Source organism: Triticum urartu, chromosome 2 (genome assembly GCF_003073215.2).
Source record: "Triticum urartu cultivar G1812 chromosome 2, Tu2.1, whole genome shotgun sequence".
Taxonomy (NCBI): domain Eukaryota; kingdom Viridiplantae; phylum Streptophyta; class Magnoliopsida; order Poales; family Poaceae; genus Triticum; species Triticum urartu.
Window position 1 is genome coordinate 62,335,977 of NC_053023.1, and position 72,089 is coordinate 62,408,065.

General features: G+C 44.0%; 2 protein-coding genes, 2 non-coding genes and 1 pseudogene across 5 annotated transcripts in view; all 5 read right to left on the reverse strand.

Moving 5' to 3' along the window:
- The window catches only part of LOC125535759 (probable serine/threonine-protein kinase At1g54610), a 6,101-nt gene extending 5,248 nt beyond the window's left edge, over nt 1-853 (reverse strand). Inside the window, exons 1-2 of the mRNA XM_048698835.1 lie at nt 367-853; nt 1-251 (exon numbers count right to left, since the gene is read on the reverse strand). The exon at nt 1-251 is cut by the window's left edge and continues 34 nt beyond it. Of these exons, the coding sequence (XP_048554792.1) occupies nt 1-251; nt 367-735 (620 nt within the window). The 5' untranslated portion in view covers nt 736-853. The remainder of the gene's footprint in view (nt 252-366) is intronic.
- Nucleotides 854-21,687: 20,834 nt separating this feature from the next.
- LOC125541957 lies at nt 21,688-21,768 on the reverse strand. Its single transcript, XR_007297747.1, has one exon. It is a non-coding gene; the product is annotated as a small nucleolar RNA snoR77Y (small nucleolar RNA).
- Nucleotides 21,769-21,848: 80 nt separating this feature from the next.
- On the reverse strand, nt 21,849-21,935 carry LOC125541950 (annotated as a pseudogene).
- A 44-nt stretch (nt 21,936-21,979) lies between these two features.
- On the reverse strand, nt 21,980-22,073 carry LOC125541976. Its single transcript, XR_007297765.1, has one exon. It is a non-coding gene; the product is annotated as a small nucleolar RNA snoR31 (small nucleolar RNA).
- A 246-nt stretch (nt 22,074-22,319) lies between these two features.
- On the reverse strand, nt 22,320-26,146 carry LOC125535760 (probable nucleolar protein 5-2). Of its 2 annotated transcripts, none has more exons than XM_048698836.1 (10): nt 26,015-26,146; nt 25,789-25,880; nt 25,632-25,673; nt 24,964-25,143; nt 24,723-24,887; nt 24,334-24,534; nt 23,955-24,251; nt 23,571-23,771; nt 23,360-23,491; nt 22,320-22,957 (listed from the first exon to the last, which is right to left on the reverse strand). In XM_048698836.1, exons 2-10 carry the CDS (start codon nt 25,864-25,866, stop codon nt 22,571-22,573), a joined length of 1,683 nt encoding a protein of 560 aa, XP_048554793.1. In that variant the 5' UTR covers nt 25,867-25,880; nt 26,015-26,146; the 3' UTR covers nt 22,320-22,570. The 2 variants fall into 2 exon arrangements, with proteins under 2 accessions (XP_048554793.1, XP_048554794.1); XM_048698837.1 differs by having other exon boundaries at nt 26,010-26,096.
- Nucleotides 26,147-72,089: the final 45,943 nt, after the last annotated feature.

Below are 72,089 nucleotides of genomic sequence, written 5' to 3' on the forward strand. Positions count from 1 at the left end.
GCGAGGCCGGCGAGGTCGTGGACCATGTAGTCGAAGACGAGGTAGAGGCTGCAGGACATGCGGGAGGTGACGAGGCCGTAGAGCTTCATGACGTTGGGGTGGTCGAGGCGGCGGAGGATGAGGATCTCCCGGGCCATGAACCGCACGCTCTCGGGCTCCAGGTTGTCGAACCGCACCTTCTTGAGCGCCACGATCTTGCCGCTCAGCGAGTCCCGCGCCTTGTACACATTGCTGTACGTCCCCTGCCCGATCTGAAACACCGCCGGACTCGCTCGTCAGACCCAAAACAAAACAAAAAAAAAACACGAAATTCCTCCGGCGGGCGCTGCTGCCGCGGCACGGATCACGGGGGAGCGGGGGGCGCACCTTGTCGATCTTCTCGAAGGTGTCGGCGCGGCGCGGGGTCCAGCCGTTGATGGCCTCGCCGGCGACGGCGGAGAGCCAGGCGGGCCAGCCAGCGGCGACCTGCTCGCCGCGCGCCTTGTTGGCGAAGCTGCCGCCGAGGCGCACCTCCGGCCCGTGCCGCGACGACCGGGACCGCCGCTCCCGCTTCACCGGCGCGGCGACGGCGACGGCGGCCTTCTCGCCAGCCTGCTGCCCCTCCCCCGCTGCCCCCGCGGCCGCAGCGGCGGCATCGGGGGCGGCCCCCTCCTGCTTCGGCGGGGGGTTCCGGCGGCGGGCGGCGTCGGGGCTGGGGGTGGAGGCGGCGGAGGGGCGGCCGTGCACGCAGCCCATGGGGACGGACGGACGGGTCCTCACCGGAGACGGCGCATGCGGGCGGGCGGGCGGTGTCGCCGGGAGGCCGCGCGCGATCCGGGGGGGGAGTGGCGCCGGGGTCGAGGGGGGGTGGGGGGTGGTGGGGGTGGGGAGTAGTAAAGTCGGGGGCGCCTGGCTGCCTGCGAGTGAGGGGAACGGGAACGGAACGGAGCTGGTGGCGGTGGGGATGGAGGAGTGGAACCCAACCGGCTCTGCTTCTGGTTTTGGTTTGACTCGGACGGGTCTGCTCCTGCACCTGCGCCTGTGTCTCTCTGGATGGATGTTTCCTGCGCCCGTGTCACGTTCCTGTCCTACAGAACCGCCACAACGCCGTAGCCCCCATGCAGGATAGTTATAAGACCAACTCCACCGCGCGACCCAAACAGAGTCTGATTTGAACAGATTTTGTCTCTTTGAGACGACGACAATACGTTTGTCCATATCCGTATTTGTCCGTTGGGTCATGGACGTGCCCAGCGCGCAGCCGTACCCCAAATCATGTCCGGAGTGGACGTGATTAAAAAACAAAAAAAAACTTAAATAAAATGCTTAAAAAGTAAATAAACGCACTTAAAAAAACTTAAAACATATATAAAGTTCACGGCTACAAAACGGCCTAGTTTCATGCCGCACTTAAACGGTCCAGTTTCATAACTAACATAAAAACAAAATTAAAAAAAAAGCCGCCCGCGCTACTGTCGCGCCCGTCCATACCCTGGCCGTCGTCGTCGCCATCTTCAGTGGCCGCCGGTGTCGTCGTCGCTGCAGAGATCGACGTAGTCCGGCGGCGTTCAGAGATGGGGCGGCGGTCCGCGATGCACGGGGGCGGCGGGCTAGAAGGTGGCCGGTGCCTGCACCACCTCCTCCCGAGGCGAGGCGTCGGGCTCCGGCGACCGCGACAGCTTGGGGCAAGTTGCCCCCCACGGCAGCCGCCATCTGCTCCGCTGTGCAGGACCAGCTCCACCCCTGGCCAACCAGGCCCGGGTGGAAGGCGGCCACCGGCGGCTCCTCCGTCACCTCCTCCTTCGACAGCATCTGCAACTCGGGGATGGCGACGTCGCCGGCCGCAGACATGGCCACCGTCTCCTCGAGGGCCGGCCATTTGCGCTCATCGTGCGTGTGCATGGAGTCCTCCATGACACGCGCCATGAGCCGGGCCTCTTCCTCCACTGTCATGCGAGGAGGTGGAGGTGGCGACGGAGATGGGGAAGGCGACGGCGTGGACGTCAGGCCGCGCACCCGCGTCCGCCCGTGCACCTCCCGACGTGGCCGTCGTGGCCCCGACACCGTGCTGGCGAAGTAGGACGCGCGCCGCACGTCGTGCTCGTCCTGGAGCCAAGTGTCTCACGGAACGGAGTCGGGGGCGTACCTCTCGTCGTTGAATAGGTCGTCGGTGAGGAGGCGGCGGCGGCGCTTGATCTCATCGCGCCGGGCACGGCCGCTCGCTGGCACCGGCAGGATGGGACCCGATCCGCGGAGAGGTGCCAGTTGTTAGGAAGGTGCACGTCGCTCCATGAGACCGGCGTCCTCGTCTCCCAGTACAAAAAGGACGGCGATCCTTCGTTGTGCGGATGACAGGTGGGGTCATCCGCCCGTGCGCATTTATGTTGGCGGGTGGGAGGTAGGTAGCCGCCTGCCACGCGGACCCGACGCGGACGTTCGCTGTCTGCCGCGACCCAAATCCAGCGCAAGTTTACGCTTGAAATGGGTCGGACTGGACACAAAACGGACCAGATGGGTCCGGGCCGTCGCGCGCTGGCCCGTCTCATTTGTCCGTTTTACCCCAAACGGACGGGACCGGACAAAATGGGGTTGCGAGATGGAGTTGGTCTAAGGAAGAGAAAAATGCTCCCTCAAAGAAAAGAAAGAGGAAAATGCATAGTAACAAAAATAAGTTGACAAATACTCACTCTGTCTCATAATGTAAGACGTTTTTTGACAATTGGACGAAGGGAGTAAAATGTAGCAGTATTTGATTATTCGTTTGCGTTTCTTTTCCTCTTCTCGCGATTTCGTTTGTTTTTTACCGCCTTGGATCCGGATGGCATTTTTCGTGATGTTGACGTGTCCTTGAGAAGGGCATGTCGACCGGTAATCGGTGTGCAGACGGTTATATTTTGTTTGCAGAGGGGGTATAAATGTTATGGAAGTATGTTCATGATACGTCTTGTTTTGTAGTAGTAGTTTCTTTTCTTTATAGCATGTCGAACTTAGAATGCTCAGTACAATTTCAAAAAGGGCTTACAATTTCTTTATAGCATGACGTATCCTCGAGAAGGGCATGGTGATATTTCATGGTGTACGCGCGGTGTATGTACATCTGCGGTTGTAGACGTCAACGTACAAGATAAATGCCCACATACCCTTGACTGCGAGAGGGTTCTCGGTGAAAGCGATGGCAAATTCAGACTTAGTAGTCGCTATAGGTTGTGTGCATGGATCCGTCATGTTTTTCATGAATAAACTATGTGACGGTGATACGGTATAGATGATGACTCATTTGCAAATTTATGTTTTGGGGGAAGAAATCTTTTCGTCGAAAGGTCAAGAATTTTTGTTCTCATGTAAAATTCCCTCTGGATCCATTTAATGAAATCATAACCATGTTAAATTCTTGAAATGATCCCCACCCATGCTGAGCCATATACATTTTTCTATCATGGGATGATTGCTTCCTCCTTTTTGGATTTTTGCTTCTCCTTTTAAGGTATGTGTGGCAGCGCAATCAGGCGGTGTCGCCCGGAACAGAGGAAGGGGGGCGATTCCAAGGCGGGGGGAGGGGGTGAGGCGAGGGAAGGGGAGGGGGAGGTGATAGTGTTAGAAGTAGTAAAGTTGTGCTTGGCAACCTGCGAGTGAGTGAAAGCGGGACAGAGCAAAGATGGTGGGGTGGAGGAGTGGAACCCAACTAGTTTTGACTCCGACGTGACAAGTCTGCTCCTGCATCTAAATCTTTCGTGGATGTTTTTTGTGCATGTGACACATTCCTGTCCTACAAAACCACCACAACTCATGTAGGATAGTCAAGGAAGAAGAAAATTATATTAATAAGATAGTTGAATATATCAATATTGATCATTATTTTGTGTTTTCTCTTGACGGCTATTTCAGGTTGTACTGCATCGGATCCAAAGTATAAGTTTTTCGTGAAAATGACATACTCTTCGGAAAGGTATGTCCGCGAGTAATCCCTGAGTGAACGTATTGTCTTGAATGAAAATAATTCCACATGATAAAAGGATACTCGTGATAAACGCACTAGTATGAATTTGATAGTTTGGGCGCAATTAATTTGATTACGGATGATCAAACTTGGGAAACGTCTGCATAATATACAGTTGTGAAGGACTTTTTTGAGCGAAAGTCGTCAAAGAAAGCTCTGACGGTGAGAAATTACGGACTTAATTTTCAGATCAGACGTAGTATAATATATAAAAAATAGACAAAATGGTATTCGATGTGTATGTACATAGTACTAGGCGTCAACGTACACAATAAATGCACACATACGCTTGACTATGAGAGGGTTCTCATCGAAACCGATGGCACGTTGAGACTTGGTCGCCATAGGGTGCGCATGGGCCAGAGACGACGCCAAAAATATTTTATGGATGACTCCGTGACCAGTAGTGATCAGTAGAGATAACGACACATTTGTAAATTTATTATGTTTTCGGTGAAGACAATTTTGCATCGAATGGTCAAGGAATTTTCTCATGTAAATTTTCCTCCTAATCCACTTAATAAAACCACATGCATGCGTAAATTCCTGAACCCAACCGTCCTTGTTAGACCATAGTATAGTAATATAGTATAATTTTCTATCGTGCATGATTGCTGGCTCCTTTTTGGATTTTTGCTTCCCCTTTTGAGGATCTTGTGATATTCTTTTCCCTTTTTTCTAGGGAGACTTGTCCAGCCAACAATAAGCCAAAGGCTGGATAATAATGAAATGGAAAAAATAGCATAAAGGCCTATTGCTTGCAATTTATATTAGGTTGCGGAGATCACGCTAGGGAGGAGGCAATAAGGCATTAGGATTAGGGTGATGCATTCCGGGCTTTTAGGTGTAGCCGAAAGCCAAAAATGCTTTAAGCCTTTAACAGCCTTACATACAATAATAAACAAGTAAAAACATCCACTTGTGCTTAGCAGGAGCTTGACTGCACACGTCGTTCTCGCCCGGCATTTCATACGCTTTTCTGCACATTGTCAACATGAACAACGGGAAATGGACAAGAACCACGTATGTACTATCCTAATCCAACTTGGCACGTAATGGAGTACTTGACAGATACATATACTGTTTTCTTTCCAATAGAAAATTGGAAATTGGAAAGTAGCAGTAGATGCCGAATTGACCTGACAGCAAAATCCTTGGCAGTGGCTTGGATTGTGCTCCTTCCATGCCACGATGTAGCACGCCTAAATTTTTTGAGATTAACTTTGACAATAAATTAGACTAATAGTACATAAATTATTTTACTGAAAAATTATACCTTTGAAAACTTCTTTCGAATATGAATTCAAAGGTATTTGTCATGCTCTCGCCGCAGTCATCCATGTTGTTTAAATTTTTGGTCAAAGTTAAATCTCAAAATACGTGAGCACACTATATTATGAAATGGAGGAAGTGGTAATAGTAGCCATTTGTAGGACGGGCTTAGAGTGAACGACGACGGCGACCCGTAGCAGAATGCTCTATCTGTCTCTCTCTCAAATTACACTACTACTACCTCCGTCTTGGCTTATTGATTCTCTTCGTATTTTGTGTCAAAATTTAATCATAAATTTAACTAACAAAATATTCATGTATATCATAAAAAATTATACTACTTATTGTGACATGCATGGAAATTTTGTTAATTAAATTCATAGTCAAAATTTGGCATAAAATACCAAGGTGACCAAGTAGTACTGTTCATCTCTGAAACTGTCCGTGTGTGGATCCCAAAGAAGTGAAGTCGTCCAGAAATGAAGGAAGGAAGAGTTGCCTCGGGAGGGAGGAAGATGTATGCACTGGACACCACTGGTAGTACTACTAGCTTCCTTGAGTTGAGTTGGGGCTTGGAGTTGGAGTACGGAGCCAACCCTTAGAGCATCTATAGCAGATTTCTTACAAACGCGGAAACTGTAAAATCCGGCGACTATACGAGTTTGGCCATTTTTTGGGCCAAACCAGAGCCCGTATAGTCGTTGAACCCGTAAAAGATTTTACGGTGGCTCGCAAGCTCCCCCCGCACGTGGTATATCTACGGGTTTGGGGCGACTATACGGGGCGAAACCCTTCCGCCGCTGCGACTTCCTAATCCCCTCTCCCATTTTTCGCCACCGGTAAGCTAAATTCGTCGTCGCTCCCACCATGTGGCGCAGGATGTGGAGCTCGGGCCGCCGCTCCGGTGGTAGCGACAACCCCGAGCGACAACGGTGTGTTAGAGCGGACGACGCAAGGAAGTGAGCCGCGAAGAAGTACACAAACCGCTGCCTAGAGTCGCCGCTGTCGCTCCTCCGCCGCGAGACGGAGGAGTACGACCGCAGGCAGACGCGTCAGCCCTACGGCGCGGGCAGCTCCTCTGCCGGGAGGTTGAGCTCCCGTACGCCACTCCTCATGCCGATGAAAAGGGAGTCGGAGGAGCTCCCGCCGCTCCGGGTGGTGAAGAGGGAGCCAGAGGAGCCGGTGCGGCCCGGCAGTAGCGTCATCGGCCCGGAGGATTTCCTCCCCCCAAATGAGGCGGACATCTTCGAATGGGCCATCGTCGCGCGCAGTACGCGGGAGGAGGAGGCGATGGAGCACCGCCGTCGAACTCTAGGCGAGCTCGACAACGTCTTCCTTGAACAGGGACTCACCAAGGCGTAGGACTTCGACGCCAACCTCGAGGGATGGCGCCGTGAAGCCAAGGCGCGATACGACATCTACGTCGACCTCGTCTCCTCCTCCGATGACAACTGAACTCCTCCGCCGCTGCAGCGTCGCCACTGCAGTGTCGCCGCCACCGAATGGCTTTGGTGAGCCAAATTTTGGCAGTAGGGTCTACGGTGACTGCCGCTCCTTCGATCTACTTTGTATAAAAATGCTATGTATGATATACGTATGATGACCAGATACTATGAACGTTGCTAGTTCTACTGAAGTAGTTCGATTTCTACCACGAAGTTCAGATTTCAAAAATTTACAGGTTCATTTGATGTTTCTGTTCTATCAACACTGTTTTCGGCCCGCATCCAACGCATTCTGCGATTTACAGGTCCGCGTTTTAAGAGATGCTCTTAACGACGCGGGACAGCGATGCCCCTTCTGCCGGAAATCGGCTTGGATCCTCTTCTCTTCTGCTCAGCTGTACACTGTTCGTTTGTACTACTACTAGTAAGAGCATTACTAGTAGTACCCCTAAACTCTCAAACCTTAAAAATAACCGCTTTTTTCTGGATTGCAATAAAAAAAATGTAAAGACTAGAATTCCTAAACCCTCAAACCCTAAAAAAGAGTAAGGGTCCAACCCTCAAACTCAATTCCAATATGTAGAAGTGAGGGTTGGAGAGGGGCACTTGACCCCAACCTGCACTCCCTTCCCCCGTCGCGCGGGAGGGAAATTTCCCGTCCCCAACCTCCCGCCTCCTCCCTCCCAAGCCGCTGGCCGTCGCCCGCCGCCAATCCGGCCGGCCCCCGCCTCCCCTCGACGCACGCTGGCCGTCGCCGGCTGCGCCACACTTCCCGTCGCCGGATCCGCCGTTCCCCGCCGCCTCCCGCCCCGCGCCCCGGCCCCCAGCCGCCCCGCCCCCGGCCTCCCACCCCGCCTCCTCTCTTCCACCTCCCCCAGCCGCCGCGCCCCGCCCCCCGGCCGCCCGCCTCAGCCGTCGTTCCCCGCCCCCCCCAGCCGCCTCCCGCCCCCAGCGGCCTCCCGTCCCCCCAGCGGCCCCCCGCCCCCCAGCAGCCCGAGGCAGGCCGGCCTCAGGCCTCCTCGAGCTCTCCTAGCCGCCGCGCCAGAGGCCAGGCGAGCCAGAGGCAGCCGCGCCGCCGCCCCGAGCTCCTCGCAAGTATGCCTCCTTTTCTTTCTTTTTATTTTATTTTTTCCTTTCTGATTCATTGTTGGCACTCACAATTTATTGTTTGTTGTATTGTGTAGATGGAGGTGAACAACGACGCCATGGACTCGTTGTCCGATTCGTCGGGTTGGTCGTCATCCGACGATTCGGACATCGGCGAGTTGTTGCAAGACGACGACGTCGAGATGATGAGCCTCCTCATCGACGTGCAATCGTTTGAAAACCACGTGAAGCTGATGGATCAGAGGAGAGGGTCGAAGATGGGGCGAGTCACCATCTACCGGAACCGCGCTCTCGGACACGAGCATTTGATGGAAGACTACTTCACGGAGGTACCTACATACCCTCCTCGTCTCTTCCGCAGAAGGTATCGAATGCGGCGTAGTTTGTTTGTGAAGATTGTCACCGGTTGTGAGGCCGCCTCCTATTACTTTAAACGTCGTAGATCCGCCGCTGGTATCATGGGGTTTAGTGCATATCAAAAGATATCGGCGGCAATGCGGGTACTCGCTTATGGCATACCCGCGGATTATACCGACGAGTATCTTTGCATTGGGCAAGATACAACCACGGAGTCAGTCCGTAGGTTTGCCAAGTTGGTCATCCAGTTGTACGGTGAGCAGTATCTTCGGGCACCAAACGAGGAAGATACAAATAGATTAATGGAAATGAATGAAAAAAGGGGATGGCCGGGGATGCTAGGTAGTCTTGACTGCATGCATTGGAGGTGGAAAAATTGCCCAAAGGCATGGCACAGAATGTATTGCGGTAAAAGCCGTGATGCTACCATTGTGCTTGAGGCCGTAGCATCTCAGGACACATGGATTTGGCATGCATTCTTTGGGTTGCCGGGAACACTCAATGATATCAATATCCTCAATAGATCTCCTTTGTTCAAAAGATTAATTTCTGGGGATGCTCCACAATGCAACTACAAAATCATGGACAATGAGTACTCAATGGGATACTATCTCACCGATGGCATCTATTCCGAATGGGCAACTCTTGTGAAGTCCATCAAGGAGAAAAATGGGGTGCCCTTAACAAGAAAAGAGGCTCATTTCACCAAGGCACAAGAGGCAGCCCGCAAGGATATTGAGAGAGCTTTCGGTGTTTTGCAAGCAAGGTTTGCCATAGTTCATGGTCCAGCTCGGTTTTGAGACAAAAAACCTTGGTGAACATCATGAAATGTTGTGTGATTCTACACAACATGATCCTAGAGGATGAGAGAGGGTTAAACCTCCCTTGTTTCTATGACAATGTTGGTACCCGTGTGCAACCGGAAAGAAACCCTTCTCGCATACACGCTTTTCTTCAAGCACATCGTGAGATTGAGGATGCAACCACTCATGGTCGGCTCCGGAATGATCTAGTAGAGCACCACTGGCAGTTGGATGGGCGGCGCATTGGCTCATGATGTATCTTTGTTTTACTTTTCTATGTCCTATTTGATTCGAACAATTAGTGTAATTTGCTCAAACATTGTTGTAATAATTTGAATGATTATTGTTTTATTCGGTGTTGTAATAATAACTAGAATGATTATTGTTTTATGTCAAATGTGATGGAATTTGTGATATGTCATATGATGAAATGTGTGATATATGAAATGACAGTTTTAAAGGTTGGGATTGAGGCAAAGACTAGAACCCTCAAATCCAATCCTTAAAGCAGTTTAAGGGTTGGGTTAAGGGTTGGGTTTGAGGGTTCTAGTCTTTGCCCCTGTTTTTCAACCCTTAAAAATGTCAAAAACTGGCACTTTTCAACCCTTAAAACTGCTATAAGGGTTTGAGGGTTCTACTAGTAATGCTCTAACTGATACTACTGCCAACAAGAATCAGCAATGCCTGAATCCAAGAAGAGTCTGTCTATTACTAGTAGTGTTCATTTTCAGAACAAAAGGAAAAAGAAGATAGAAGCCTCCGTCTGAAAAGTGAAAACTACTTGCCCCTGAGCCATGTCGAGAAAAGAAGCATGCTCCATAAACCATGGATTGCCATGCAATTTTTTTAATTTTCTTTAAATGGATGATTGTTCAGTACTATCATGAGCCGTGTTATTTTTTCTTTTCTTTTTTGGCTGACCTGTATGAATGAGTGAATGAATGAATAATGGTCCTTTCTCCCTCTCATTTTCTCGGTTTCCACACGGGATTAATGAAGGTATGTGAATGTGGCGAGGAGACATGTTCAGCCGAGTGTGCAGCGGGCGGCGTCCTCGGCCGGTGCGCCGCTTCAATGGCGGAGGCAGCGAGAGGTCGTCCGCCTTGAGCCATCTTCAATGCGGAGCGACGCGCTTTACAGTGGCATTAATACGGGCAGCTGGCGCCTGTTAGGAGCGTTAGAAGCGGGCTTGGGAATTTTGTCTTTGGTTTACGGGAGAAATCGCGTCCGTTCCGCTCCACGAACCGATACATGTTGGCGTTGGATGACTCCCATGATTCGGACTGCGTGGTCCGAACGGTTGCAGGAGATTTACGAGTCTGCCTTAGAGATGCCCTAAAAAGTATTCCCTCCGTTTCTAAATATTTGTCTTTCTAGACATTTCAAATGGCTACCATTTACGGATGTATGTAGACAAATTTTAAAGTATAGATTCACTCATTTTGCTTTGTATGTAGTCACTTGTTAAAAATATTTAGAAAGACGAATATTTAAGAACGGAAAGAGTAGTAGTCTCGAGTAGCAAAATTGACCTGACAGCAAAATTCTTGCCGGTGGCTTGGAATGTAGCACCCGTTTCCATTTGTAGGACGGGCTCGGGGTGAACGGCGACGGCGACAGGCAGCAGCATGCTCTCTCCATCTCTCTCAAAATATTGTTCATCCCTTTCTCTGAAACTATGTGAGCGTGCGGATCCCAAAGAAGCCCATCCAGAAAAAAAGAAAGGAAGAGGAAGAGTTGCCTTGGAAGAGAGGAAGATGTCTGCACTGGACACCACTGGTAGAGGCTTGAAGTACGGAGCCAACCCTTGACGACGGGGGGACAGCGACGCCCCCTCCGCCGGAAATCGGCTTGGATCCTCTTCTCTTCTGCTCACCCGTGCAGTGTTTGTAGTACTACTAGTAATAGTAACCGGCACTGTACTACCAGCAAGAAGCAGTTCCTGAATCCAAGGAGTAGGAGCGCTTATTCTTCAGAAGGAAAAGGAGAAAATAGAAGCCTCTGCCTGAAAACACTTGCCCCTGTGCCGAGTTAAGAAAAGAAGTACTCCCTTCGTTTCACCATGTAGTGCGCATAGATTTTCTGAGAATTCATCTTTATACTTTGACCAAGTTTATAGAGCAAAGCATGTACTCGGTGATCTAAAACGTCTTATATTAGCTGATAGAGAAATATCTTATTATATACTACTACATCATAAGACGTTTTTTTTCATATTATATATATTTCATATCATAGTTATAAATAGTTTTAGTATAAAATAAAATTGGTCAAAATTACTAGTAGTAAAGTTTGACTTTTCAGAAAATCTACATGCACTACATTATGAAACAGAGGGATCGTCATGCAAAAAAAATTAAAAAAAATTGAATACTGACACGTATGAATGATGATTCAGTAGCACCATCATGAGCCGTGTTAGGATTATTTTTTCCCCTGACAAGCATGAATGAGTGAGTGAATGAATGAACGATGGTCCTCTCTCCCTCTCTCTCACTGGGGCATATCCTGTGGCACCTTGAATGATGATGGCCACCTCACACTGGCAAGTGGCGAGGAGGAGGGGGATCCAAGGACTGAGTGTGAGAGGAACCGCACAGTGACTGCCACAACGGACCCACACAGACTCATCACTCCCTCTCCCTCTCTTTAAGTTTGATTCTGATCTCCTCTGCCCATAGTTGACCGACTGACTATTCATCAGGGGAGGAGAAGAAAAGGATCGAGTCCCCGTCCCCGACTGCTGCAGCGCAGTGAGTGAACGATTCTCCGGGGCACTCGTTCCTCTTGTCATCTGGTGCGCGGACAGATTCAGTCTCAGTTTCAGTTACGCTCCACTGACGCAGTAGCATGTACTAGGACTAGGTGCTAGCTATGGTTAGTTCTTAGTTGTACGCCTGCATCATGGATTGGTTCACTGGTTGCTGCAAGAGGTTCAGGTAGATTATCTGCCTGAACTGAACCATGCAGTGATGCTGCTTTTGACTTTCTAGGATCTAGTGCCTTTTCCTATCACTGGTCTAGGTCAATCTCTGGCTGATTGGGGGTGTTGATCTTAAAATATAATGGCGGCAGGTTAGTGCTACATTTGAGTTTGACTGACTGTTAGCAAGCCCCCCAAAGTGGTTTTCTTATCTCTGGCTGATTGAGAGTGTTGATTTTAGAATATAAAGTTAGAGGTGATGCACGCAGCAAAAAAGAATTGGCTGGCGGCGGCAGCAGGTCACCGTTACATCTGACTGACTATGAATCACCAGGCCCTGAAAGTATTTTAATCACCCATGGTTTGTGATCCAAACAATGCGACATTAGAGGTGATGCATGCATTGCATGCAACAAAAAAGAATGTCCAGTTGAGTCTAGTCTCCAACCCTGCACAGCAGGTGCTGATCGAACCTGCTCTAGATAGTGGATACAATGAACAAAAATGGCAATTAACGACAGATAGATATACTATTAGTTACTACTCCCTCCGTTCCAAAATAGATGACTCCACTTTGTACTACAGAATGAACATAACAGATTGCTATAGCAGAATGACACAGCGCCGCCGGCATCAACCGCTGGAGGCTCCTCGCCGTAATTGGATTTCTTCTTCTTTGACTTCTTTCTCCTGCTCGCCATCCTGTTGAGCTGCCTCTGCAGTAGGTTCTTCCTCTTGGTTTTTCCTCTTCTTTGAAGCCACTTCTGACCTCTTTGGGTTCCTCCCTCTCCCTCTCTTTAAGTTTGATTTTGATCCAAGGAGTGAGTGTGAGAGGAACCGCACAGTGACTGACACAATGGGTCCACACAGACTCATCACTCCCGCTCCCTCTCTTTAAGTTTAATTTTGATCTTCTCTGTCTATAGTTGACCGACTGACTATTCATCAGGGTCGAAGAAAGAAAAAAAATCCAGTCCCAAAAGTGTGTGGACAGATTCAGTTTCAGTTTCAGTTTCAGTTATACACTCCACTGACGCAGTGGCATGTACCACTAGGTGCTACGGAAAGACCGTCTATTTGTTTGTTTACCAGGTTCAACACGAAATCATAAATAAGCTTGACCGATGCATTTGGAGCTATGGTTAGTTGTGCGCTTGCATCATGGATTGGTTCATTGGTTGCTGCAGCTGCTTAGATCAAGGCCTCCTTTGGTTTTGGTTTGTAGGAAATTTTATGAATTCTATAAGATAGGATTTACAAAGAAAAAAATTCTTTTGAAGCCCTTTGGTTTGTAGGAATGGATTTCTATTCCTATTTAAGATACGAATCAATCCTTCACATTTTGGAGAGAAAAAAAAACATTAGCTTAGACTAAATGAAAAAAAATTATATCCTATATATGCTCAAATGACAATCTTTTTTCTCCATAGGAATTAAGATGCATGTCATCTCATTTCTTATGATTTTTCTATTCCTATAACATTCCTATCTTATGAACCAAAAGAGGGGGAGCTCAGGTAGATTATCAACCTGAACCATGCAGTGATGCTCCTTTTGACTTTCCGGGGATCCGGTGGTTTTTCTTAGTTATCACTGGTCTAGGTCAATCTCTGGCTGGCTGATTAGAGACGTTGATCTTAAAATATAGGGGCGGCAGGTTACAGATACATTTGACTGACTGTTAGCGAGCCCCAAAAGTGTTTTTCTTATCACCGGTTTTGGTCAATCTCTTGCTGATCAGGAGTGTTATCTTATCTTAAAATATAAAATCAGAGGTGATGCATGCAACAAAATAAAATTGGCTGGCGGCAGCAGGTCACCGTTACATCTGACTGACTATTTCGTACTCCCTCCGTTCCAAAATAGATGAACGGAGGGAGTAATTATCAAGCCCTGAAAGTATTTTAATCACCTATGGTTTGTGATCCAAACAATGCGACATTAGAGGTGATGCATGCATGCAGCAAAAAAAGAATGTCCAGTTGAGGCTATTTTCAACCCTGCACAGCAGTGGCGGAGCTTGAGATGAAATTATGGGGGGGCATGGGCTGAAGGGGGGGCAAACATGATTGCTTTAGGCTGAATTTAGTCGAAAATTAGACTAAATATTAAGGCATATTTGCATGTTTTCCTATGAGCTGGGGGGCCATGGCCCAGGTTGGCCTCCAAGTAGCTCCGCCACTGCTGCGCAGCATGTGTTGATCGAATCTGCTGACTGGATAATAATGAACAAAAATGGCAATTAGCAACAGATAGATATATTAGTTACGTACTACTCGACAGAATGACTATAGCAGATTGCTATAGCAGAATGACACAGCGCCGGCATCAACCGCTGGAGGCTCCTCACCGTAATTGGATTTCTTCTTCTTTGACTTTCTCTTTCTCCTGCTCGCCATCCTCTTCAGCTGCTTCTGCAGTAGGTTCTTCCTCTTGGTGCTTCCTCTTCTTTGAAGCCACTTCTGACTTCTTTGGCTTTGCGTTTCTTCGGTTGATTGTCAAACTTGTCGAAAGCCTTCAGCTCAACCACCAGTTATACAATCAAGCAAGTTATGATCAATGATACAGTCTACAGTAGCATCCTTAATATGAACAAACAAAAAGAACAGCACAGCCAATGCGCAAGATCTCAGCAAACAGCGAGCCACATGCCAAATTATGGAATCTCTTCCTAATAATAAAGCATGAATTGACTCCGTGGGTTTACCGTCACAATACGCTTCTTTTCGTAAATTTACGCTTTCAGTTATTTTTAACTATATTATTTTCTACATCTGAGATGGTACTATTTTATTAAATTCAACGTGCAGTCCGTTCGTAGAGCCTGTGCCTCGCTCGATCTTTCGCACGCAGCCTGGTCCTCCCTTTACTGGGCCAGTGGGCTTCCACGATCATCAGCCAAATAAAAAAAAGGTGCTCATGTGTGATTCGAACACAAGACCTCCCGTTCCATCAAAAAGAATACAACCAGCCAAACTCCGTTCTATTTGCATTGAAAACCAAGGTTCCTTCCCAACTATTAGTCCCACCTCGCTTCTTTGCACTAATCATCACCAATTTAAATATGGACGAGTTAAACAAGTCAACAAGTAGCCTCGAGACTTGATACAGAGAGATAATGTCGAAGAGAACTAGGAAGGGCCCTGTGGAGGGAGAGGACGAGGAGGGCTGGGTGAAAGCACGGGGAACAAACACATGGTTGGCGACCATGTACATGGAGACGGCGAGGAGGACCATGCCACCCTGCAAGCAACAGCAGACGGGGATGCCGAGGGCTCGGGGATGAAGATCGAGTTGAAGCGGGCGGCGCTGGATATCTCATCCGGATAACACCAGTTTCGGCGGGGAAGACGCGACAAAACGCTTGGCTCTAGGTTGAGAGAGGGGGTCACGAGCGAGGTGGATGAAGGCGGGGCACTGAGCTCCATGGTTGCCCGTGGCAGCGACGTTCTCCGGTTTCTGTGAAGAGAGAGTATTCGTGGAACCGTGCCTACAAACTACGACTTTACAAATTTATGTCAAAAGTATCACTTTTGCATTAATCTTTGACTAAAAACTACCATGTATGAAAAGTGCCCCATTCCACTCGTTTAAACTCGATTATGATAGAGTTGGCCCACATGTCAGAACTAAAAAAGTAAGCACCGTTAAGTTTAACCGTCAACATATAAGGCCCACATGTCATTTTCCTATCTCCTTCATCCAAAATTCCCCATGGAGGAAGACCAGGGGTAGTCCCTGTCGCCGGCGGCGAATGATGGCAAGTGGGAGTCGCCAGCCGCTCCGGCCACACCAGCTCCTCCATGAACTGCAGAGGAGGCACGCGGCTCACTGGAGAAAGAGATCGAGGCGGCGGCGGCCTTCACCGGAGGCGGAGAAGATGAAGTACTCCGGCCGCGTGACCGCATCTGGAGGAGGCGACGCGACCTGCAGGCGAGGCGAGCGACCGGGCGGCGGCTTGGGGCCTCCTCGCGGCTGGCGAGCACGACATGCCCGTGCGGCCTGTGCGACGGGGTGGGCGGGCGGCGCGGCGGTGGCAGGGTGGAACAGGCGGCGCGCGCGGTGGCGTGGCTGCTGCTCGTGGTCTACTTGTGGCTCGAGGAGGCCGCAGCAGGGAGAGGCAGTGGGTGCTGCTCGTGGCCAGCGGGCTACCCGTCGGTCGTAGGAGAGCTTCGCGTCGCGAGGTGTGGCTGCTGGCCACGGCGGACAGCTATGGCTGGCTCGGCCGGATTCGTGCCTGCACGGTTAAATTAGCCTAAGTAGTAATTTGTATATTCATGATTAGATAGGACACTGACCCCTGGGCCCTATATGTCATAATGGTTAATTTAATGGTCAATGCTTATGTGTGGACCAGCCCTGTCATAATCGAGTTTAATTTCATCCAAATCAGTCGCTAGTGTTTTTTGTAAAAAATTATTACAAAAGTGGTAGTTTTCGGTATAAATTTGTAAAGTGGTAGTTTGTAGGTACACTTCCACAAATTGTGATAGTTTTTTGTTAAATACTCCTCTAAAAAGATGCCCACGACGGTGGTGCCGTGGTGGTTTGACCTCGGCGGCTCGGCCATCCCTGCTTGCTCCAGCATAGTGGCAGGCCAAGCTCTACCTCCTCCACATCGACCTGTTAATTTTCTATACGCCATGAACTTCGTGCTATTTTTTTATGTTCTTGTGTGTTCTCTTGATCTGGAAGTAGGAAAGTCGGATCGGTATTCGTTGCTTCCTGCGTTCCTTGCGCCAAGCATCAGTTCAATGAAACTAGGCTCATTTCAAATTACTGAGATATGTCATGCATGTACGTGCAAATTGCAAGCTGCTCAGAGATAGCACAGGGGGGAAATATCCTGTGCTCCCGGGGCACTAGTGCTACCGGTGCTACGGGCTTTCGAGCCGTTGGATATGAGATCCAACACAGGTGCATTCCGAGGGGGGGTCTGCCACCGTTTCCAGTCTGTCAGAGTTTTCAGAAATCCTTGCATGCAGAATGAGAGTTCAACTAGCTGCGGAGTTGCATGTGCAGAAGATGTTGAGCTGGATAAAGAATGGTGGTGGGCACGGTGAATGCTAGGGAGAAGAACCTAGCAGATGTTGGACCGGTCACTGAAGAGATTAAAGCCATGCTTAAGAATTTTCAAGATACAAAGATTAGCTTGGCACGCCGTTCCGTTAATGGAGCTGCTCACGGGTTAGCTCGAGAGGGAGTTTGTAGGGAATTAAACAATGTGTGGATTCATGATCCACCAGACTATATTTTGCAGATCGTTGCCTTGGGGATGTCTGAGTTTTTTGAATAAATAGATAAGTAACTAAGTTATCCTAAAAAAACAAAGTGTACTTATCCTTTTATATTCCATTGATAAATGGAAAGGTGTGTCAGGTGATTTGTTAACAATTTAGGCCTTCTTTGGTTTGGAGGAATCTTGTAGGATTTCTAGAGGATAGGATTTTTATAGGAAAAATTCCTATGAAGCCCTTTGGTTTGTAGGAATGGATTTCTATTTCTATATAGGATAGGAACCAATCCTTCACATTTTAAAGGGGAAAAAACATTAGCCTAGACTCAATGGAAAAAAATCCTATCCTATGAATCAAGTGACATCTTTTCCCTATAGGAAGTGAGATGCATGCCACCTCACTTCCTATGATTTTCCTATTCCTATCTTATGAACCAAAGGAGGCCTTAGGTTTTTGTTGCAATTAATTATGTTTCTTTTTTTAATATACTACTCCAAATTTTAAGGTTAGTGCAGAACAAATTTTACTCCATTGATAGATGGAAAGGTGTATCAGGCGATTTCTTAACACTTTAGGTTTCACTATTAATTATGTTACATTTTTTTCAAAATTTAAGGTTGATGTAGTAATTTTCTTTACTAAATTGATGAAATATTGATTGTGACAGAATTTTTATGGCATAGTTACCCCGGGCATTAGGGAGTAGATTGCCGAGGGCGGTCCTCACTTCTAGCTTGATGAGATTAGTTTTTTTAATGTTTTATATGAACATTCCCTTGCGTGGGTGTGGTTCGGGCAGTGTCGTGGATGAGCTCGTCGCCTTGGCATCGACCATGTCCGAATACATTGTGATCAAGTGGTGAACAGCCGACATGGGTTCGGTGTCATGTCAAAATACAAGGCACATGCATGTGCTTGTATGTGTGTGTGAGAGAAGAGGGGTCTTGAGGCATCACAGAAAGAGGACATGTGATATTTCTTTTCTCTCGTTGCAACACACGGACATTTGTGCTAGTAATGACCTACAGTACAAACTAAGCCCCTCACAATAAGCCGCCTAGTTAGTACTCATCTGATTGTTGATCCATCCAGCCGATCAAATTATACTAAATTTAATTTGTGCAACAATCGATGTGGCAAAACCATTAACTTGCACTCTGAATTCCCTCGGTGAACTTGCACGGGTAACATTTTTTTGAAAGCAAAAGAAATAGCGGTGACCTCTGGACCGAGACACGTGGCAGTCCCTGATTTAATTATAAAAGCCACAACTGTGCAATAACTAATAAGATCCATGAGAAAATCAAGACACAAGCTCGAATCGCTCAAAACCTTTCTGCTTTGTCTGACGAGCCAAAATCCTTCCACAAATCCCACAAACCAAAACCGCAGGTAGATAGATAGACGTATCAGAGCCACTCACCTCAACTTAGCTGATCTTCCCCTCGTCCAGAACCTTGAAGAGGACGAACCTCGCAGGTGTCTCGAACACCACCAACATCAACCAGGCTGCCGAGACACCGTGACGATCGCGATACACGGCAGTCTGTCGATTACAAGGAGTTGAGCTCAGTGGATAAAACCAACCATACTTGATTCAGTTTAACCAATAAACACAGGAAAGAGAGATTATTTTCTACTTAAGACAACAATGCAGAGTTCAGCTTCAGAGGATAAAACAGAGCATTCACCACTAGTGTACTTTACTGTAACAAGTAATGCAGCCCAAGAGAGAGCCCATGTCGACATAGCCAGCCTTACTGTTCCAATGAACCTATTGTTTTACCGCGTAGTAGATCACCAGCGCTACGTGTCATCTGCATTTTCAGTCTCATATGTCTGCAAACTAGCCACTTAATGGAGTGCATGGAACTTAACCCAGAGAAAAGACCAGATGCACGGCGTATAATTGACATGCTTGATAAAACGGAAAGTACTGACAAAACTGACACCAGTAGTTCATTAGTTGGGCTGCAGATAAGTTCATTTAGCGAACAGTCTCTTGCTGAGAGCCTGAAACTGCAGGAGGATGTCAACGAGCACCCTGAAACTGATGATGTTGCAGTACGTCTTGGAAATGAAGGTGAAGAAAACGCAGATCATTGGTCATCGCCGGAAGAGCAAGTTGATCGCAAAGGAACAAGCATTTCCAGTTATAACTCTAGTTTGCTGGACAAGTTGAACATTCTGAACATCTTCCGAAGTGACGCACAAAGGAATTTTGGAATAAATGGAGGCCGGGTACTAAAGAATGTAACGGGCCTGAGGATTTTCACAAAGAAGGAAATAAAAAATATCACAAGAAATTATGCAGAGTTTCTTGGTAGAGGCGGCTACTCAAGAGTCTACAGAGGAACTCTTCCTGACAATACAACAGTGGCAGTTAAGATCTTACTTATGGGCGTAGATGAAGATCAAATGGAGGAATTTGTCAAGGGAGTGGAGGTCCGGACACAATTGTTCCACAATAACATTGTGAAGCTCATCGGTTACTGCCTGGAAGCTGACGTTCTGATATCGGTTAATGAGTATGCTACTAATGGGAGCCTCATGGGCATTCTCCATGGCAAGAAAAATCGAATGCTCCCCTTAGACTAGCGTTTGGACATTGCGATTGGGTCTGCAGAAGGGTTAAGGTACATGCACTCTGTAGACATACGGCACGGTAATGTTAAACCATACAACATACTTCTCGATGAAAAGTTTACCCCAAAAGTCTCGTGCTTTCAGCTAACGCAGTCACGTAAAATGGATGAATATTCCACAAAGGATGTTATTGGACGGGTGGTTTACATAGACCCAGTGTTCATGAAAACTGGCATGTTAACGCCAAAGAGTGATGCCTACAGCTCCGGAGTGGTTCTCCTGGAACTCATTGCCAGGAAGACTGTCTATAAGTGTAGCCGCATCGTTGAGTACCGCAAATGTTATGAGACAGAAAAGAGTGGGAGAGCAATGTTCGACAAGAAGATTGCAGCAGAAGAAGACATCTTCGTCCTTGAAGAGATAGGCAAGCTGGAAATTGAGTGCCTAAATGTAGATATAGAAGAACGACCTGATATGACTGAGGTGACGGAACGGCTTGTGATGCTTAGGAGAGATAGAAGACTTGTGAAGGTGCGTAAAAGCTAGCTAGCTAGTCCTTGCCAATTTGTGGGGCACATCTAGACGTGCTTTAGCAAAACCTTTCAGTTATTTAGCCGGTGTGCTCTACTCTTGGTATGGTACTGTACATGTGAAATGGGCATGAATTATGTTTGTGCAATTCCAGAGTGGCCTTGTGAAGCATTTCCACTGTCAAGTAGTTTTGCAAAGTTCTTTCTGGCGGGATGCTTGAATAATGATATATGGCATCGGTAGTACTCCCTCCGTTCCAAATTACTCGTCGCAGAAATGGATGTATCTGGAACTAAAATACATCTAGATACATCCATACCTGCGACGAGTAATTCGGAATGGAGGGAGTACCTTGTTGTAGATGATTATATGTGAATATGTGATCATGATATTCGGATCCTGAACCTGAAACAAAACAACAGGGCGTTGCAAGGATGCTGAGACCTACACGACCTATGTATGCTGCTATGGAGCACATCAGTAACATATTTCGGACACATTTGTATAGCAAGAAGCTCAGTAGATGAAGAATAGTATGGATAGAGTTTGTCAGCAGGGGTAACGTACCTCAGTCTGAGAAGAGAAGTTCCCTAGGCATGGATAAAACCAGTGACAACGTTTTTGGACATCATCATGGTGTATGGCATTTCGTCGAACAGCTCAGGTGCAAAGGCCAGGACAGAAGTGCACGCTGCCTTCTTGGCGGCAAGGCGGAGAAGGAACGAAGGTCTTGCTGGAAGCTGTAGTAGGGTACCCGCCAGTTCGCAGGAGGTTGGTGGCCACCGTCGGCGACAGCGCCGGTGGAGGTTGCGGTCGGCGGTGCCGTCTCCGGAAGTGCAAATTAGTGACGACTATACGTTTGTACTCCCTCCGTAAACTAATGTAAGAGCGGTTAGATTATTAAAATAGTGATTTAAACGCTCTTATATTAGTTTACAGAGGGAGTACTTGGCTTGGCCTGTGTGCACTGCAATCTGAAGAGCGTTTGCTGTACTAAAGTGCTTCATAAAGCCTAGGAGAATGACAGACAAGAACACCGAGAGCTGTCTTGTGCAACGTAGTGAAATGATTCGCCAGGGCAATCGCTCTTCTTGGCAGCTGGTGCGTGGGCAGATTCAGTTTCAGTTACAGTTACACCCCACCGACGCAGCATTTGCTAGTAGTAGCAGGTAGTTGCATGATTGCATCTTGGATTTGAGACAGAGAGGGAGGTTACCTACCTGAACCATGCACTGTTTTTTTTCCTTTTCAGTGGTTTAGGTCAACCTCTGGCTGATTGGTAATGTTGATGATCTTAAAATATAGGGACACAAAATATAGGGTCAGCAAGGCCGGTGAAACAAAGAAACAAAACTAGAGCTGTTCCTATGGTCTGAGAATCCTCACTGGGATAATTAAAGATAGAGAAATGAACAATATAAACAGATGTAAAAGACATTAAGCTATTGATCATAAGCCTCAGAAAGCCGCAGAAATATCGTCATCAGGTATCTGACTGTAATTCCAGCATAAAGCTAATCATCATTGGCTTAAATTGCGGTACAGACCTTTACAATGTAAAAGACTAATAAAAACAATCGCATTACTAAAAAATGTCGGAAGAAAACAAGGCGTATCATCAGAATATAAATGCCTTCTCATCCACAGGAAAATAGGCAGGTGTCCTAAGATTGTTTCAAGGTTTCATCATATGATACTGACCAAACCAGGAAGAAACAAAACAACTGATAAAATGTTTTCTAATGGATTCAGTTGCAAAGATGGCATCATACAGGCAGCTCAAGCCACCCCTCGGATCGAGTGTTGGATTATGCATCAATACCCCCTCACAATCCAAACAGGTCTTCTACATTGGAAGGCAAGATGAAGCAAACAAAGAACAGCCAAGAAAGATTTGGAGAAAGATGCTCAGTGGTGGCAATGTTTCAATTGGTTCAATTCTGCCAGCAATGCCATGCATGCAACAACAAGAAACAATGTCTAGTTGAGTGTTTGTTGTGCAACAACAGCAACAACAAAAATCTAGTTGAGTGTTGTTCCCATCCCTGCACAGCAAGTGTAATGACTAGATAAGGGATAAAATTGGCAATTAACAACAGATAAATATATTACTACTCGACAGAATGAACATACTAGCAGATGTTATAGATGAGAGCACATCATTGGGCCTCTTAAAGTGTCTGCTCACCACTTGCAAGTTTCGAATTGTAGGGTTCGTCGCTGCTAATCCTAATGTGGCATTCCATTCTACATGAACGGCAAATCCCAAAACTTTCAGACAACGATGATAGTACAGCATTACACCACAAATTTCCACCGTATCTCTGTGCCGCTCACTCATCAGCGTGCTTCTTCTTTTTCTTCTTCTCCTTCTTGGCAGACACGTCGATCTCCATGGGTGCATCCTCAGCGTCCGATTTCTTCTTCTTTTTCTTCTTCTCGCCGTCGGCGTCGGCTGCAGGGGTCTCCTCGGCCTCCTTGCTCTTCTTTTTCTTCTTCTTCTCGCTAGCGTCGGTGACGGCTGCGGGGGTCTCCTCGATGTCCTTGGATTTCTTCTTCTTCTTCTTGGACTTCTCTTTCTCCTGCTCGCCATCCTCTTCAGCTGCCTCCGCAGTAGGTTCTTCCTCTTGGTGCTTCCTCTTCTTTGAAGCAACTTCTGACTTCTTTGGCGTTTCTTCAGTGGTTTGTCCAAGCACAAGATCTGCTGCTGAGTTGTAAGTCTGACAATGACAAACGAAATAAGGTCAGGCAAGTTTCAAACTCTAATTGTTCAACAGTAGTATGTATTACTGGGAAATACAAAGGCTGTTGGTTAAACACGTGCTCTGTGACAGAATATGCAGAATCCCTCTATTATGTTAGGTAACAAAAATATACAGTGCTCACTTGGACACTCTTAATTAAGAGCAAGTCTGGTTTTTGCTATTACATAACATATGTAATTGTTAGATCTGCCAGGATCTTGATCAATAAGAACAAAGTCAGTGTAACATCCTGATAATTATCTTTCAATTAAAAAAATAATCTTCTAGTTAAATGAGAATTCTACTGTTTTTGACAAATGACAATGTTTAATAACTGGTCTACACTTTGAAATATAGAGCAAGCCAGAAACAACTTACTTTAGCGGGAGTGATCAGAGCACCACCACCCTTCCGGTCCTTTTCATACGCTTCTATCTTGGGCTTTCCTTTCGTGGAACCAGCAGACCTCCCAAGCTCTTTACCCTCAAGAACTCGGAGCCGTGTTTCAAGCTGTTCAAAGATTCAAATATGAGAACAATATCTTATCTACGGTGTCAAGAAATTGCCTCTACAGCACGGTAACAAGTACCTTGATCCTGCTTTCAAGACCCATGGAGTTATCGTCACCGTCAGCAAGGGCGTCATATCTTATGGCAAGTGCACTCTTAGCAGCAAGCGAACGAGAGATCTTTCCCTTGTGCTTGGGAGCCGCCTGTCCAATTAATGATGCATGATAGATGAGACCATACTTTGGTGTAGCATGCTTTGTCTTCAGAGCTCTGAATAAGGCCTGCAGAAAAATATAACCAGTTTAAGTCCCTGGGGCTAAAGCTAAAGTTCAGTTGCAGCAAAAAAATGATAACTTCAACCACAAAAGCATGACAGTGGTCAACTACCAGACATCACGTTCAACTAGTCAAAGAAAGAGGAATTTAAAAATTCACAGAAACACACTGTATGTAATTCAACAAACCTTCTCTGCCCCCAGAATCTGAATCGTGCTGCCAGGCTGCTTCGCCAGATTCATCAAACTACCACCATGGGAAATAAGGCGAGCGCCAACAAGTTCACCAACAAGTGCAGTCAAGTTGGGAGCAATGGTATTCATTCTACTTTTTAGATAGTCATAGAGCTGGGCTCTGTACTCAGAAAGAGCCAGGACTTGATCACATAGTTCCCTAATGTTTGAGAGGTCAAGATCATTGACTTCTGTTCCCATGGAAATTACAGCTGCCTCCTTCAGCTCTGCTTCCACTTCTTCTGGAAGTATCTAAAAGAAGCAGAAGCAATCACTTAATACCAGGTTTCAGGCACATGCAGAACACAAGTTTGGACATGTGGACACAGTTTACCTCAGAGAAGTCAAGGTTAACTGCATTAACACGATTGCCCATCATCTTCACAGCTTTCGCATAATGGATGTTATCTGCAACAATTTTTGTGAGCTCCGGAAAGTGCCAACCGTACCATTCACGGACCCTCATAGCGTAAGTGTTAAGCTCCTTGTCAAGATCATCCAACAAGCCAATGGCCTGAATGATCATAGTATCAACCTACATAAATGGGCACAATCATGAATTAGTGTAGCTTTACTAGAAGAACACGCAGCCAAAAGAAGAGCATAACCAGAAGGCATGCTAGAAATATAAGAGCATAGTTTGTAACAGTGAGCACGAAGCATGAAAATAATTTCAGAGTAAGCATCACAATTCTGGGTGCTTTGCATCAGTAGAAAGCTCACCTTTTCAGGGCTGAACTTGAGTTTATACCTAGACAAGCTGTGGGACAATCCTAGGCTCATTGGACCTAGATCATGCTCAGCTAGTCCAGACATAAGTTCAGTGAGCTGGTTCCTCAGCCCTCTCATCAGTTCCATAACAGCAGAGTTGTGAAGGCAATCAATTTGCTGCAAAATCACAATAATATTATACAACAATACTGATCAACGCATGTGAATGGAACAGCTGAGTCTCCAAACCAACCAGCTTTTCTTTGATGGCATTCCCAAGTTTGGAATCAGCAACAGCCAATGTTTCACCATCACAGTGCTTCTGCAGGAACTTGCGCAGACCCTTGCTGGGCTTGCTATCAATCAGCAAAGTTGCGGCTGAAAGAGCATCAGAAGTATTTTCAAACTTGTTGAAAGCCTTCAGCTCAACCACCTGATATAAAATCCATTACGGCAAGTCAGTAATGAACAACAATACAGGAGAGAACCCTTAATATGAACCAACAAAGAGAACCCTACAAGACAATGCTGAAGAATCTCAACAAAACAACAAAGCACCATTGGTCATTCAACAAGAAACATGCGAAAATACATCATAAAGGACGCACAAACGAAGCCTCTCACATTAAACCTACACAGACCATCTAGTACAACAGTATACTAAATTAATCTTATGTATTAACTGGCTTGGAAAAACTGTAATTTTCACTGGTAACGTTTGGGGACCCAGTAAAGATTGTAACTTTAGCAAAGCAGCTACCACAATAATACTACATACACAGGTTTCTGCATTAACAGATTCTATATGACTGATTCCAAAACAGCCACAGTAGACTATAACTAACAAGGCAGTGGAACCGTGACAAGTTAGAGCAAACTACAACACCGATGAGTAACTCAAAGACCCATGAACCATCCCACCTTCCTTGCTTTGTCCGACGAGGCAAAGTCCTTCCACAGATCCTGCGAACCAAAAGCACGGCAAAGATGAGTCGACTAAACAAAACAAGCACCTTTGACCATACGCGCGTACGGTCGTACCACACGGGTGGGGAGACGGAGGTAGCGGATTCAATACCTCGACGCTGCTGAGCTTCCCCTCGTCCAGCACCTTGAAGAGGGCGAACCCCGCGGGCGTCTCGAAGAGCACCAACATCTCCTCCTCCGCACCTGCCGGCAAAAACCGCAACCACGGCACGAACGCGTCAGCACACCAACCACGCCGCCGGGACACCGCGAGAGTAGGGGAGATGGGAGGCCGCGGAGCCGCCGAGGCGGCGGCGCTAGGGATTCTTGTACCTTACCTGTGTATAGGAGGACGAGCGGTGGTGGAGGAGGCGCTGGCGGCGGCGGCGGCGGCGAGGGGGGAGGGGAAGAGAGGAGAGTAGGCGCCGCGCGGGGTGGGGAGAAGAAGGAAGGCGGCCAGGGTTTTAGGGCTCGACTTATATCGGCGGAGCGGCCGGGCAGGGGTTGAGAGGTTTAGCAGGGCCCACCCCGCGCGTTCCGTGGGCCGTTCTACCGTGGGCCGCCCTTGCTGGGCCTGGTATAACAGCCTCGCAACGACGTGGCCCATCACCTCGAGACCCGGAATGGGTCAACCCTAAAAAGAATGTACAGTGTCCAGCACGTGAACGAGCATAGTTTTTTTTTTCAAGTGAATGGACGAGCATAGTTATTTTTTGCGGTGAAAATGAACGAGCATAGTTGGTTTCAAAGACCAATCAGCCTTTTTTTCGGGAATCAGTCTTTGCAATGTACTAGTGTGCAAGTTGGTTTCAAAGATAGTACATGCAATTCGCTTAGAACAAACTCTTCATTAATTATTCACCCAATCAAAGTACCTTTGTATCGGATCAGTTGATTACGGATTTTCTTTTAACCACATGCAGAAGAGCCGCATATATTTCATTTAATAAAAAGAAGAGTGCAACACCAAGAAGGCACCGTACAACGCCAAAGATGACACGGCCCAAACAACAAAAACCACAACCTAGACAACATGGAGAAACTAAGGATCGGGCACAAGCGTCGGCAACAAACGACCTAGACATAACACTAGAGGTCAAACAAGTACAAGTAAGGACCACAAAGAAGCATGAAAGCAATGACCAGGCGCCGAAGGAGGTAGCATCTGTTGGGGAACGTAGTAATAATTCAAAATTTTCCTACATGTCACCAAGATCAATTTAGGAGATGCTAGCAACGAGAGAGAGGGAGTTCATATTCATACCCTTGAAGATCGCTAAGCGGAAGCGTTACAAGAACGCGGTTGATGGAGTCGTACTCGCGGCGATTCAAATCGCGGAAGATCCAATCAAGCGCCGAATGGACGGCGCCTCCGCGTTCAACACACGTACAGCTCGGGGATGTCTCCTCCTTCTTGATCCGGCAAGGGGAGAGGAGAAGTTGAGGGAGAACTCCAACAGCACGATGGCGTGATGGTGGTGGAGCTCGTGGTTCTCCGGCAGAGCTTCGCTAAGCACTACGGAGGAGGAGGAGGTGTTGGAGAAGGGAGGGGCTATGCCAGGGAAGGGGTGCGGCTGCCCTCCCACCCCCCCTCTATTTATAGGGTGAAGGGGAGAGGGGGCGCCCCCCTAGATTCATCTAGAGGGGGGGGCGACGACGGCCAAGGGGGGAGACTTGCCCCCCAAGCAAGGTGGGAGGCGCCCCCCCTAGGGTTTCCAACCCTATGCGCCTTGGGCCCTTGGGGGGCACACCAGCCCACCAGGGGCTGGTTCCCTCCCATATTCAGCCCACTAAGTCCCCCGGGGCAGGTGGACCCCCGGATACCTTTCGGTGGTTCCGATACAATACCGATAACCCCTGAAACTATTTTGGCGACTGAAACTGGACTTCCCATATATAAATCTTCACATCCGGACCATTCCGGAACTCCTCGTGACGTCCGGGATCTCATCAGGAATTCCGAACAACCTTCGATAACCACATACAATTTCCCATAACAACTCTAGCGTCACCGAACCTTAAGTGTGTAGACCCTACGGGTTTGGGAACCATGTAGACATGACCGAGACATCTCTCCGGCCAATAACCAACAACGGGATCTGGATACCCATGTTGGTTCCCACATGTTCCATGATGATCTCATCGGATGAACCACGATGTCGAGGATTCAATCAATCCCGTATACAATTCCCCTTGTCCATCGGTATGTTACTTGCCCGAGATTCGATCGTCGGTATCCCCATACCTCGTTCAATCTCGTTACCGACAAGTCTCTTTACTCGTTCCGTAACGCATGATCCCATGACCAACTCCTTAGTCACATTGAGCTCGTTATGATGATGCATTACCGAGTGGGCCCAGAGTTACCTCTCCATAATACAGAGTGACAAATCCTAGTCTCGATTCGTGCCAACCCAACAGACACTTTCGGAGATATATGTAGTGCACCTTTATAGTCACCCAGTTACGTTGTGACGTTTGATACACCCAAAGCACTCCTACGGTATCCGGGAGTTGCACAATCTCATGGTCTAAGGAAACGATACTTGACATTAGAAAAGCTCTAGCAAACGAACTACACGATCTTGTGCTATGCTTAGGATTGGGTCTTGTCCATCACATCATTCTCCTAATGATGTGATCCCGTTATCAACGACATCCAATGTCCATGGTTAGGAAACCACAACCATCTATTGATCAATGAGCTAGTTAACTAGAGGCTCACTAGGGACATGTTGTGATCTATGTATTCACACATGTATTACGGTTTCCGGTTAATACAATTATAGCATGAACAATAGACAATTATCATGAACAAGGAAATATAATAATAACCATTTTATTATTGCCTCTAGGGCATATTTCCAACAGTCTCCCACTTGCACTAGAGTCAATAATCTAGTTACATTGTGATGAATCGAACACCCATAGAGTTCTGGTGTTGATCATGTTTTGCTCGTGGAAGAGGTTTAGTCAACGGATCTGCGATATTCAGATCTGTATGCACTTTACAAATATCTATGTCTCCGTCGTGAATATATTCACAAATGGAGTTGAAGTGACACTTGATATGCCTGGTCTTCTTGTGAAACCTGGGCTCCTTGGCAAGGGCAATAGCTCCAGTGTTGTCACAGAAGAGAGTCATCGGGCCCGACGCATTGGGAATGACTCCTAGGCCGGTGATGAACTCCTTCATCCAGACTGCTTCCTGTGCTGCCTCCGAGGCAGCTATGTACTCCACTTCACATGTTGGTCCCGCCACGATGCTTTGCTTGCAACTGCACCAGCTGACTGCCCCACCATTCAAAATGTACACGTATCTGGTTTGTGACTTGGAGTCATCCAGATCTGTGTCGAAGCTAGCATCGACGTAACCCTTTACGACGAGCTCTTCGTCACTTCCATAAACGAGAAACATATCCTTAGTCCTTTTCAGGTACTTCAGGATATTCTTAACCGCTGTCCAGTGTTCCATACCGGGATCACTTTGGTACCTCCCTACCAAACTTACGGCAAGGTTCACATCAGGTCTGGTACACATCATGGCATACATAATAGAGCCTATGGCTGAGGCATAGGGGATGACACTCATCTTTTCTCTATCTTCTGCCGAGGTTGGGCATTGAGCCGTGCTCAATCTCACACCTTGCAATACAGGCAAGAACCCCTTCTTGAACAGATCCATATTGAACTTCTTCAATATCTTGTCAAGGTACGTGCTTTGCGAAAGACCAATGAGGCGTCTCAATCTATATCTATAGATCTTGATGCCTAATATGTAAGCAGCTTATCCATGGTCCTTCATTGAAAAACACTTATTCAAGTAGGCCTTTATGCTTTCCAAAAGTTCTATATCATTTCCCATCAATAGTATGTCATTGATACGTCCATTTTGCATCATGCTTTTTATACCGATATTTATTGCATTATGGGCTGTTATTACACATTATGTCACAATACGTATGCATATTCTCTCTTATTTTACAAGGTTTACATGAAGAGGGGGAATGCCGGCAGCTGGAATTCTGGGCTGGAAAAGGAGAAAATATTAGAGACCTATTATGTACAACTCCAAAAGTCCTGAAACTTCACGGGAGCATGTTTCAGAATATATAAAAAATATTGAGCGAAGGAAGTACCAGAGGGGGGCCACCCACCATCCATGAGGGTGGGAGGCGCGCCCTACCCCCTGGGCGCGCGCCCTGCCTCGTGGGCCCCCTGGCAGGCCTCTGGTGCCCATCTTATGTTATATGAGGTCTTTCGCCCTGAAAAAAAATTCATAAGCAAGCTTACGGGACGAGACTCCGCCGCCACAAGGCGGAACCTTGGCGGTACCAATCTAGGGCTCTGGTGGAGCTGTTCTACTGGGGAAACTTCCCTCCGGGAGGGGAAAATCATCGCCATTGTCATCACCATCGATCCTCTCATCGGGAGGGGGTCAATCTCCATCAACATCTTCACCAGCACCATCTCATCTCAAACCCTAGTTCATCTCTTGTATCCAATCTTCGTCCCAAAACCTCAGATTGGTACCTGTGGGTTGCTAGTAGTGTTGATTACTCCTTGTAGTTGATGCTAGTTGGTTTATTTGGTGGAAGATCATATGTTCAGATCCTTTATGCATATTAATACCCCTCTGATTATGAACATGAATATGATTTGTGAGTAGTTACATTTGTTCCCGAGGACATGGGAGAAGTCTTGCTATAAGTAGTCATGTGAATTTGGTATTCGTTCGATATTTTGATGAGATGTATGTTGTCTTTCCTCTAGTGGTGTCATGTGAACGTCGACTACATGACACTTCACCATTGTTTGGGCCTAGAGGAAGACATTGGGAAGTAATAAGTAGATGATGGGTTGCTAGAGTGACAGAAGCTTAAACCCTAGTTTATGAGTTGCTTCATAAGGGGCTGATTTGGATCCATATGTTTCATGCTATGGTTATGTTTACCTTAATACTTCTTTTGTAGTTGCGGATGCTTGCAAGAGGGGTTAATCATAAGTGGGATGCTTGTCCAAGGAAGGGCAGTACCCAAGCATTGGTTCACCCACATATCAAATTATCAAAGTACCGAACGTGAATCATATGCGCATGATGAAAACTAGCTTGACGATAATTCCCATGTGTCCTCGGGAGCGCTTTCCTTTATATAAGAGTTTGTCCAGGCTTGTCCTTTGCTACAAAAAGGATTGGACCATCTTGCTGCACCTTATTTACATTTATTACTTGTTACCTGCTACAAATTACCTTATCACAAAACTATCTGTTACCGATAATTTCAGTGCTTGCAGAGAATACCTTGCTGAAAACTGCTTATCATTTCTTTCTGCTCCTCGTTAGGTTCGACACTCTTACTTATTGAAAGGATTAAGATAGATCCCTATACTTGTGGGTCATCAAGACTCTTTTCTGGCGCTGTCGCCGGGGAGTGAAGTGCCTTTGGTAGGTGGAATTTGGTAAGGAAAAATTTATATAGTGTGCTGAAATTTAATGTCACTTGTTACTATGGAACATAATCCATTGAGGGGCTTGTTCGGGGTATCTTCACCCCGACCAGTAGAGCAAAGAGTTGCTCCTTAATCTACTGAACCTACTGAAAATGTTTACTTTGAAATTCCTTCGGGTATGATAGAGAAACTGCTAGCTAATCCTTTCACAGGTGATGGAACATTACATCCCGATTTGCACCTAAATCTATGTGGATAAAGTTTGTGGATTATTTAAGCTTGCAGGTATGCCCGAGGATGTTATCAAGAAGAAGGTTTTCCCTTTATCTTTGAAGGGAAAGGCATTGACATGGTTTAGGCTATGTGATGATATGGGATCATGGAACTACAACTGATTGAAATTGGAATTTCATCAGAAGTTTTATCCTATGCATCTTGTTCATCGTGATCGTAATTATATATATAATTTTTGGCCTCGCGAAGGAGAAAGCATCGCTCAAGCTTGGGGGACGCTTAAGTCAATGTTATATTCATGCCCCAATCATGAGCTCTCAAGAGAAATTATTATCCAAAAAAATTATGCTCGGCTTTCTCTCAATAATCGCTCCATGCTCGATACTTCTTGTACTGGTTCTTTGATGAAGACTATTGAATTCAAATGGGATTTATTGGAGAGAATTAAACACAACTCTGAAGATTGGGATCTCGACGAAGGTAAGGAGTCAGGTATAACACCTAAGTTTGATTGTGTTAAATCTTTTATGGATACCGATGCTTTCGTGAATTTAGCACTAAATAGGGACTTGACTCGGAGATAGTAGCTTCTTTCTGTGAATCCTTTGCTACTCATGTTGATCTCCCTAAGGAGAAGTGGTTTAAATATAATCCTCCCATTGAAGTAAAAGTAGTTGCACCTATTAAAGTTGAAGAAAAGACTATCATATATAATGATTCTGTTGTTCCTACTGCTTATATTGAGAAACCACCATTCCTTGTTAGAATAAAGGATCATGCTAAATCTTCAACTGTGGTTCATAAGAGTAATACTAGATCACCTACACCCTCTGAGCAAATTAAAGTTGAACCTAGTGTTGCTATGGTTAAAGATCTCTTGGCCGATAATATTGATGGGCATGTTATTTACTTCTGTGATGAAGCTGCTAGAATTGCTAGACCCGACACTAAAAATAAACATAGACCTGTTGTAGGCATGCCTGTTATTTCTGTTAAAATAGGAGATCATTGCTATCATGGCTTATGTGATATGGGTGCTAGTGCAAGTGCAATACCTCATTCCTTATATAAAGAAATTATGCATGATATTGCACCTGCTGAGATAGAGGAAATTGATGTTACAATTAAGCTTGCCAATAGAGACACTATTTCACTAGTGGGGATTGTTAGAGATGTTGAAGTCTTGTGTGGGAAAGTTAAATATCCTGCTGATTTTCTTGTTCTTGGTTCCCCACAAGATAACTTTTGTCCCATTATATTTGGTAGACCCTTCTTGAATACTGTTAATGTTAGGAAAGATTGCAGAAAGGATGTTGTTACTATTGGTTTGGGGGATATGTCTCATGAGTTTAATTTTGCTAAATTTCGTAGACAACCCCATGATAAAGAATTGCCTAGTAAAGATGAAATTATTGGTCTTACTTCTATTGACGTGCCTCCTAATGATCCTTTAGAACAATATCTGCTCGACCATGAAAATGATATGTTTATGAATGAAAGAAGGGAAATAGATGAAGTATTCTTTAAACAGGGTCCTATTTTGAAACACGACTTGCCTGTTGAAATCCTAGGGGATCCTCCACCCAAGGGTGATCCCGTGTTTGAGCTTAATCCTTTACCTGATACTCTTAAATATGCTTATCTTGATGAGAAAGAGATATATCATGTTATTATTAGTGCTAACCTTTCAGAGCATGAAGAAAAGAAATTATTGAAAACTCTGAAGAAGCACCGTGCTGCTATTGGATATACCCTTGATGATCTTAAGGGCATTAGTCCCACTCTATGCCAGCACAAAATAAAATTGGAGAAGGATGCTAAACCGATTGTTGATCACCAACGACGGTTAAATCCTAAGATGAAAGAAGTGGTAAGAAAAGAAATACTAAAGCTTCTGGAGGCAGGTATAATTTATCCCGTTGCTGATAGTCAGTGGGTAAGTCTTGTCCATTGTGTCCCTAAGAAGGGAGGTATTACTATTGTTCCTAATGATAAAGATGAATTGATCCCACAAAGAATTGTTACAGGTTATAGAATGGTAATTGATTCCCACAAATTAAATAAAGCTACTAAAAAGGATCATTACCCTTTACCTTTTATTGATCAAATGCTAGAAAGACTATCCAAACACACACATATTTTGCTTTCTAGATGGTTATTCTGGTTTCTCTCAAATACCTGTGTCAAAAGAGGATCAAGAAAAGACAACTTTTACTTTCCCTTTCGGTACCTTTGCTTATAGACGTATGCCTTTTGGTTTATGCAATGCACCTGCTACCTTTCAGAGATGTATGACTGCTATATTCTCTGACTTTTGTGAAAAGATTGTTGAGGTTTTCATGGATGATTTCTCCGTTTATGGAACTTCTTTTGATGATTGCTTAAGCAACCTTGATCGAGTTTTGCAGAGATGTGAAGAAACTAATCTTGTCTTGAATTGGGAGAAATGCCACTTTATGGTTAATGAAGGTATTGACTTGGGTCATAAAATTTCTAAAAGAGGTATTGAAGTCGACAAAGCTAAAGTTTATGCTATTGAAAAGATGTTGTGTCCTAAGGACATTAAAGGTATAAGAAGTTTCCTTGGTCATGCTGGTTTTTATAGGAGGTTCATTAAGGACTTCTCTAAAATTTCTAGGCCTCTGACTAATCTCTTACCAAAAGATGTTCCATTTGTCTTTGATGATGATTGTGTGGAAGCATTTGAAATACTTAAGAAAGCCTTGATTTCTGCACCTATTGTTCAACCACCTGATTGGAATTTACCCTTTGAAATTATGTGTGATGCTAGTGATTATGCTGTAGGGGCTGTTCTAGGACAAAGAGTTGATAAGAAATTAAATGTTATCCAATATGCTAGTAAGACTCTGGACAGTGCCCACAGAAATTATGCTACTACTGAAAATGAATTTTTAGCAGTTGTGTTTGCTTGTGATAAGTTCAGACCTTATATTGTTGATTCTAAAGTAACTGTTCACACTGATCATCCTGCTATTAAATATCTTATGGAAAAGAAAGATGCTAAACCTAGACTTATTAGATGGGTTCTCTTGCTACAAGAATTTGATTTGCATATTATTGATAGAAAGGGAGCGGAGAACCCCATTGCAGACAACTTATCTAGGTTAGAGAATATTCTTGATGACCCACTACCTATTGATGATAGCTTTCCTGATGAACAATTAGCTGTCATAAATGCTTCTCGTACTGCTCCATGGTATGTGCTACCTCTTGAGCACCGCGTTGGTTTTCCCTTGAAGAGAAAAGGGTGATGCAGTAAAGTAGCGTAAGTATTTCCCTCAGTTTTTAAGAACCAAGGTATCAATCCAGTAGGAGATCATGCTCAAGTCCCACGCACCTACACAAACAAATAACAACCTCGCAACCAACACGATAAAGGGGTTGTCAATCCCTTCATGGTCACTTACGAGAGTGAGATCTGATAGATATGATAAGATAATATTTTTGGTATGTTTATGATAAAGAGAAATAAAAGATACAAAGTAAAATAAATAGCAATAGAAACAACTAAGTATTGGAAGATTAATATGATAGAAGATAGACCCGGGGGCCATATGTTTCACCAGTGGCTTCTCTCAAGAGCATAAGTATTACGGTGGGTAAACGAATTACTGTCGAGCAATTAATAGAATTGAGCATAGTTATGAGAATATCTAGGTATGATCATGTATGTAGGCATCACGTCTGAGACAAGTAGACCAAAATGATTCTGCATCTACTACTATTACTCCACACATCGACCGCTATCCAGCATGCATCTAGAGTATTAAGTTCAAGAGAACAGAGTAATGCTTTAAGTAAGATGACATGATGTAGAGGAATAAACTCATGCAATATGATATAAACCCCATCTTTTTATCCTCAATGGCAACAATACAATACGTATCGGTTCCCTTTCTGTCACTGGGATTGAACACCGCAAGATTGAACGCAAAGCTAAGCACTTCTCCCATTGCAAGAAAGATCAATCTAGTAGGCCAAACCAAACTGATAATTCGAAGAGACTTGCAAAGATAAACCAAACATACATAAAAGAATTCAGAGAAGAATCAAATATTGTTCATAGATAATCTGGATCATAAACCCACAATTCATCGGATCTCGACAAACACACCGGAAAAGAAGATTACATCGAATAGATCTCCAAGAAGATCGAGGAGAACTTTGTATTGAGATCCAAAGAGAGAGAAGAAGCCATCTAGCTAATAACTATGGACCCGTAGGTCTGAAGTAAACTACTCACACATTACCGAAGAGGCCATGGAGTTGATGTAGAGGCCCTCTGTGATCGATGCCCCCTCCAGTGGAGCTCCGGAAAAGGCCCCAATGGGATCTCTCGGGTACAGAAGGTTGCGGCGGTGGAATTAGGTTTTCATGGTGCTCCTGGATGTTTGGGGGGGGTACGTGGATATATATAGGAGGAAGAAGTACGTCGGTGGAGCAACGGGGGGCCCACGAGGGTGGAGGGCGCGCCCCCTGCCTCGTGCCTTCCTCCGTTGTTTCTTGACACATACTCCAAGTCTCCTGGATCATGTTCATTGAGAAAATCACGTTCCCGAAGGTTTCATTACGTTTGGACTCCGTTTGATATTCCTTTTCTTCGAAACCCTAAAATAGGCAAAAAAACAACAATTTGGGTTGGGCCTCCGATTAGTAGGTTAGTCCCAAAAATGATATAAAAGTGTAAAATAAAGCCCATTAACATCCAAAATAGATAATATAATAGCATGGAGCAATAAAAAAATTATAGATACGTTGGAGACGTATCATCATCCCCAAGCTTAATTGATGCTCGTCCTCGAGTAGGTAAATGATAAAAGAAGAATTTTTGATGTGGAATGCTTTCTAACATATTTCTCAATGCAATTTTTCTTTATTGTGGCATGAATGTTCAGATCCGTAAGATTCAAGACAAAAGTTTAATATTGACATAAAAATAATAATACTTCAAGCATACTAACTAAGCAATTATGTCTTCTCAAAATAACATGGCCAAAGAAAGTTATCCCTACAAAATCATATAGTCTGGCTATGCTCCATCTTCACCACACAAAATATTTAGATCATGCACAACCCCGATGACAAGCCAAGCAATTGTTTCATACTTTTGATGTTCTCAAACCTTTTCAATCTTCACGCAATACATGAGCGTGAGCCATGGATATAGCACTATATGGTGGAATAGAATGGTGGTTGTGGAGAAGACAAAAGAGGGGAAGATAGTCTCACATCAACTAGGCGTATCAACGGGTTATGCAGATGCCCATTAATAGATATCAATGTGAGTGAGTAGGGATTTCCATGCAACGGATGCACTAGAGCTATAAGTGTATGAAAGCATTGGAATATACATGCCAAGTTCTATAATGAAAAATTCCCACTAGTATATGAAAGTGATATCATAGGAGACTCTCTATCATGAAGATCATGGTGCTAGAGGAATGATTCCTCCCCTCCCCTAGGCGACTCCCTCCCCTAGGTGACTCCCTCCCCGCCGGTGGCCACTCCGGCCCCGGCGGCCACCCTCCTGTCACTGGCCACTCCGGCGGTGGCAGCCACCACTACTCAATGGATAGTCTTCTCCATTGGGACTTTTCCCCTGGTTTGGTGACCGAATCTCAGGTACGTGCCAAGTTCCAATCTACAGTGCACTTCTCATTGGCCAACCCCAGATCGAAGGAATTCTTCCTCGTGGTTTCATTCTCCTTGGCATCATTCACGTTAACGGAAGAATCTGTGGCCCTGGCTTTACAATCATGTATTGGTGGAATCAGTTCGGGTTTTAGGGTTTTGCGGCTCAGTGACCGCCGTTTTTGGTTTTCTGTGGCTTCCAACAGAGTTGGTCATTTCATCTATGGTCTTAAGGATCACATTTGGCCGGATTTCATCTGTCATTTCCATCTCTACCGTGGTGATCTTTCCTCTCTTGATTATTCGGATAATCAGTGGCATGTGGATGAACATCTTCCGGAGGTTCATAGGCAACCAATGGCGATTCGATCTACCTGGCTCAGGGATCAGCATCGGATGATGAATCCTACTACCCCAAAGCAGCCGGCGACGAGCTTGCATGCCTCGGTGGCGGTAGAGCTTATTCCGTTTGGAAAGTTTAATCTCCCATTATTTCCGGATCCTGAGTTACCTTTTCGGTTGGGGGATTTCGTTGTCAATCATAAGGATATCTTGCCTACTGCTAAATCCCTTTTTCAGGGCCCACGGTTCAAAGAAACATATTGGAATTCTATATTTGATGAAAAGCTTTTTCAAATCATGGATGGATGGCAAGCTGGGTATTCTGATCCTGAGGTTAAGTTGATGGTTCAGATTAAGGATGTCCCTACACAAGCTTATATTGATGCCAGACTCTTGAAGTGCTTGAATTGCTCTCGTCATGGTCATTTGCTTGAGGATTGCCCTGGTAAGTTTTGTGAGAGATGCGTTCAGGTTGAGCATCAATGCACTTGTGATGTGGCACGTACTTTGGATAATACATGCATATTGGGCCTTTCTAAAATATCTTGTCGTATTTGCTGTCGAAAGGATCACCAATGGTCCCATTGTCCGGGCCTTTTAAGATGTGACTCCTGCGGTTTTTTTGGACACTCAGCCCATGATAGCCGGCCACATTGGCCCAGATACCAGTGGCAGCCCATTTCCGCTTCGATGCCTGCTGGGCTCCCTTCCAAATCTGATAATAATCTTCTAATTTACTCCCATAAACAAACTCGTAAGAATCGGAACCCACCAGAAGGAAATCGGCGGCTGGTTTGGCAAGTAAAAACCCCCGTGAGGACGTGGCGGCCTCTCATTGCTTGGCGTTACGCCTCCCCCCCGCTTCACCTGTCAACTCCACCGCCAGCGGGACCCAATCTCCTTCAGTCTCCTCTGTTTCCAATACCACCTCTGCTTCCTGCAAACTCGCTCCATCTTCACCGCCCCAGACTTCATCGCCGTCGATCATCGACGGTAGCAAGATGTCGAACTTCCCGGTCCGTCCCTTCAAGTTTGCTCCGTTGGGTGCCAACATCAAGCGTGGTCCTGACCATCGGGTGCAGAGGAGTGTCATGGTAGTGGATGACCCGCCCTTGAACCATGACAGGTATGCTATCATCTCAATCTAGCCTCCTGTCCCTGATCACCAGAAGCGTTTTTGGTTAGAAGAGGTTTGCCGCATTCTTAGGGAGGATCTGGAATATCAGATTTCAGATGAGTTTGTTTATCCGCTGGGCATTGGTTGTGTGGCGTTTGAAGATATGCAGAGCCGTGATGAGGCCATTAGAGATGGGCCTCATGCCCTGGATGAGGATTCTAATTTCATCCTCACTCCCCACGATGGAGGCATTAATATGCGGATGTCTGCGTTCTAGTATGAAGTTTGGGTCATGATGCTAGCGTTCCTGATGGATTATTTGACTGAGCACTATGTGTATAAAGCTGTATCCAACTTTGGCAAGTTGATTTCATGGCCGCATCCGAATGAAAGCAAAGCTCGGGTTTTGGTTAAGTGTCATATCAAGGACGTGGCACAAGTTCCTCATAGTCTGGTCGTATCTAGGGTGGGCATGCTTCCAGGTGTGGGCCGCTCATGGTCGGTACCAGTTTATGTTCTCAATGGCAGGGATCTTGTGCCAGGCCTGGTGGACAATGAGGATGCCCCACCTCCCCTCAATGCATCCCCACACCCTTATGCATTGCCATATTATACTCTGATGCAACAAGCCAGAATTGATGAGATGCAAGCACAACAAGCGGCCAATGATGCTCTATGGAATAACGGAGGACAGGTGCAAGATGAGGTTCAGGACAATGGCTGGGCAGCGTGGCCGGTTATCCCACCTCCATATGCTGGTTTCAGCTTCAGATCTTTTTTTGAGTATGATGGGCCCTCCCTCATGGATGGTGTGCCTCTAGAGCACAATATCGTGGATAATCTCTCTGATGTCTGGTCAGAATATTCCCAGGTGGAGGAGCTGGCTGATAACTTTATCAATGGTATTCCATCGGCTCGGTTTGCATTTGTCCGGGATGGTGGTGCTTCAATTTCTTTGTTGTTTACTGTAGATGCTGAGCTGCTGCGCTGGATTGGTGGCATGCTGAAACGGATCTATACTAGAGCACTGTTACCTGCTATGAACTCTCATGGAGCGTTCCTGCCGCTCAATCCGTTCTCTGTCATTAAGATGCAACTTAATGAGGTCTGCACAGCGGTTTTGAACTCTATCTGACCGGAGTCTGATGTCTTTGAGACAATCTTCTCAAACTCCTTTGCTGCTATCTTCATTGACAGAGAATGTTTCAGTGCTTTGGAGGAACTGCCTGTTTTTGATATGCCTCTTGTTGAGGGTTCTGCTGTTGTTGAGCAGGTCTTGCCAGCTTCTTCTGTGCCATCTAGCTCTGTCGCTGCACACATTGATTCTCTGCTTTCCAGTGAACATGCCCATGTGGATACAGTTATGCTTCGGCGGAGTGCAAGGACTAACAAGTATGATGGGTTTAAGGTGCCCCCGTTGTCTGACAAGAAGTTGGGTACGTCCACAGTTAAACCGAGGAAAGTTCCTATGGCACACTGCTCCTCTTCTGCCACTTTGCCACATGTCTCTGTCAGCAAAGACAAGGTACATTGTACGATTCCTCCCCCCACACCCATTTCTACCATTCAGTCTATTGGCACTAATCTGTGTGGCATGCGTCCAAACCAGCTAAGCAATCAGAAGCTGCTGTCGCCCATGGTGGCGCAGGAGAAGGATAGTGACGCCCCCAATCCAGATGCATAAGGCATGGAAGGTGCTGTGCTGGAACGTAAGGGGGATCAATTCAGATCAAAAACTGTTAGCCCTGCGTAATGCAATTAATAATAGTAGTAGTTCTGTTATCTGTCTGCAAGAAACAAAACGTGCCTCTTTTGATGTGTCTTTTGTGAGAACATTCTGTCCTAAAAGATTCGATAAATTTGAAGTGGTGCCTTCACAAGGGGCCTCTGGTGGTCTGATTATTTTATGGGATAGCTCGATCTTTGTGGGCAGTGTCATCTGTGCTGAATCTTTTGCCTTGGGAGTTAAATTCACTTCCTTGCATATTGCTAAATCCTGGAATATTTTTAATGTGTACGGCCCATGTGATGGAACCACTAGGGTTGCCTTTACTTCCTGGCTATTTGATCTTGAAATTCCAGACGATGAGGACTGGTTATTATGTGGTGACTTTAACTACATCAGAGCTCCTAATAATCGTAATAAACCAGGGGGAATGTGAATGATATGCTTACGTTCAATGATTTCATCCAATCGCAAGCATTAGTTGAATTGCCTATCAAAGGGAGGAGGTTCACGTGGAGTAACATGCAAACCGACCCGCTATTGGAACAACTGGATTGGTTCTTCACTTCGGCTAATTGGACCTCCAATTATCCAAACACAACAGTGGCCCCCCTCCCAAAACCTGTCTCGGATCATGTGCCCTGTGTGATTTCCATTGAAACAACAGTGCCTAAAACCAAAATTTTCCGTTTTGAGAATTTTTGGATTTCACACCCGGGTTTCTTTGAGGTGGTTCAATCCACTTGGAACAAAAATTGTTTTGCACATAACTCGGATGCTCTGCTGTGTAAAAAATTTAAGCATTTTAGGTACGCTCTGAAGAAGTGGAGTAAAAACATATCTAGGTTGAACCTGTGTATTGATAACTCCAATTGGGCGTTACTGGAGCTAGATGGAATTGAGGATCTCAGGCCCCTCACAACCCCAGAGAATAACTTTCGTTCGATTCTAAAAGACCACTTGGTAACTCTCCTGGGATACAAACGGGAATATTGGAAGAAGAGGTACACAGTGCGCTGGTTTCAGTGTGGGGGAGATAACACAAAAATTTTCCATTCAGCTGCGAGCGAACGTTTTAGAAGGAATTCCATTGCCTCTCTCAAACTCTCTGATGGGACTATTGTCTCAGATCATGTTGGTAAAGCTCAAGAGCTTTATCAGACGTACAAAAATAGACTAGGGTTGACAGAACAGTATGAGATGAAATTTGATCTTGCTAGGATTATTAAGAGGATTGAAGGGATTGGGGAGCTGACAAAACCCTTCACTACCGAGGAGATTGACAAGGTGGTCCATGAGATGCCGCCCGATCGAGCTCCTGGTCCGGATGGATTCAATGGCTGCTTCTTGAAGTCCTGTTGGCACATTATCAAGAGTGACTTCTACAAGCTGTGTGCGGATTTCCATGAAGGAAAACTGGATTTACAGAGTCTTAACTCTGGGTTTATCACATTGATCCCGAAAACATACTCCCCGAAAACGGCAAATGATTATAGGCCTATCACTCTCCTCAACTATTGTCTGAAGTTGATAACCAAGCTGTTAGCTAATAGATTACAGGGTCTAATCCTCAAGATCATCCACAGAAACCAATATGGGTTTCTCAAAGGTAGATCGATCCAAGACTGCTTGGCCTGGGTGTTCGAGTACATCCACCAATGCCAAGCCTCTGGACGTGCCTGCTGCCTGCTGAAATTGGACTTTGCCAAGGCGTTTGATACAATTCAACATGAACCTATGATTGAGATAATGAGAAGCATGGGCTTTGATGAGAAATGGATTGGGTGGATTAAATGCATTTTCTCGTCGGGCACCTCGTCTGTCCTGCTGAACAGTACCCCAAGAAAGCAATTTCCATGTCAGTGTGGTGTGAGGCAGGGAGATCCTCTCTTGCCCCTCATCTTTGTCCTCGCTGCAGACTTGCTGCAGGCAGCGATCAATGAGGCGTCTAGGGATGGGCAGCTATCTATGCCAATTCCATCGCATGATGAATATTACCCTGTGATTCAATATGCGGATGACACGATTATGGTGTTCCCCGCCTGCCCTACTCAAGCTCTCGTCCTTAAAGGAATTTTGATGGATTATGCAACCTCTATTGGTCTGAAAATCAACTTCCATAAATCAACCCTAGTCCCAATCAATCTGGGACAGGGGTCGGCGTCAGAGTTGGCTGCAGTCTTCGGTTGTGTTGTGGGACAAATGCTGTTTACTTACCTGGGTCTGCCTATGGGGACGACTCATCCTTCAGTGACTGATCTAATGCCCATGGTTACATCAGTGCAGAGAAAAATCCCAGCGGCAGCCTCGTTGCTTGATTATGGATCCAAGCTAACCCTCCTAAACTCTGTTATTACCTCTCTAGCGATCTACGCTATGTGCTCCATCAAGATAAATCCCAGGATCATTGAACACTTGGATAAACTCCGTAGATCATGTCTCTGGCTCAAGAAATCCGATGATGGCACCAGGGGGAATTCTCTCGCTGCGTGGGATTTGGTCTGTAGACCAAAGAACAAGGGGGGGCTAGGGATCATAAACCTGAAAATTCAAAACCAGGGACTACTGCTGAAACAACTACACAAGTTCTACAACAAGCAAGATGTACCATGGGTTCAACTTGTCTGGCATTCTTATTACGTGGATCGTGTCCCGCATGCGACTGATCCTTGTGGATCGTTTTGGTGGAAACATCTGATGCAACTGTCTGACGTTTACAGAGGGGTTACTAAAGCTTCTGTGGTGGCAGGAGACACTATACTGTTCTGGAAGGATGAGTGGAATGATACATTGCTAGAAGAAGCTTTCCCGAGAGCCTTTTCTTTTGCCAGAGATCAAGATATGTCAGTTAAAAAACTGCTGTCTTCAACGAGTCTAAGGAATATATTCCACTTGCCTCTATCGATTGAAGCCCGGCTAGAAGTCACCGAGATGCAACTTGCAACAGCTGTTGTTGCACCGACTGAAGGCATTGACACTTGGAGTTGTGTCTGGGGTGGGGCTGAATTCAAAGCATCCAAATTTTATGAGCACTGCTTCAGAAATATGCAGGTTGATGAGGCCTTTTGTTGGATCTGGAAATCCAAATGCACAATGCAATGGAAGATGTTTGCCTGGTTGCTGCTGGCTGACCGCCTAAACACTAGAAATATGTTGAGAAGAAGACACTACAAGATACAAGATGATGACTACACTTGCTTGTTATGCCAAAACCCACCTGAAGAGGATGTAGAACATCTATTCTTCAACTGTCCCTTCAGCCGGAGATGCTGGGATAGCATAGGGGTCCAATGGCTGATGGCTGACGACAGGCTAGAATTGCTGCACGCTGGCAAAATCTCTTGGGGTGGGCCAATGTTTATGGAGGTGTTCACTGTGGCGGCCTGGGGGATCTGGAAGGAAAGAAATGACAAGCATTTTAGAGGGGTTCAGCCAACTTTGAGATCCTGGAAGATCAGGTTCAAAAATGACTTTGCTATGCTGGTCCATAGGGCCAAGCCAGAGTCGGCCACATTCATACTATCTCTAGTTGCTGCTTTGTAAGAGCTGTGCTCCCTTGTAATCTCTAACCCCCCCATTTCATATGTAGTTCCTGTATGTAGGCTGACTGGACTGTACTGAGACTGTACTAACCCCCTCTTAACTATTTAATTCAAAGGCAGTGGGATCCTCTCCCACTGTCATCAATTCTCAAAAAAAGATCATGGTGCTACTTTGAAGCACAAGTGTGGAAAAAGGATAGTAACATTGTCCCTTCTCTCTTTTTCTCTCATTTTTTTGTGGGCCTTCCTTTTTTGTGGCCTTTCTCCTTTTTTCCTTTTTTATTTTCGTACGGAGTCTCATCCCGACTTGTGGGGGAATCATAGTATCCATCATCCTTTCCTCACTTGGGACAATGCTCTAATAATGATGATCATCACACTTTTATTTACTTATAACTCAAGAATTACAACTCGATACTTAGAACAAAATATGACTCTATGTAAATGCCTCCGGCGGTGTACCGGGATGTGCAATAATGCATGAGTGACATGTATAAAAATTATGAATGGTGGCTTTGCCACAAATACGATGTCAACTACATGATCATGCAAGCAATATGATAATGATGAAGCGTGTAATAATAACGGAACGATGGAAAGTTGCATGTCAATATATCTCGGAATGGCTATGGAAATGCATAATAGGTAGGCATGGTGGCTGTTTTGAGGAAGGTTATATGGTGGGTGTATGATACCGGCGAAAAGTGCGCGGTATTAGAGAGGCTAGCAATGGTGGAAGGGTGAGAGTGCGTATAATCCATGGACTCAACATTAGTCATAAAAAACTCACATACTTATTGCAAAAATCTACAAGTTATCAAAGCAATGTATTACGCGCATGCTCCTAGGGGGATATATTGGTAGGAAAAGACCATCGCTCGTCCCCGACCGCCACTCATAAGGAAGACAATAAATAAATAAATCATGCTCCGACTTCGTCACATAACGGTTCACCATACGTGCATGCTACGGGAATCACAAACTTCAACTCAAGTATTCCTCAAATTCACAACTACTCAACTAACATGACTCTAATATCACCATCTCCATATCTCAAAACAATTATCAAGTATCAAACTTCTCATAGTATTCAATGCACTTGTATGAAAGTTTTTATTATTGCCATGTTGTTCTTAAAGGACTCTCAAAATAATATAAGTGAAGCATGAGAGAACAATAGTTTCTATAAAATAAAACCACCACCGTGCTCTAAAAGATATAAGTGAAGCACTAGAGCAAACACTACTAGAAAAAGACCTATAGATGATATGGCCACTAATGGCGCACCAGAAATGTGGTGTGCCACTACTATATACTAATGGCGCATCATGAGTTGGTGCGCCATTAGTGTGGTAGACACTAATGGCGCACCGGACACACGGTGCGCCACTAGTAACAATTTTTTTCTTCTAAAAATACTAATGGCGCACCGGGGCACAGTGCGGCATTACTAATTTAACTAGTAATGGTGCACCTGCCACACAGTGCGCCAGTACTTTTTTTTGCAAAACTACTAATGGCGCACCGCGAGCTGATGCGCCATTAGTAACCAGGGTTACTAATGGCGCATTTGTGGGTGGTGCGCCATGAGTAACCTGCGCATTCCCCCTTCCCTCTCCCTCGCCAGACCCCCCTCGCCGCCGAGCATCCCCCGCACCCTCCCGCTCCACCGCCGCCGAGCACCCACCGCACCCTCCCCCCGCTCCACCGCCGCCGGCTTCCCGCGATACATGCGTGCGCGTAACGCACGTGTGTATGCGCGAGTGGTGTGTGCGTTCTAATCCCGCACGCGTATGTGTGCCCGTGCGACCCCGCACCCTCACCCGCTCCACCGCCGCCGACGACCCACCGCACCCTTGGCCCGCTCCACCGCCGCCGCCGACCCCGCACCCTCCCCCGCTTTGATGATATTTTAAATAACAAATTGATAATATTTTCAAATAACAATTTGATGATATTTTCAATTAAAAAAAAAAACAAATTTGATGATATTTCAAAAAAACAAATTGATGATATTTGATGATATCTTCTGTTCTAGTTCCTCATGAAAATAACAAATTTGATAAAAAACAAATTATTAGATGCAACAAGAAATAATAAAAAAGAAGTTACTAATGGCGCACCAGAGAAGGGTGCGCCATTGCTATCAGAAAAAAAGTTACTAATGGCGCACCAGAGGATGGTGCGCCATTGCTATCATTCCCCCTCTAGCTGGATACCCCTTCGCCCGATCCCCCCTTCCCTCTCCCTCGCCAGATCCCCCTTCCCTCCCCGCGCCCGCTCCATACTCGCTCCGGCTCCCCCGCGCCGCCGCCACCGTGCCCCCGCGCCCCCACCACTGCATTCGCTGCACTGCCGATGACCGCACGGGGTGCAGGACGACGACCGCTGCCGACCCGCGAAGCACGTGGCCGGCGGCCTCCCCACGACCAACCGAGGCGCCCAGGAGGACCGCCGCCGTCTTCCTCTTCGACTAAGAGGACCCAGACGAGCTCAGACGCCCTCGAGCCATCCCTTCGACGCCGCCGCCGCCGCCGACCCCGACCCCGACCCCTCCGGCGACCGACCGCGCCCGCCCAGGTACCTCTCCTCCTTCCTCCTTCCTCCCTCTCCACCCTTCCTCCCCATTCCCTCCCTCCCTCCCCTCGACCATGGTACAGGTCGTCGGCGTACTGCGCCGGCGTGTAGCGGCTACCGGGGTTGTAGAAGTTATTAGTACTATCAATCTCTGGGCAATTGCCAAGTCACCGTTTGGATTGGTAATGGGGACTGGACTGCGTTCATGAGTTGGCAGAAAGGAGCGAGATCATTCTGCAGTTTATTCAGTTCTAACCGAATAAATGCCTAACCTCACACATTCCTGCTCGTTCCAGCCTTCCAGATGACCACTTACTAGCTAGAGTAGATAGATAATCAGCCTAGGTACACTTCGCTAACCCATGCATCATTCGTTTTGTCTTGAGCTAATAAGCAAGTCCAACAACAAACACACATCTAGGTACACCTAGGTTTTTCTTGACGAACACACCTATTAAGTCCAACAACGAACACACCTAGGTACACCAAGTTTGCAGGGGCACCACCTTTTCATTTAGATGAAATATATACTTCCTCTATTCAGAAACACTTATCGCAAAAATAATAAAAACTGCAAAAACATTTATGAATAGTTCATCTGTTTTCTTTAGCCAGTTGTGCAGATAGAATGCTAACTAAGTTGGGCCTGTTTGATAAGTTATATAACTGCAACACCTATTATTGCTATTGATATCATTGGCTCATTGCTGCCTTTGTGCAATGCAGAACTGTTAAGAGTGATTTGGAGGATTCAAGATTCTGTGAAGCTCTTTTGACATTTAAAGCTCAGAACTGAAGGTACTTAATAAACTCAAAAGCATTCAGTCCAGACCTTGCAATTTCTGTGTTTTTTGTATTGCTAGATGAATGGTAACATCGTTTGACAGGTGAATGTAGTTTGGTCCTACTTTCCTAATTAAATAGCACATGTTTTGTTGAACATCTAGAGATTGTTGGCATGGATAGACATGCTGCTGATTGTCATAAGTACATTAAAAAGCAATTATAAGACCGACATCCATGATTTTTTCAGCTAAAACTATTAATGATTTTTTGTTGGGTGACCTATTAGATCTGGAATGGAAGCTCACATAAGTTGAGCTGATTTTTGTCCATATGAAAGCAGAGGACCATATGGTCTATGGCCTTTTCATCCATATGAAAGTAGAGGCACATTGTGGTGCTAGTTTGCTGGGTTTTGTCTCCGACCATCGTGTCGTGATGATTTTGAAGGTACCCCGAGAGGCCCTTGAGTATGCCGGAATGTCGATTAACTTCCGTTCCGGCAAATTCGGGTACTCCATATGTCCTATTTTCAGCAATGGTCATGCTGAAATTTTTCGTGAATTTTAGCATGACTTTGCTAAAAATAGGACATATGGGGTACTTGCGACTAATGCATGGGCCGGGGTATCTTAGTACTTAATTAAGTAGGACCAACTGCCTCTTGTGTTATACATATTCTATTTGGATGGCCTTGCTAACCCTTGACCATAAATACTTGAGATGGATGTAGCAGGCTTAAAGAAAGAAATGTTTTTAGGCAAACTCCACTGGGCCTGGCTGAAAATGCACAAGTGGCATGTTTTCACCACACTGTGGATTATCTTATTGGACCCAACGCAAGAGATGATGTAGTTTTGAATTATGAACGTAGGATATGTCGTCATCGGAAGACGAAAGTCTCCCGGGGGAGTGCGGCTAGTGCCACGACGATCGAGGTCTGTGCGACATGCCTCACCTGGACGATGATCGACGCTTGAACATTAAGCTCGAGAGACCTTCGAAGTTGAAACGGTACACAACGACGACAAATGTTATTTTCATAATTAAGCATGACTTCAACTATTTCAACGTGTAATTTTCATCTTTTACAATTCGAGTATAGATTATCCCATGCCATGCAAGACACTATGTCTTGGAGAGGATGGATTTTGAAGACCATGAAATTTCTGAAACAAAGAAAATTCACCTAAGGACTCATCACGATGTGGATTTTGAAGTAAATCTGTATAATTCTGGGAGCGTAAGCCATTTTGGTTGCAAAAATTGGGAAGCATTTTGCAAGATGTATGGTTTTGATGAGGGTATGCTTGTCACCATGGATCTTGGTGATCCTAAAATCAAGCAAGACAATATGGACATTTGGGTCCTTGTTGATACGCCTCCAATTCTACCGCTATGTGAGTTTCTCAAACATAGTTATTAGCTAATTTATATTGTTTATTTCAAAATAGTTGACAGCTTATTTTCATTGACATCTTATTTTTATTGTTCAAAGAATGTGAGGGAGATGGTAGACAAAACCCACTACACCGATGGCTTCGAATTAACAACTTACAAGGAGAAAAATCATCTGGTCGAATTTTGTACTGACATTCAGAATTACAATATCTACAATCAAACTCCTCAACATTATGGTCCATACGTGCCACTAGTGCATGTGTTCAACTACGGTAACTACCATGGAGATACCCTGGTAAGATTTTTTACTATTATGACATCCGTGCATCTTTTGCATACTTCTAAAACTAGTACATCATTGCTAACTATGAAGTTATTACTATGTTTTTCAACAGATAATCCCAGAGAATTGTGTGCCTCATTTGATGTATCCGAAAGGTAGTCTTAATGTTTTGGACATACAGCCAGGTCATCCTACGAATCTCAACTGTCCATACAAGATTTATAAAAGAAGTGGAGACATGAAAATCAAAGGATGGAAAAAATGTATGGACAGTCGTAAGGAGGTTCTTGGAAGCAAAAGGAAGCGAAGCGCAAGAATTGAAGACAGGATGATCTCCATTCTCCATAATGGAGAGTAAGGGTCTATATTGTTTTATGCTATTTTACCTTAAATAGGGTATTTAGGTCCTGCCTAATACTGATGATCATGTGCTAAGAACAATTAAGTAGGGTTGGTTCGATGACTATCAAGATGATGATCGTATGACTTGTTATTAATAACGAGTAGAAGTTGTATGATGATGATTAGTAGGACTTGTTAGGATTAGTATTACTTCCGACAAACTCGCTACTCGCGGTCTCGAGACTTGTAATGTTCTATCTTTGTTCGGTCTTTTGAATTCGGAGACTAATATGATGAACTGTATCCGGAGACTAATCTTCTATTGTATTCGATGAATCTGCTGTTGCTGTGTGGTGTTGTCTATATTCTGTCCAATAAAATATTTTGTAACATGTGAAAATATCAGAAAAGAAAAAAAGAATCCCTAATATTCATACTAGTGGCGCACCACCACATAGTGCGCCATTAGTAAGCCAGAGCACACTAATGGCGCATCATCCACCAGTGCGCCATTAGTATGCCAAAACACATGGGTAAATATGGCCCCCTGGGAGGCATACTAATGGCGCACTGTGGGCTATACTAATGGCGCACTGCATAGTGCGCCATTAGTATACCAGATACTAATGGCGCACCACAGGTGCGCCATTAGTAAAAAAATACTAATGGCGTGATACTAGTGGCGCACCTGTAGTGCGCCATTAGTAGGAAAATCAGGTGCGCCACTAGTAGGCCTTTTCCTAGTAGCGAAAAACTATATAGCTCAAAAGATATAAGTGAAGCACATAGAGTATTCTAATAAATTCCCAATCATGTGAGTCTATCTCAAAAGGTGTGTACAGCAAGGATGATTGTGGTAAACTAAATAGCAAAGACTCAAATCATACAAGACGCTCCAAGCAAAACACATATCATGTGGTGAATAAAAATATAGCTCAAAGTAAAGTTACTGATAGACGAAGACGAAAGAGGGGATGCCTTCCGGGGCATCCCCAAGCTTAGGCTTTTTGGTGTCCTTGAATTTTACCTTGGGGTGCCATGGGCATCCCCAAACTTAGGCTCTTTCCACTCCTTGTTCCATAATCCATCAAATCTTTACCCAAAACTTGAAAACTTCACAATACAAAACTCAAAATAGAAAATCTCGTGAGCTCCATTAGCGAAAGAAAACAAAACACCACTTCAAGGTACTATAATTAACTCATTCTTGATTTATATTGGTGTTAAACCTACTGTATTCCAACTTCTCTATGGTTTATAAACTCTTTTACTAGCCATAGATTCATCAAAATAAGCAAACAACACACGAAAAACAGAATCTGTCAAAAACAGAACAGTCTGTAGTAATATGTAGCTAACGCAAACTTATGGAGCCCCCAAAATTCTAAAATAAACTTCTGTACGTGAGGAATTTATCTATTAATCATCTTCAAAAAGAATTAACTAAATATCACTTTCCAAATAAAAATGGCAGCGATTCTCGTGAGCGCTAACGTTTCTGTTTTTTTACAGCAAGATCAAAAAGACTTTCCCCAAGTCTTCCCAACGGTTCTACTTGGCACAAACACTAATTAAACACAAAAAACACAACCAAAATAGAGGCTAGATAAATTATTTATTACTAAACAGGGGCAAAAAGCAAGGAATAAAAATAAAATTGGGTTGCCTCCCAACAAGCGCTATCGTTTAACGCCCCTAGCTAGGCATAAAAGCGAAGATAGCTCTAGGTATTGCCATCTTTGGTAGGTAATTCTTCAATAAGACACCTATAACCCTTAGGAGTTTCTTTCTTTTTATTAATTATCACACTCCTAGGAGTTTCTTTCCTAGGTTCCTTAAGGATAGTGAGAAAATTGGGGTGAACACTTATGGATTTGAGATCCACATTTTCCTTATTAGAAGTTTCACCCTCATTTTTAGGAACATACATTAGTTTGGCAATCTTAGCATTAGGAGGAGTATTTTTCATAGAAGAAAAAGCAGACCCAAGGTTGGTAATAATATCCTCAATCTTATCAATTCTAGTGGAATCTTGATCTATCTTTTCATTAACCATAGGTCCCTTTTCTTTAAAACTTTTAAGAGCAACTCCTACCTTAGATCCGTATTGGGTAATTTGGTTATGGATCTTTATATCCAAATTTTCAATTAACTCTACGATGGCAACTTTATTTTCAACAATTTCAAGCCGTTGCATCACATGTTCCAAAGTTAAAATAGTTCCATTAACCAAAAGAGGTGGTGGGCCAAACAGATCTATCATAGCATTATAAGAATCAAAAGTATGGCTACCCAAGAAATTCCCTCCGGTAATGGCATCAAGAATATATCTATTCCAAGGAGTGATGCCTACACAAAAATTGCAAAGAAGAACGGAAGTAGATTGCTTCCTAGTAGATCTATTTTGCGCATTGCAAATTCTGTACCAAGCATCTTTTAGATTTTCTCCGTCCCTTTGTTTAAAATTAAGAACTTCGTTCTCGAGAGACAAAGGAGTAGATAAAGGACTAGCCATAATGACAAAACAAGCGGAAAAGAGGCGAATGGAAAAAGAGAGGGCGAATAAAACGGCAAGGGTGAAGTGGGGGAGAGGAAAAAGAGAGGCAAATGGCAAATAATGTAATGCGAGGGATAAGGGTTTGTGATGGGTACTTGGTATGTCTTGACTTGTCGTAGATCTCCCCGGCAACGGTGCCAAAAATCCTTCTTACTACCTCTTGAGCACTGCGTTGGTTTTCCCTTGAAGAGGAAAGGGTGATGCAGAAAAGTAGCGTAAGTATTTCCCTCAGTTTTTGAGAACCAAGGTATCAATCCATTAGGAGATCACGCTCAAGTCCCACACACCTACACAAACAAATAAGAACCTCGCAACCAACGCGATAAAGGGGTTGTCAATCCCTTCACGATCACTTACAAGAGTGAGATCTGATAGATATTATAAGATAATATTTTTGGTATTTTTATGATAAAGAGAAATAAAAGATGCAAAGTAAAATAAATAGCAATAGAAACAACTAAGTATTGGAAGATTAATATGATAGAAGATAGACTCGGGGGCCATAGGTTTCACTAGTGGCTTCTCTCAAGAGCATAAGTATCACGGTGGGTAAACGAATTACTGTTGAGCAATTGATAGAATTGAGCATAGTTATGAGAATATCTAAGTATGATCATGTATATAGGCATCATGTCCGAGACAAGTAGACCGAAACGATTCTGCATCTACTACTATTACTCCACACATCGACCGCTATCCAGCATGCATCTAGAATATTAAGTTCAAGAGAACAGAGTAATGCTTTAAGTAAGATGACATGATGTAGAGGGATAAACTCATGCAATATGATATAAACCCCATCTTTTTATCCTTGATGGCAACAATACAATACGTATCGGTTCCCTTTCTGTCACTAGGATCGAACATCGCAAGATTGAACCCAAAGCTAAGCACTTCCTCCATTACAAGAAAGATCAATCTAGTAGGCCAAACCAAACTGATAATTCGAAGAGACTTGCAAAGATAAACCAATCATACATAAAAGAATTCAGAGAAGAAGCAAATATTGTTCATAGATAATCTGGATCATAAACCCACAATTCATCGTGACAAACACACCGCAAAAGAAGATTACATCAAATAGATCTCCAAGAAGATTGAGGAGAACTTTGTATTGAGATCCAAAGAGAGAGAAGAAGCCATCTAGCTAATAACTATGGACCTGTAGGTCTGAAGTAAACTACTCACACATCACCGGAGAGACCATGGAGTTGATGTAGAGGCCCTCCGTGATCGATGCCCCCTCCGGTGGAGCTCCGGAAAAGGCCTCAAGATGGGATCTCTCGGGTACAGAAGGTTGCGGCGGTGGAATTAGGTTTTCTTGGTGCTCTTGGATGTTTGGGGGTACGTGGATATATATAGGAGGAAGAAGTACGTCGGTGGAGCAACGGAGGGCCCACGAGGGTGGAGGGCGCGCCTAGGGGGGTAGGCGTGCCCCCCTGCCTCGTGCCTTCCTCCATTGTTTCTTGACGCATACTCCAAGTCTCCTGGATCATGTTCGTTGAGAAAATCACGTTCCCGAAGGTTTCATTCCGTTTGGACTCCGTTTGATATTCCTTTTCTTCGAAACCCTAAAATAGGCAAAAAACAGCAATTTGGGATGGGCCTCCGATTAGTAGGTTAGTCCCGAAAATGATATAAAAGTGTAAAATAAAGCCCATTAACATCCAAAATAGATAATATAATAGCATGGATCAATCAAAAATTATAGATACGTTGGAGACATATCAGTATGCTGATTATGCTAATTATATTGTTGCTAAATTCATACCACTTAGTTTCACATACCAGCAAAAGAAAAAGTTTTTCTATGATTTAAGGCATTACTTCTGGGATGACCCACACCTTTATAAAGAAGGAGTAGATGGTGTCATTAGACGTTGTGTACATGAGCATGAATAGGAACAGATCCTATGCAAGTGTCATTCCGAGGCTTATGGAGGACACCATGCTGGAGATAGAACTGCACATAAGGTATTGCAATCCGGTTTTTATTGGCCCACTCTCTTCAAAGATGCCCGTAAGTTTGTCTTGTCTTGCGATGAATGTCAAAGGATTGGTAATATTAGTAGACGTCAAGAAATGCCTATGAATTATTCACTTGTTATTAAACCATTTGATGTTTGGGGCTTTGATTATATGGGACCGTTTCCTTCCTCTAATGGTTATACACATATTTTAGTTGCTATTGATTACGTTACTAAGTGGGTAGAAGCTATTCCAACTAGTAGTGCTGATCATAACACCTCTATTAATATGCTTAAAGAAGTTATTTTTCCGAGGTTTGGAGTCCCTAGATACTTAATGACTGATGGTGGTTCACATTTTATTCATGGTGCTTTTCATAAAATGCTTGCTAAGTATAATGTTAATCATAGAATTACATCTCCATATCATCTGCAGCCTAGTGGTTAAGTAGAACTAAGTAATAGAGAGCTTAAGTTAATTTTGCAAAAGACTGTTAATAGATCTAGAAAGAATTGGTCCAAGAAACTTGATGATGCATTATGGGCCTATAGAACTGCATATAAAAATCCTATGGGTATGTCTCCGTATAAAATGGTTTATGGAAAAGCATGTCACTTACCTCTCGAACTAGAACATAAGGCATATTGGGCCATTAATGAGCTCAATTATGATTTCAAACTTGCCGGTGAGAAGAGGCTTTTTGACATTAGCTCACTTGATGAATGGAGAACCCAGGCCTATGAGAATGCCAAACTGTTTAAGGAAAAAGTTAAAAGATGGCATGACAAAAGGACACAAAAACGTGAGTTTAATGTAGGTGATTATGTATTGCTATACAACTCTCGTTTAAAATTTTTTGTAGGAAAACTCCTCTCTAAATGGGAAGGTCCTTACGTCATCGAGGAGGTATATCATTCCGATGCCATAAAAATCAACAACTTCGAAGGCACAAATCCGAGGGTGGTGAACGGTCAACGAATCAAACATTATATCTCAGGTAATCCTATAAATGTTGAAACTAATGTTATCAAAACTGTAACCCTGGAGGAATACATAAAGGACACTTTCCAGAACGTTTCAGACTCTGGAAAGGAATAGGTATGAGGTACGTAAGTAAACCGGCTCCAAAACCGTTCTACTAGCATTTTTTCTCTGTTTTGGAATATTTAAGAAAATAGGAAAATAATAAGTAGTCTGGGAAGGACACGAGGCTTCCACGAGGGCGGAGGGCCCACCCTACCCCCCTGGGCGCACCCCCTGCCCCGTGGGCACCTCGTGTGCTCTCCGGACTTCGTTTTCTTGCACGATACTTCTTTTGGTCGGTAAAAATTCATTATATAATCTCCCGAAGGTTTTGATCACTGTACCACGTAAATATCTCCTGTTTTTGTTTCGAGCTATTTTCTGCCAGGGTTGTCAAGGCCAGGCATTGTGTCGTCTTCCTCCTCCTCCAACAATGAGGGCAACGATGCTTGGCTAATGAAGATAGAGCTGAAGAGAGAAGAGCCCCGGGAGATCAACAAGGATGATGGGATCAAGAAGGCCATGGGAGATCAAGTTCCGACAGTAGAAGACGAAGACATCCTTCAACCTCATCACAATCTCCTTACCCTAACGGAGATTGAAGCTTTCAAGATGATTGAGTTAGCTCGCATTCAAAACAAGTATCTCACAAGTGAAAATATTTTGTTGAAGGAGCATATCATCGCACTCAAGGGCATCACCCGCAAATTGGAGGATCTCCTATGCTCGATGTGCGACTATCCATCATCGCCATCATCTTCTCCACCAACAAAGAAGATCTGAGTATCTGGTATGGGCACTCCCCTTGGCAACTGCCAAGCTTGGGGGAGTGCCCTGGTATCGTATCACCATCACACTTTTATCTTTACCGTTTTTCTTAGTTCGACCCTTTTGGTTATATCTTAATCTAGTAGAATAAAATTTTAGTATGATCTAGTTTTGAGTTTTGCTTTATGGTCCTTCTATGTAATCGAGTCCGTGAGCTATATATAATAAAGATTAGTGTTGAGTCAAGGGCTTTGCCATCTTGCTATGATCTGGAGGGAATAAAAATAAAAGAAAAGAGAAAGAACAAAAGAAATAAAGAGATCTTATGGATCTTATGGAGAGTAATGACTTCACATATAAAGAGTATGATGAATAAAAATTGTTGGGAGTTGATAAACATAGTTTTGGTCATCGTTGCAATTAATAGGAAGTAATAAAGAAATAGAGGTTTTCACATATAAATATACTATCTTGGACATCTTTTATGATTGTGAGCACTCATTAAAATATGACATGCTAAAGAGCTGATGTTGGACAAGGAAGACAACATAATGGGTTATGTTTTCTTACATCTGAAATAAATTATATTGCCATGGATCATCCAACATGTTGAGCTTGTCTTTCCCTCTCATGCTAGCCAAATTCTTTGCACCAAGTAGAGATACTACTTGTGCTTCCAAATATCCTTAAACCCAGTTTTGCCATGAGAGTCCACCATATCTACCTATGGATTGAGTAAGATCCTTCAAGTAAGTTGTCATTGTTGCAAGCAATAAAAATTGCTCTCTAAATATGTACTCCCTCCGTCCCAAAATATAAGAACGTTTTTAACACTAGCATAGTGTCAAAAACGTTCTTATATTCTGGGACAGAGGGAGTATGATTTATTAGTGTGGAGAAAATAAGCTTTATACGATCTTGTGATGTGGAAGAAATAAAAGCGACAGACTGCATAATAAAGGTCCATATCACAAGTGGCAATATAAAGTGACGTTCTTTCGCATTAAGATTTTGTGCATCCAACCATAAAAGCACATGACAACCTCTGCTTCCCTCTGCGAAGGGCCTATCTTTTATTCTTGTCTTACACTTCATACAAGAGTCATGGTGATTTTCAACTTTCCTTTTTACATTTTATCCTTTGGCAAGCACAATGTGTTGGAAAGATCCTGATATATATAGTGAATTGGATGTGAGTTTTCATGAACTATTATTGTTGACATTACCCTTGAGGTAAAAGGATGGGAGGCAAAACTATAAGCCCTTATCTTTCTCTGTGTCCGATTAAAACTTCATACCCATAAATATTGAGTGAGTGTTAGCAATTGTGAAAGACTAAATGATAGTTGAGTATGTGGACTTGCTGAAAAGCTCTTATATTGACTCTTTTCGATGTTGTGATAAATTGCAATTGCTTTAATGACTGAGATTATAGTTTGTTAGTTTTCAATTAAGTTTCTGATTCATACTTGAAACTGTGAATGCATTGTTACTTTAGCATAAGAAATCATATGACAATCTATATATATGTTGCTATTATAAGAATGATCATGATGCCCTCATGTCCGTATTTTATTTTATCGACACCTCTATGTCTAAACATGTGGACATATTTTTCGATTTCGGCTTCCGCTTGAGGACAAGCGAGGTCTAAGCTTGGGGGAGTTGATACATCCATTTTGCATCATGCTTTTATATCGATATTTATTGCATTATGGGCTGTTATTACACATTATGTCATAATACTTATGCGTATTCTCTCTTATTTTACAAGGTTTACATGAAGAGGGAGAATGCCGGCAGCTGGAATTCTGGGCTGGAAAAGGAGCAAATATTAGAGACCTATTCCGCACAACTCCAAAAGTCCTGAAACTTCACGGGAGCACATTTCAGAATATATAAAAAATATTGGGAGAAGGAAGTACTAGAGGGGGCCCACCCACCATCCACGAGGGTGGGGGGGGGCGCTCCCTACCCCCTGGGCACGCTCCCTACCTCGTGGGCCCCCTGGTAGGCCTCCGGTGCCCATCTTCTGCTATATGAGGTCTTTCGCCCTGAAAAAAAATCATAAGCAAGCTTATGGGACGAGACTCCACCGCCACGAGGCGGAACCTTGGCGGAACCAATCTAGGGCTCCAGCGGAGCTGTTCTGCCAGGGAAACTTCCCCCGGGAGGGGGAAATCATCACCAGCGAACCTCTCATCGGGAGGGGGTCAATCTCCATCAACATCTTCACCAGCACCATCTCATCTCAAACCCTAGTTCATCTCTTGTATCCAATCTTTGTCCCAAAACCTTAGATTGGTACCTGTGGGTTGCTAGTAGTGTTGATTACTCCTTATAGTTGATGCTAGTTGGTTTATTTGGTGGAAGATCATATGTTCAGATCCTTTATGCATATTAATACCCCTCTGATGAACATGAATATGATTTGTGAGTAGTTACGTTTGTTCCTGAGGACATGGGAGAAGTCTTGCTATAAGTAGTCATGTGAATTTGGTATTCGTTCGATATTTTGATGAGATGTATGTTGTCTTTCCTCTAGTGGTGTCATGTGAACGTCAACTACATGACACTTCACCATTGTTTGGGCCTAGAGGAAGGCATTGGGAAGTAATAAGTAGATGATGGGTTGCTAGAGTGACAGAAGCTTAAACCCTAGTTTATGAGTTGCTTCGTAAGGGGCTGATTTGGATCCATATGTTTCATGCTATGGTTAGGTTTACCTTAATACTTCTTTTGTAGTTGCGGATGCTTGCAAGAGGGGTTAATCATAAGTGGGATGCTTGTCCAAGGAAGGGCAGTACCCAAGCACCGGTCCACCCACATATCAAGTTATCAAAGTACCGAACGTGAATCATATGAGCGTGATGAAAACTAGCTTGACGATAATTCCTATGTGTCCTCAGGAGCGCTTTCCTTTATATAAGAGTTTGTCCAGGCTTGTCCTTTTCTACAAAAAGGATTGGGCCATCTTGCTGCACCTTATTTACATTTATTACTTGTTACCCGTTACAAATTACCTTATCACAAAACTATCTGTTACCGATAATTTCAGTGCTTGCAGAGAATACCTTGCTGAAAACTGCTTATCATTTCCTTCTGCTCCTCGTTGGGTTCGACACTCTTACTTATCGCAAGGACTATGATAGATCCCCTATACTTGTGGGTCATCAGTCATCCACATATAATATGAGAAATGCTACAGAGCTCCCACTCACTTTCTTGTAAACAGAGGCTTCTCCATAAGCCCGCATAAACCCAAATGCTTTGATCATTTAATCAAAGAGAATGTTCCAACTCCGAGATGCTTGCACCAGCCCATAGATGGAGCGCTAGAGCTTACATACCTTGTCAGCATTCTTAGGATCGACAAAACCTTCCGGCTGCATCATATTCAATTCTTCAATAAGGAAACCATTAAGGAATGCCATTTTGACGTCCATGTGCCATATCTCATAATCGTAGAATGCGGCAATTGCTAGCATGATTCGGATGGACTCCACCTTCGCTACGGGTGATAAGGTCTCATCATAGTCAACCCCTTGAACTTGTCGATAACCCTTAGCGACAAGACGAGCCTTATAGATGGTCACATTACCATCCGCGTCAGTCTTCTTCTTAAAGATCCATTTATTCTCTATGGCTTGCCGATCATCAGGCAAGTCTATCAAAGTCCATACTTAGTTTTCATACATGGATCCTATCTCAGATTTCATGGCCTCAAGCCATTTGTCGTAATCCGGGCCCGCCATCGCTTCTTCATAGTTCGAAGGTTCACCGTTGTCTAACAACATGATTTCCAGGACAGGGTTGCCATACCACTCTGGTGCGGAACGTGTCCTTGTGGACCTACAAAGTTCAGTAGCAACTTGATCCGAAGTTTCATGATCATCATCATTAACTTCCTCTCTAGTCGGTGCAGGCACCACAGAAACATCTTCCTGAGTTGCGCTACTCTCCGGTTCAAGAGGCAGTACCTCATCAAGTTCTACTTTCCTCCCACTTACTTCTTTCGAGAGAAACTCTTTCTCGAGAAAGGATCCATTCTTGGCAACAAAGATCTTGCCTTCGGATCTGAGGTAGAAGGTATACCCAATAGTTTCCTTAGGGTATCCTATGAAGACGCATTTCTCCGACTTGGGTTTGAGCTTTTCAGGTTGAAGTTTCTTGACATAAGCATCGCATCCCCAAACTTTCAGAAACGACAGCTTAGGTTTCTTCCCAAACCATAATTCATACGGTGTCGTCTCAATCGAATTCGACGGAACCCTATTTAAAGTGAATGCGCGCGGCAGTTTCTAAAGCATAACCCCAAAATGATAGCGGTAGATCGGTAAGAGACATCATAGATCACACCATATCCAATAGGCGATGTTCGGACACACCATTACACTGAGGTGTTCCAAGCGGCGTGAGCTATGAAACAATTCCACATTTCCTTAAGTGCGTGCCAAACTCGTGACTCAAGTATTCCCCTCCATGATCTGATCGTAAGAACTTTTTCCTGTCACGTTGATTATCTACCTCACTCTAAAATTCCTTGAACTTTTCAAAGGTCTCAGACTTGTGTTTAATTAAGTAGACATACCCATATCTACTTAAGTCATCAGTGAGGGTGAGAACATAACGATAGCCACTGCGAGCCTCAACGCTCATTGGACCGCACACATCAGTATGCATGTTTTGAAGGAAATATGCCCTAGAGGAAATAATAAAGTTATTACTTATTTCCTTATATCATGATAAATGTTTATTATTCATGCTAGAATTGTATTAACCGGAAACTTAGTACATGTGTGAATACATAGAAAAACAGAGTGTCCCTAGTATGCCTCTACTTGACTAGCTCGTTAATCAAAGATGGTTAAGTTTCCTAGCCATGGACATGTGTTGTCATTTGATGAACGAGATCACATCATTAGAGAATGATGTGATGGACTAGACCCATCCGTTAGCTTAGCACTAAAATCGTTTAGTTTATTGCTATTGCTGTGACTATGAGATTATGCAACTCCCGAATACCAGAGGAACACTTAGTGTGATATCAAACGTCACAACGTAACTAGGTGACTATAAATATGCTCTACAGGTGTCTCCGATGGTGTTTGTTAAGTTGGCATAGATCAAGATTAGGATTTGTCACTCCGTGTATCGGAGAGGTATCTCTGGGCCCTCTTGGTAATGCACATCACTATAAGCCTTGCAAGCAATGTGACTAGTGAGTTAGTTACGGGATGTTGCATTATGGAACGAGTAAATAGACTTGCCGGTAACGAGATTGAACTAGGTATTGAGATACCGATGATCGAATCTCGGGCAAGTAACATACCGATGACAAAGGGAACAACACATGTTGTTATGCGGTTTGACCGATAAAGATCTTCGTAGAATATGTAGGAACCAATATGAGCATCTAGGTTCCGCTATTGGTTATTGACCGGAGATGAGTCTCGGTCACGTCTACATAGTTCTGAACTCGTAGGGTCCACACGCTTAACGTTCGGTGACGATCGGTATTATGAGTTTATGTGTTTTGATGTACCTAAGGTTGTTTGGAGTCCCGGATGTGATCACGAGCATGACGAGGAGTCTCGAAATGGCCGAGACATAAAGATCGATATATTGGAAGCCTATGTTTGGACATCATAATGGTTCCGAATGAGTTCGGGCATTTACGGAGTACCGGGGGGTTACCGGAACCCCCCGGGGAGTATATGGGCCTTTATTGGGCCATAGTGGAAAAGAGGAGAGGAAGGGAAAGGTGGAGGGCGCGCCCCCCTAGCCCAATCCGAATTGGGTGGGGGCCGGCCCCCCTTCCTTCTCTCCTACTCCAACTAGGGAAAAGGGGGAATCCTACTCCCGGTGGGAGTAGGACTCCCCCTAGGGCACGCCATAGAGAGGGCCAGCCCTCCCCTCCTCCACTCCTTTATATACGGTGGAGGGGGGCACCCCATAGACACACAAGTTGATCTCTTAGCCGTGTGCGGTGCCCCCCTCCACAGATTTCCACCTCGGTCATATCGTTGTAGTGCTTAGACGAAGCCCTGCGTCGGTAACTTCATCATCACCGTCATCACGCAGTCATGCTGACGAAACTCTCCCCCGACACTCAGCTGGATCTACAGCTCGTGGGACGTCATCGAGCTGAACGTGTGCAGATCGCAGAGGTGTCGTACCTTCGGTGCTAGGATCGGCCAGATCGTGAAGACGTACGACTGCATCAACCGTGTTGTCATAATGCTTCCGCTTACGGTCTACGAGGGTACGTAGACAACACTCTCCCCTCTCGTTGCTATGCATCTCCTAGATGGATCTTGCGTGTGCGTAGGAATTTGTTTTGAAATTACTGCATTCCCCAATAGTGGTATCGGAGCCATGTCTATGCGTAGATGTTATATGCATGAGTAGAACACAAAGGAGTTGTGGGCGTGGGTATATACATATTGCTTGCCGTCACTAGTTGATTCTTGATTCAGCGGTATTGTTGGATGAAGCGGCTCAGACCGACATCACGCGTACGCTTACGCGAGACTGGTTCTACCGACGTGCTTCGCACACAGGTGGCTGATGGGTGTCAGTTTCTCCAACTTTAGTTGAATCGGATTCAATGAACAGGGTTCTTTCTGAAGATCAAAAAGCAATCACTATACCGCGTTGTGGTTTTTGATGCGTAGGTAAGAACGGTTCTTGCTCAGCCCATAGCAGCCACGTAAAACTTGCAACAACAAAGTAGAGAACGTCTAACTTGTTTTTGCAGGGCATGTTGTGATGTGATATTGTCAAGACGTGATGAGATATAAATTTTTGTATGAGATGATCATGTTTTGTTTAAGTTATCGACAACTGGCAGGAGCCTTATGGTTGTCTCTTTATTGCATAAGATGCAAGCACCATGTAATTGCTTACTTTATCACTATGCGATAGCAATAGTTGCACAAGCAATAGTTTGCGAGACGACCATGTGATGACACGTTGATAGAGATCAAGATGATGGAGATCATGGTGTCATGCCGGTGACAATGGAGATCATGATGGTACTTTGGAGATGGAGATCAAAGTCACAAATGATGATGGCCATATCATGTCACATATTTTGATTGCATGTGATGTTTATCTTTTATGCATATTACTTTGCTTAGTATGACGGTAGCATTTGCTACCTCTTGAGCACTGCGTTGGTTTTCCCTTGAAGAGGAAAGGGTGATGCAGCAAAGTAGCGTAAGTATTTCCCTCAGTTTTTGAGAACCAAGGTATCAATCTAGTAGGAGGCTACGCGCGAGTCCCTCGCACCTACACAAAACAAATGAATCCTCGCAACCAACGCGATAAGGGGTTGTTAATCCCTACACGGTCACTTACGAGAGTGAGATCTGATAGATATGATAAGATAATATTTTTGGTATTTTTATGATAAAGATGCAAAGTAAAATAAAAGGCAATGAAAATAACTAAGTGTTGGAAGATTAATATGATGGAAGATAGACCCGGGGGCCATAGGTTTCACTAGTGGCTTCTCTCAAGAGCATAAGTATATTACGGTGGGTGAACAAATTACTGTTGAGCAATTGACAGAATTGAGCATAGTTATGAGAATATCTAGGTATGATCATGTATATAGGCATCACGTCCGAGACAAGTAGACCGACTCCTGCCTGCATCTACTACTATTACTCCACACATCGACCGCTATCCAACATGCATCTAGAGTATTAAGTTCATAAGAACATAGTAACGCTTTAAGCAAGATGACATGATGTAGAGGGATACATTCATGCAATATGATAAAAAAAAACCCATCTTGTTATCCTCGATGGCAACAATACAATACGTGCCTTGCTGCCCCTACTATCACTGGGAAAGGACACCGCAAGATTGAACCCAAAGCTAAGCACTTCTCCCATTGCAAGCAAGATCAATCTAGTAGGCCAAACCAAACTGATAATTCGAAGAGACTTGCAAAGATAACCAATCATACATAAAAGAATCCAGAGAAGATTCAAATATTGTTCATAGATAAACTTGATCATAAACCCACAATTCATCGGTCGCAACAAACACACCGCAAAAGAAGATTGCATCGAATAGATCTCCACGAGAGAGGGGAAGAACATTGTATTGAGATCCAAAAAGAGAGAAGAAGCCATCTAGCTAATAACTATGGACCCGATGGTCTGAGGTAAACTACTCACACATCATCGGAGAGGCTATGGTGTTGATGTAGAAGCCCTCCGTGATCGATGCCCCCTCCGGCGGAGCTCCGGAACAGGCCCCAAGATGGGATCTCGTGGATACAGAAAGTTACAGCGGTGTAATTAGGGTTTTGGCTCTATTTATGGTAGTTTGGGGGTACGTAGGTATATATAGGAGGAAGGAGTACGTCGGTGGAGCAACAGGGGGCCCATGAGGGTGGAGGGCGCGCCTGGGAGGGGGGGGGGTAGGCGCGCCCCCTACCTCGTGGCTTCCCTGTTGGTTGCTTGACGTAGGGTCCAAGTCTCCTGGATCATGTTCGTTTCGAAAATCACGTTCCCGAAGGTTTCATTCTGTTTGAACTCCGTTTGATATTCTTTTTCTGCAAAACTCTGAAATAGGCAAAAAACAACAATTCTGGGCTGGGCCTTCGGTTAATAGGTTAGTCCCAAAAATGATATAAAAGTGAATAATAAAGCCCAATAATGTCCAAAACAGAAGATAATATAGCATGGAGCAATCAAAAATTATAGATACGTTGGAGACGTATCAAGCATCCCCAAGCTTAATTCCTGCTCGTCCTCGAGTAGGTAAATGATAAAAACGGAATTTTTGATGTGGAATGCTACTAGGCATAATTTCATTGTAATTCTTCTTAATTGTGGCATGAATATTCAGATCCGAAAGATTCAAGATAAAAGTTTTAATATTGACATAGAAATAATAATACTTCAAGCATACTAAATAAGCAATTATGTCTTCTCAAAATAACATGGCCAAAGAAAGTTCATCCCTACAAAATCATATAGTTTAGCCATGCTCCATTTTCGTCACACAAGAATGCTCTCATCATGCACAACCCCGATGACAAGCCAAGCAATTGTTTCATACTTTAGTAATCTCAAACTTTATAAACCTTCACGCAATACATGAGCGTGAGCCATGGATATAGCACTATGGGTGGAATAGAGTATAATGATGGGGATTATGTGGAGAAGACAAAAAGGAGAAAGTCTCACATCAACGAGGCTAATCAATGAGCTATGGAGATGCTCATCGATTGATGTTAATGCAAGGAGTAGGGATTGCCATGCAACGGATGCACTAGAGCTATAAATGTATGAAAGCTCAACAAAAGAAACTAGTGGGTGTGCATCCAACTTGCTTGCTCACGAAGACCTAGGGCACTTGAGGAGGCGCATTGTTGGAATATACAAGCCAAGTTCTATAATGAAAAATTCCCACAAGTATATGAAAATGACAAAACAAGAGACTCTCTATCATGAAGATCATGGTGCTACTTTGAAGCACAAGTGTGGAAAAAAGGATAGTAGCATTGTCCCTTTTCTATTTTTGGGCCTTTTTTGGCCTTTCTCTCTTTTTTTTTATTTTTTTAGTTGGGACAATGCTCTATTAAATGATGACCATCACACTTCTATTTATTTACAACTCAATGATTACAACTCGATACTAGAACAAGGTATGACTCTATATGAATGCCTCCGGCGGTGTACCGGGATATGCAATGAACCAAGAGTGACATGTATGAAAGAATTACGAATGGTGGCTTTGCCACAAATACTATGTGAACTACATGATCATGCTAAACAATATGACAATGATGAACGTGTCATGATAAACGGGATGGTGGAAAGTTGCATGGCAATATATCTCGGAATGGCTATGGAAATGCCATAATAGGTAGGTATGGTGGCTGTTTTGAGGAAGATATAAGGAGGTTTATGTGTGAAAGAGCGTATCATATCACGGGGTTTGGATGCACCGGGGAAGTTTGCACCAACTCTCAATGTGAGAAAGGGCAATGCACGGTACCGAAGAGGCTAGCAATGATGGAAAGGTGAGAGTGCGTATAATCCATGGACTCAACATTAGTCATAAAGAACTCACATGCTTATTGCAAAAATCTACAAGTCATCAAAAACCAAGCACTACGCGCATGCTCCTAGGGGGATAGATTGGTAGGAAAATACCATCGCTCGTCCCCGACCGCCACTCATAAGGAGGACAATCAAAGAACACCTCATGTTTCAAATTTGTTACATAACGTTTACCATACGTGCATGCTACGGGACTTGCAAACTTCAACACAAGTATTTCTCAAATTCACAACTACTCAACTAGCACAACTTTTAATATCACTACCTCCATATCTCAAAAAAAATCATCAAGCATCAAACTTCTCTTTAGTATTCAAAACACTCATAAGAAAGTTTTTACTAATCTTGAATACCTAGCATATTAGGATTATTTAAGCAAATTACCATGCTATTTAAGACTCTCAAAATAATCTAAGTGAATCATGAGAGATCAATAGTTTCTATAAAAAAAATCCACCACTGTGCTCTAAAAGATATAAGTGAAGTACTAGAGCAAAACTATATAACTCAAAAGATATAAGTGAAGCACATAGAGTATTCTAATAATTTCCGAATCATGTGTGTCTCTCTCAAAAGGTGTGTACAGAAAAGATGATTGTGGTAAAATAAAAAGCAAAGACTCAAATCATACAAGACGCTCCAAGCAAAACACATATCATGTGGTGAATAAAAATATAGCTCCAAGTAAAGTTACCGATGGAAGTAGACGAAAGAGGGGATGCCTTCTGGGGCATCCCCAAGCTTTGGCTTTTTGGTGTCCTTAGATTATGTTGGGGGTGCCATGGGCATCCCCAAGCTTAGGCTCTTGCCACTCCTTGTTCCATAATCCATCAAATCCTTACGCAAAACTTGAAAACTTCACAACATAAAACTTAAAGTAGCTAGAAAATATCGTGAGCTCCGTTAGCAAAAGAAAACAAAACACCACTTCAAGGTACTGTAATGAACTCATTATTTATTTATATTGGTGTTAAAACTATTGTATTCCAACTTCTCTATGGTTTATAACTATTTTACTAGCCATAGATTCATCAAAATAAGCAAACAACACACGAAAAACAGAATCTGTCAAAAACAGAACAGTCTGTAGTAATCTGTAGCTAGCGCAAGATCTGGAACCCCAAAAATTCTAAAATAAATTTCTGGACGTGAGGAATTTATCTATTAATCATATTCAAAAATAATTAACTAAATAGCACTTTTCAAATAAAAATGGCAGCAGTTCTCGTGAGCGCTAAAGTTTCTGTTTTTTACAGCAAGATTAACAAGATTTTCCCCAAGTCTTCCCAACGGTTCTACTTGGCACAAACACTAATTGAACACAAAAAACACAACCAAAATAGAGGCTAGATAAATTATTTATTACTAAACATGAGCAAAAATCAAGGAGTAAAAATAAAATTGGGTTGCCTCCCAACAAGCGCTATCGTTTAACGCCCCTAGCTAGGCATAAAAGCAAGGATAGATCTAGGTATTATCATATTGATTCTTAATTCTTTTAGCGGAGTTATGCTCGAATCCGGATGGTTCTTTAAGTTTCCCTTCATATTCGGAAATCTTGAGATCTAAAGAGTCCAACCGCTTATTGCAAAGGGTAATCAACATATTCATGCGGTGGAGATTCCCACTAACGCTCTTAAGAGGTTCAAGAGACTTTTGTAAAATCTTAGTTACTTCGCAAATTTTCTCAAAAACTTGCGTTTCCTCTTGGGTATGATGAGGCCCCTTTTGTTTAGGTAGAGTTCCTACTATACCTTCTATAATTTCATGCGCAATACTGGGATCAATTTCAATAAAATTGCCTTTGGCAACGCAATCCAAGAGTTGTCTATGAGACATATTTAGTCCAACATAAAAGTTGTGAAGCAAAATTCTAAAATTCACCTCTAGGGTACAATTACGATAAGATTCCATCATTCTAAACCAAGCATCTTTTAAGTTTTCTCCTTGTGTTTGTTTGAAGTGAAGAACCTCAAACTCGGGAGACAAAGGAGCAGATAAGGGACTAGCCATAACGACAAGCAAACGGAAAAGAGAGGGCGAATAAAACGGCAAGGGTGAAGTGGGGGAGAGGAAAACGAGAGGCAAATGGCAAATAATGTAATGCATGAGATAAGGGTTTGTGATGGGTACTTGGTATGTTGACTTTTGCGTAGACCTCCCCGGCAACGGTGCCAAAAATCCTTCTTACTACCTCTTGAGCACTGCGTTGGTTTTCCCTTGAAGAGGAAAGGGTGATGCAGAAAAGTAGCGTAAGTATTTCCCTCAGTTTTTGAGAACCAAGGTATCAATCTAGTAGGAGGCTATGCGCGAGTCCCTTGCACCTACACAAAACAAATAAATCCTAGCAACCAACGCGATAAGGGGTTGTCAATCCCTACACGGTCACTTACGAGAGTGAGATCTGATAGATATGATAAGTTAATATTTTTGGTATTTTTATGATAAAGATGCAAAGTAAAATAAAAGGCAATGAAAATAACTAAGTGTTGGAAGATTAATATGATGGAAGATAGATCCGGGGCCATAGGTTTCACTAGTGGCTTCTCTCAAGAGCATAAGTATTTTACCGTGGGTGAACAAATTACTGTTGAGCAATTGACAGAATTGAGCATAGTTATGAGAATATCTAGGTATGATCATGTATATAGGCATCACGTCCGAGACAAGTAGGCCGACTCTTGCCTGCATCTACTACTATTACTCCACACATCGACCGCTATCCAGCATGCATCTAGAGTATTAAGTTCATAAGAACAGAGTAACACTTTAACCAAGATGACATGATGTAGAGGGATAAATTCATGCAATATGATAAAAAAACCCATCTTGTTATCCTCGATGGCAACAATACAATACGTGCCTTGCTGCCCCTACTGTCACTGGGAAAGGACACCGCAAGATTGAACCCAAAGCTAAGCACTTCTCCCATTGCAAGAAAGATCAATCTAGTAGGCCAAACCAAACTGATAATTCGAAGAGACTTGCAAAGATAACCAATCATACATAAAAGAATTCAGAGAAGATTCAAATATTGTTCATAGATAAACTTGATCATAAACCCACAATTCATTGGTCTCAACAAACACACCGCAAAAGAAGATTACATCGAATAGATCTCCACGAGAGAGGGGGAGAACATTGTATTGAGATCCAAAAAGAGAGAATAAGCCATCTAGCTAATAACTATGGACCCGAAGGTCTGAGGTAAACTACTCACACATCATCGGAGAGGCTATGGTGTTGATGTCGAAGCCCTCCGTGATCGATGCCCCCTCCGGCGGAGCTCCGGAACAGGTCCCAAGATGGGATCTCGTGGATACAGAAATTTACGGCGGTGGAATTAGGGTTTTGGCTCTGTTTCTGGTAGTTTGGGGGTACGTAGGTATATATAGGAGGAAGGAGTACGTCGGTGGAGCAACAAGGGGCCCACGAGGGTGGAGGGCGCGCCTGGGGGGGGAGGCGCGCCCCCTACCTCGTGGCTTCCCTATTGGTCGCTTGACGTAGGGTCCAAGTCTCCTAGATCATGTTCATTCCGAAAATCACGTTCCCGAAGGTTTCATTCCGTTTGGACTCCGTTCGATATTCTTTTTCTGCGAAACTCTGAAATAGGCAAAAAACATCAATTCTGGGATGGGCCTTCGGTTAATAGGTTAGTCCCAAAAATAATATAAAAGTGAATAATAAACCCCAATAATGTCCAAAACAGAAGATAATATAGCATGGAGCAATCAAAAATTATAGATACGTTGGAGACATATCAGCATTATAAGATGATCTCTCACTAAATTTCAAGGTACAAGTGTTCTCCCTGAGTATGCACCGCTGCGACAGTTCGTCGTGCCGAGACACCACATGATGATCAGGTGTGATAAGCTCTACGTTCACATACAATGGGTGCAAGCCAGTTTTGCGCACGCAGAATACTCGGGTTAAACTTGACGAGCCTAGCATATGCAGATATGGCCTCGGAACACTGAGACCGAAAGATCGAGCGTGAATCATATAGTAGATATGATCAACATAGTGATGTTCACTATTGAAAACTACTCCATCTCATGTGATGATCGAACATGCATGGTTTAGTTGATATGGATCACGTGATCACTTAGATGATTAGAGGGATGTCTATCTAAGTGGGAGTTCTTAAGTAATATGATTAATTGAACTTAAATTTACCATGAACTTAGTCCTGACAGTATTTGCATATCTATGTTGTAGATCAATTGCTCGCGTATAGCTTCCCCGTTTTATTTTTGATATGTTCCTAGAGAAAACTAAGTTGAAATATGATAGTAGCAATGATGCGGACTGGTTCCGTAATCTAAGGATTATCCTCATTGCTGCACAGAAGAATTATGTCCTTGATGCACCGCTAGGTGACAGACCTATTGTAGGAGCAGATGCAGATGTTATGAACGTTTGGCAAAGCTCCGTATGATGAATACTTGATAGTTTAGTGCACCATGCTTTACAGCTTAGAACCGGGACTTCAAAAACGTTTTGAACGCCACGGAGCATATAAGATGTTCCAAGAGCTGAAATTTGTATTTCAGGCTTATGCTCGATCGAGAGGTATGAGACCTCTGACAAGTATTTTGCCTACAAGATGGAGGAGAATAGCTCAGCGAGTGAGCATGTGCTTAGAATGTCTAAGTACTACAATCACTTGAATCAAGTGGGAGTTAATCTTCCAGATAAGATAGTGATTGACAGAGTTCTCTAGTCACTATCACCAAGTTGCTAGAACTTCGTGATGAACTATAATATGCAAGGGATAACGGAAATGATTCCCAAGCTCTTCGCGATGCTGAAATTGGCGAAGGTAGAAATCAAGAAAAAGCATCAAGTGTTGATGGTTGATAAGACCACTAGTTTCAAGTAAAAGGGCAAGGGAAATAAAGGAAACTTCAAGAAGAATGAAAAGCAAGTTGCCACTCCCGTGAAGAAGACCAAAGCTAGATCTAAGCCTAAAATTGAGTGCTTCTACTGCAAAGGGAATGGTCACTAGAAGCAGAACTACCCCAAATACTTGGCGGATAAGAAGGATGGCAAAGTGAACAAAAGTATATTTGATATACATGTTATTGATGTGTACTTTACTAGTGTTCATAGTAACCCCAGGGTATTTGATACCGGTTCAGTTACTAAGATTAGTAACTCGAAACAGGAGTTGCAAAATGAACAAAGACTAGTTAAGGGCAAGGTGACGATGTGTGTTGCAAGTGATTCCAGGGTTAATAAGATCACCATCGCGCACTCCCTTTACCTTCGGGATTAGTGTTGAACCTAAAATAAATGTTATTTGGTGTTTGCGTTGAGCATAAATATGATTGGATCATGTTTATTGCAATACGGTTATTCATTTAAGTCAAAGAATAATTGTTGTTCTATTTACATGAATAAAACCTGCTATGATCATACACTCAATATAAATGGTTTACTAAATCTCGATCGTAGTGATACACATATTCATAATATTGAAGCCAAAGTTAATAATGATAGTGCAACTTATATGTGGCACTGCCGTTTAGGTCATATTAGTGTAAAGAGCATGAAGTAACTCCATGCTGATGGACTTTTGGAATCACTTGATTATGAATCATTTGATGCTTGCGAACCATGCCTCATGGGCAAGATGACTAAGACTCCGTTCTCCGGAACAATGGAATGAGCAACTGACTTATTGGAAATAATACATACTGATGTATGCGATCTGATGAGTGTTTAGGCTCGCGACGAGTATCGTTGTTTTCTGACCTTCACAGATGATTTGAACAGATATGGGTATATCTACTTAATGAAACACAATTCTAAAACATTTGAAAAGTTCAAAGAATTTCAGAGTGAAGTAGAGAATCATTGTAACAATAAAATAAAGTTTCTACGATTTGATCGCGGAGGCGAATATTTGAGTTACGAATTTGGCCTTCAATTAAAACAATGTGGAATAGTTTCACGAACTCATGCCACCTGGAACACCATAGCATAATGGTGTGTCTGAACATTGTAACCATACTTTATTAGATATGGTGCGATCTATGATGTCTCTTATCGATTTACCGCTATTTTTTTGGGTTATGCATTAGAGATAGCTGCATTCACGTTAAATAGGGCAATATCTAAATCCGTTGAGATGACACCATATGAACTATGGTTTAGCAAGAAACCTAAGATGTCGTTTCTTAAAGTTTGGGGCTGCGATGCTTATGTGAAAAAGTTTCAACCTGATAAGCTCAAATCCAAATCGGAGAAGTGCGTCTTCATAGGATACCCAAAAGAAACTGTTGGGTAAACCTTCTATCATAGATCCAAAGGCAAGATCTTTGTTGCTAAGAATGGATCCTTTTTAGAGAAGGAGTTTCTCTCGAAAGAAGTGAGTGGGAGGAAAGTAGAACTTGATGAGGTAATTGTACCTTCTCCCGAATTGAAAAGTAGTTCATCACAGAAATCAGTTCCAATGATGCCTACACCAATTAGTGAGGAAGTTAATGATGATGATCATGAAACTTCAGATCAAGTTACTACAGAACCTTGTAGGTCAACCAGAGTATGTTCC

What these genes read in the sequence shown, in the direction of transcription:
- LOC125535760 (XM_048698836.1), bottom strand. Translation starts at nt 25,866, where the DNA reads ATGTTGGTGCTCTTCGAGACGCCCGCGGGGTTCGCCCTCTTCAAGGTG. An exon ending in AGATTCTGGGGGCAGAGAAG is followed by an intron (nt 23,772 to 23,954) that starts GTTTGTTGAATT and finishes ATTTTTCTGCAG; the next exon opens with GCCTTATTCAGAGCTCTGAA. An exon ending in CTCTGATCACTCCCGCTAAA is followed by an intron (nt 22,958 to 23,359) that starts GTAAGTTGTTTC and finishes TGTCATTGTCAG; the next exon opens with ACTTACAACTCAGCAGCAGA.